The sequence below is a fragment of the Chaetura pelagica genome, unplaced genomic scaffold, assembly GCF_000747805.2.
Source record: "Chaetura pelagica isolate M959 unplaced genomic scaffold, ChaPel_1.0 scaffold583, whole genome shotgun sequence".
NCBI lineage: Eukaryota > Metazoa > Chordata > Aves > Apodiformes > Apodidae > Chaetura > Chaetura pelagica.
In genome coordinates, this window is record NW_009952719.1 from 1,275,733 (window position 1) to 1,347,821 (window position 72,089).

Here is a 72,089-nt window from a genome sequence, read left to right on the forward strand (position 1 = left end):
AGGGTGCTGAGCCCAGGACAGTGCTCACCAGCCTTCCCTGGAGCTGCCACTGCCTGCCACGTGTGCCCTGGGGAGAACATGTGCACACACCTACACATTCCTTCCATGGGAGGTTCATTCCTCCGGCCACTGATTCCCTGAGCTCCCAGCAAAGAATGTTGCTGTCATGTTTAAACCTTCAAAACAAGAAACATTACACCCAAAGCAGGATTCTATACTATTCCAGACACACAAACCTCCAAGGAGGTACAAATGAATTCAGTATGAAATAGATGGTGGAGGAAGTCCTAATGGAAGTCCTCAGCAACTGTCTTTCCCTCTTCCCTTTTCTCCTAACATGAGGCTGGCAAGTGTCCATATCAAATGCCAGGAAGTTAAACCTTCATCCCACTCTTCTCCACCAAGACTGTGACTGGCACTTGCAAAGTCCTTCTCCAAATAAGCAGATTCCAAGAACTGCTACACTTTAAACCTATTCAAACACAGCTACATAGACACACAAAGTGGATTCCTCTTGGCCAGCCTTCTGGTGTTGCTCATGGACATTCATTCCTTGGGTTTCTATCTGAACCCAGAGGAGAACATATCCCACCTTCATTTCCATGTCTTGCAACCCTCAACCACTCTGAGATGTTTCTCACTGTCACCAGGCTGAGTAAATAGCATTAACCATTGTGTCCTTCAAATTTGTCAGAGCTCTTGTGCCCTTCCTTTCAATTTTTAAACCATTTTCCCCCCTGGAGGTGCATGGGGCTAGAGAACTATTTTAACTTTCAGAAAGTCACCTGCATCATCGATCAGGAGTTTCCAGTATTGCCAGTTTGCTACTGAAATGGTGAGAGCAGAGCAAGAGGTTTTTGAGGCAGAGAGGGAAGGAGTGATTTCCAGAAGCTGACAGAGGAAATGCACAACAGAGCCTGGAATTCCTCTCACATCTCTTGGTTCCAGTCCAAAAGCTTAAACCACAAGATCATCCTTCAGGCCTAAGACACCAACAAAATCTTTAACTCTCCTGCTGTAAGATCCTGAAGAATTTTCCATAACTGGTTTGCAGCAGAGGTGGCCTCCAGCCTAGGACAGGATCCTGATCTGACTGCCCAATGTTCCAAGACAGAGTTTGGGACCTATCTGGTGGAAAACAGTCCCACAGAGTTTCTAATTCCTGATTTGGGCATTCCACACCCCGGATGTGATGCAGCACTCCACATCTTTCTGTCTGGGAGCTGAAAATGGTGAAAGAGATTTTTTTTTCCAGACACAATCTCTTACTGAGAGATCATCCCTCCCTGTTCTTGCCTTGTACACCCTCAAAGGGGGAAAAAAATTAATCAGAACTTCAGAAAATCTGTAAAGTAGTGAACAGAATTTCAAATTAACCTGGAAAGAGAATATTTAAGCACAAAACAACAAGGTTGCTTGGAGAACACCTGTAGGGAGGAAGAAGGGAGGTCTTCTACTGTCCAAAATGTTGCTTTTCAGCAGATATAAAAATATTTTAACCCCATTTCCCTACAGCAAGGAACCAGCCAGAAAATAATGTGAAACGTGTTGATTATCATAGCAAGAGTGATGGCTGGGGAGGGAGGGAGGAGGGGCAGGAGACATGTGTCTACATGCTCAGCACCAAAGCAAGGAGGGTTGGAGAGAAGCAGATCTGTATCTGAAAGCAGACAGTCTTCTTGGGGGCTTGGTGAGAACCTTCATGGCCACTTGGCCTGAGTCTAGAGAAAGGCCAAGTGAAATAAATGGGGTCACAACGTAGCTATTAAAGAGCCACCTAACAGGGACAAAAAACTCTGCCTCTTTTCAGTTTCAAATGACTTCACGAGAAACGGTTCCACCCCTTCAGCTTTTTGGCTGCAGGTCCCCTTAGGACAGAGTGTAGTGAGCATTTTATCTCATTTCCATTTTCTAAATCTAGGTCACCTCAATCTGGCTGCTCTGCTAGTGTTACCTCAATGATTGGCCACAGCCCTGCCTTGGAGCAAGACAGCAGCAAGTTAGGAAATGCTCCAGAGCAGGCAGTCTCTAGTTAGTAAATGGAGAGGGGTCCTTATAACTCAGACTCTGCACCCTCACCCAAGGAGATGGATCACCTACCTTCAGGAGAAAAAGCCTTTGAGCCCAAAATCTAAAGGCAAGAAAATTCAGCTCTTCAAAGTGCTGGACACAGCCCCAGGAGGATGCAGCCTTCATGAGCACCACGCTACGTTTCACTAGGAACACTTCTGGTGAGAGGAACCAGGGGTGAGAGTGCAAGGTCCTGCACTCAGGTCAGGGCAATCCCAACCACAAATACAGGCTGGGTGGAAAATGGATCAAAAACCAACCAGAAGAGAAGGACTTGGGGGTGAGGGAGGATGAGAAGATCAACATGAGCTGGCACCGTGCACTGGAGCCCAGAGACCAACTGTGTCCTGGGCTGTGTCACCAGCAGAGTGACCAGCAGGGCCAGGGAGGGGGTTCTACCCTTTACTCTGCTCTTGTGAGACCCCACCTGCACTGCTGTGCCCAGTTCTGGAGCCCCCAAGAAGGACATGGAGCTGTGGAGCCAGGCTGGGAGAGTTGGGGTGTTCAGCCTGGAGAAGAGAAGGCTCCAGGGAGACCTTAGAGCAGCTTCCAGGGCCTGAAGGGGCTCCAGGAAAGCTGGGGAGGGACTTGGGACAAGGGCAGGGAGGGAGAGGACAAGGGGGAAGGGATGAAAACTGGGAGAGGGAGATTGAGGTGAGACATGAGGAGGGAATTGTGGAGTGTGAGGGTGGTGAGAGCCTGGCCCAGGTTGCCCAGGGAAGCTGTGGCTGCCCCATCCCTGGCAGTGTTGAAGGGCAGGTTGGATGGGGCTTGGAGCAGCCTGGGCTGGTGGGAGGTGTCCCTGCCCATGCAGGGGGGTGGAACTGGATGGTCTTGAAGGTCCCTTCCAACCCAACCCATTCCATGATTCTAAGAAACAGACTGAGGAAGCAGTTCACACACCACTGTCCCAACGTTCTGGAGATACCCTGCTGTCAACCTTTGAGATCCTTGCAGATCTAAGACCAGCAAAACTGAAGTTAAAAAGTTAAATCTGAAACCAGCCCTGGCAGCTCAAGAAATGTCCCTTTCCTTGCTCATGTGGGATTGTCCTTTAAAAAGGCCTAAAGGATGAACATGTAGACAATGGTCTCATTTGTCACAGCAGAGTCGATGGCTGCAAACGGGAAGAGGGAGAAGTGCTTCAGACCTGCTTTACATTAGCAAGAGACAGGAGAAAGAAAAAGAGCATCTGACACCAAAATAAAACTATTTTGGTCACTGCCATCTCCCTTCTTCTAAATGAAGCAATTGTGGGCTACGTTTGTTTTGCATTCATAATTAGCAGACAGAACAGATGGCAAAGGCGTCACTTAAAGCCACATGTCGGACAAAATAACCCAGGCTGCCAGTGCAGTTTTTCACTAGGAACAAGGAATACTTTCCCCTCTTCTTCCCATTGAAATGTATCCCAAAGAAATGTTTGCATCGAGTAGGGGATCCACCACAAAAAGGCACCCATTGTGTTGTGGAGTGTGTTGATTAGTGCCTGAGCGAGGAAGAAAAGGGCAACAGGGAATGGATTGCGAGGAGAACAAAAAATAGGGATGGAAACTAGCAAGATGTTGCCAGCAACATAACAAGGGGCTCAAATAAACATACACTCTCTCCTCCCTTTAGTCTTGTGGTTCAGGCATAGGCTGGAACTCAGGACATGTGTGTTTCATTTAAAAGACAGCTGAATAGGAGAAGCTGCACCAGGGAAGGTATCTGCTGTCCCACACCCAGCCCTGGGCCTGCACTAAATGCTATTTACCCTCTCAATGCTTCTCTCAGTTTAAACTGGAAAACTCACTGACAAACCTGGTCTAATGGGAGGTGTCCCTGCCCATGCAGGGGGGTTGGATCTAGAGGATCTTGAACGTCTTTTCCAACCCAAACCAGTCTATGATGCTATGAAACAAGCCCAGTACTGAGTTTCATGCATCACCCACTGCATTCAGAGAGCTCATCACCACAGCCAGGAGAGACTATTTCACTAGAAATCTGGAGCATGATACTCCCAGCCTATTTCTTCTGCCACAAGCACAGGCCTACGAGAGAAAACCAACCCAGAAAATGAGATGAAAACAACCCAAACCACACACTGCTTGCTGAAAACATGACAGCACTGTCCCTTGATCTACTGGATAGCATTGTCCTGTGTTTGGCTCGTGACACACAGAACACAGGTTCCTCAGAGGAAGAACTTCTCTGGGGAAACCTCTCCTGAAAGCCCACCCTGTGTGACAAAGTCCCTTTGTTAAGTTCTTAACCTCCTACAAAGCCCCAGCAATTTAACCAGGGGAATATCCCAGCTTGTTGGAAAGAAAAAGGCCAGACACTAATATAGTTTCACTCCTTTTATAGCCTTGCAAGGTCCTCCAGCAGCCTTGCTGATGGACAACAAGGGGATTTTGGCACCCCACTCCCTGAGCACCATGGATAAGCTGTTCCTAGCATGCATGACTGAGCAGTGTCAGGACACAGACTGATGGGCAATATAACAAACATCACGAGCCTTGCCTCACTCCCATGGCACATGTGCCAGCAATCGGGAGCTTCCACAGCTCTTGCAATCATGAAACCTCCTCTCTGTTACTACTAAGGTACTAAGAACTGTGAGTGTTGTCCAGTTATTGCAGCCACAGGGCTCCTCTCTCACAGGCTGCAAACATGCTGGGAATTGTTGTGCCTCAATCGCTGCTGCAGAGTAGAACTCTGCTCTCCCTGGTGTTGGAAACACACTAATCATAATGAGGCTCAGAAGCCTGCTCAGCTGATCCTCAGCAAAAGAACAATGCCTAGAGAAAGCACAGAGATCTCCTGGAAACAGCACAGGCTTAGGGGAAAAGGCTCCATGTCTAGGAAGAGCATGGACCTAGAGACCCATTTCATATGTAGAATTAAGAACATTCCACTTCAAACAGAGGCAGCACAGTCACAGTATTTCATGGGTGAAAGGACTTAACACAAAGCAGCTATGTTAATGCAAAATACAGTTAATTCATCTTCCTAAACCAGATGGTTCTAACATTTTTGGACACCTTGTTCCTATTTCCTCTCTGTTGTACAGTGCAGGCTTCACTTGGTTTTCATTTCTTCCCACAGTTATCTGAACATCCATAAGCAGAGAGCACTGGGTGAGAAACAAGCTCATCCAGACCATCAGGGTGACTTCAGCCTCAAATGACATTGGCTTTTTGTTACCCCCACCAGCTCCAAGCCACAAAATCTCCCTGCTTTTTGCCAGCTGCTCAATAATCCATGAGCAGGACCCCGAGATGCTAAGCTATGAGGACACAGAGCCCAGGGGCACAGCTTAATACCCTCCAAATTTAGAGCTGGACATTGGTCCACTGGCATAACTTGAAAACATCCAGCAACTGCTCTAAATTAAGAAGCTGCTCCACAAATGCCCCTGGAGCTGTTTTGCATCTACTGGGAATTCCCTTTAGATCTATAAGAGAGGGAATGGCTGCCATCAGGATACTGCTCTTCCAAGGGAAAGTGGCTTTCAAAGAGGCACAGGAAAACTTCACAGGGGCTACAACTCTTGCAGGTAAAATTCACACTGTGAGAAACCTGCCCCAGTGGTCTCAGGCTCGTTCCACAGAATGACTCAGAGTCTTCACTCAGAAATCTGGGAATCTGAGCTGCTCAGGAGAGTGACTCTCAAAATATCAGACTCGAGTTGTTCAACCTGGAGAAGAGAAGGCTCCAGGGAGACCTTAGAGCAGCTTCCAGTGCCTGAAGGGGCTCCAGGAAAGCTGGGGAGGGACTTGGGACAAGGGCAGGGAGGGAGAGGACAAGGGGGAAGGGATGAAAACTGGAAGAGGGAGATTGAGGTGAGAGATGAGGAGGGAATTGTGGAGTGTGAGGGTGGTGAGAGCCTGGCCCAGGTTGCCCAGGGAAGCTGTGGCTGCCCCATCCCTGGCAGTGTTGAAGGGCAGGTTGGATGGGGCTTGGAGCAGCCTGGGCTGGTGGGAGGTGTCCCTGCCCATGCAGGGAGTTGGATCTAGGTGATCTTGAAGGTCCCTTCCAACCCAAACCATTCTGTGATTACACAATTTACTGTCCTGCATGTCCCTCTCAGGCCTCTGTATAAAACAGTGACCACGGTCAATCACATGCAAGGCCCTGGAAGGAGATCACAGCACCCTCCATTTCTGCAGAACACCAGTGGTGAAAAGTCCAAGGAATGAGAGGAGAACACTGTGGAACCCAGCTAGGCAATCCCAACCTTGGAGGTCACTGGCTGGCAGCTGCTTTCTAGTGCTAGGACTCACTGTGCTTCCCTCTAAAGTCATGGAAAAAAGATGGCAAGACTCAGGCCATGGGAAGATGGAGCAGAGCCCTGGCCAAGGGGGCCAGGCTTCAATCCCTGCTTCAAGGAGTAGGTGTGTGTTTTGCATTAAATACTCAGCAATGAAAGTGCACCCACAGCCCTGCAAGCCTTAATCTCAATACAAATACCCCCTGAAACAAAACAATTCACAAGTCAAATCATGAGGTCAGTCACTGGAGCAGCTAGGAAGGTGAAGACCCACCTTGAGACCTCTGTGAATCCTTATTTAGCCACACAAAGTGGAGCAGTGTTAATGCAGGCTGGAGCTGAGCACACATTCCTGCAAGCTGGATGTGGTTCAGATTCCCTAAAGGAAGGGGAGGCAACTGAGCTGGAGTGACATCTGAGGTGACCACACTAACTCCTGAGGTGGTTGATGAGAAGATGCCCCTGTGATTGCTGGTGCTGACCTCTCTTCCTTCATCCTGTCAATTCCAGCCTTGAAAGCTCTGCATGTTGCTTTGGGAAAGCTCAAGGCAAACATCTCATGTTAAGCATGAGAAAAAAATGGGGTGGGGGGAAAAACTCCCTGTGCAGGAGGGAGAAAATGTATAGACTTCCCTCCCTTCACTTCCTGATCCTGTCACTAATCTCCCTGACTCCCTCCCCCTCTAAAAATAGCCCATTATTCACACAATCCAGGAACAGCCTCTTCCCCCTGAAGTCAAGGGTAAGTTACAAGACTTCTGAAAACTTGGTGCACTTCTAATTTAGGCACCAGTGAACCCAGCAGATTAACAGGTGTCAACATCTTCATGCACAGGGCTTAGTACAAGCAAAAAGACCCAGAATTCAGCAGCAGGAGAACAAAGCTGCTGGGCTTATTATTCATGCACACAGGTTGTCCACCAGGTCAGGAGTTACATTCTCATGCTGTCTGCACCCATATGTGTTATTCCCCATGTTACACAGTAAGTGTATTCAATATTTAATCTAAAACAGCACTTGGGGACATCAATGAGATATGTCATTTAGAACACAGATCAGTAGAGACACAGAGAGAGATGAATCTCAAGGCAAAGAGAAGAATTTCAGATCTCCAAAGGTGAAACCCTTTACAAATGGATTGACTGGGTCAATTCACCTTTGTGTACACTCACCTTTACTCCTGTAAGTCTTAAGCATCTTAGGTGGTGTCCTACCACTTCTTCCTGGTGGGAATTTCACCTGGTATGTGTAACACCTCTCACTTACACAGCATTAATTTCTGCCCATGGGCAAGATTCTCAGAAGTGCCATAAAATATGCACTTACCTCATTCCTCATGTCTAATCATCATTTCAAGGGAATGAGGTAACCAGCCTCAACCACCAATAAATTTATTATCATTGTTCAACCCGATTTTCCTCCTTTCTTATTGAATTAAACCTATTCACAGCTATGGCCTTGCATTAATGCTGTGCATTTATGGCACTTGGAATAACCATTCCCATGGTCAGGGGCAGCTCTGAGCTCCATCCTGAATTCCCAATCTCCTGCTGGAAAGACATCAACTTGAGGTGAGAGGTCTGGACCCTGTTACCAGCTCATGTGAGAAGGGACATGTCCCACTGCTGGCAGTGCAGAAGCTCCTGGTAACTTCTGCAGAGCTACACCAGGCACCCTTGAGGCAAAGGTCTGGGAGGCTGGAAATCTCCCAGCTTTGCTATTTCCACGACTTCTAAGCTTGGGAAATCAGGCTGAGATACCCTAGGAAAGCTTTGTAGTGATTTTTGCATTTCTGAGCATGTCAGAAGCCTCAGAGCTGTGCATTCCCAGTCACTTTTGACAACGAGACCGTGACACTGCTTGGGGCTTGCAAACTAGAGATCAATATTGTCCCAACACACCTTCTGCTAACAAGTTTAAGGTCCCTCTGGCTTTCTTTCATCCTGCTACTATCAATTCTTGCCCAAGTTTCTCAGGCAGGCAGAACTCAAATAACAGAATCATGGAATGGTTTGGGTTGGAAAGGACCTTAAAGACCATCGAGTTCCACCCTCTGCCTGGGCAGGGACACCTCCCACCAGCCCAGGCTGCTCCAAGCCCCATCCAACCTGCCCTTCAACACTGCCAGGGATGGGGCAGCCACAGCTTCCCTGGGCAACCTGGGCCAGGCTCTCACCACCCTCACACTCCACAATTCCCTCCTCATGTCTCACCTCAATCTCCCCCTTCCAGTTTTCATCCCTTCCCCCTTGTCCTCTCACTCCAAGCCAGTTAGATGTGCCCAGGCAGTAATAAATAAAATGATAATTAATAGGTTACTTAGATAAAAGCTTCCCATCCTAGGGCAGAGGAAAATATTAGTTAATTAATCATCAAGTTGGCATTAACTTATCTTCTTGGCACCAACAATAAAATGTAAATCTAAAAGGAGGAGCAAGGGGGGAACAAAGAAATAAGAAGCCAACAATAGTTTTGGAAACGGATGACAAAATCCAAATGTTCTGCCTCACTGCTGCTAAATTAAGTGCAGTGTTATCAGGGCAAAGATTAAAAAAAGAGAGATTTTTTCCTCTGAACCTTAAGTCACACTTCTTGGCTGCACAGGACATGACAGCAGTAGTGAAGACAAGAGAATTCACTCACCCTGAAATTAGTGGAAAGAAAAAAAAAAGGCTCTGTCCACTTCTTGATTTCCCCAAACACAGCTTTCTAGAGGGGAAAAAAGAAAGAAGGACATTAGTTTGTTGCACACAGCAGATGAAGAAGTGATCCCTTATTCCTTCCCTTGCCAGGCATCATCCCACCCACCTTTGCCTTGCTCTGCCTTCAGCTGCCTTCCCCTGCAGGGCACCAGGCAGGAGTTTCTATCCAACCTGCCCTTTTTTAGCTGAACATTGTCCCGGGAATTCTTTTGGTGTAAAAAAGGTGAGAAAAGTTGTTTTCCCACCTTCCATCAGAGGCTCTCAGCTGCTGAGCAAAGGTGAAAGATCCTGATGTGGAATTGGCTTTTCTCCTGTGGATTTTGTTTAGCTTCCTTTTGAGTAAAACTCCCTCTTCCAGAGAGAGGGCAGCTCCAGAAACACCTGGATCAGGTTCAATCTCAGCATCAATTGAGTCTGAAGGATGCAGGGTTCTCCCAAGACTCCTCTGCCTACACCTTCTCTGCCCCCTGCTCTGCAAGCAGCATGAAAAGTCCCTTCAGTTCTTGTTTGTTCTGTCAGGAGGTCCCTGCCCATGCAAGGAGGTTGGATCTAGGTGACCTACAAGGTTCCTTCCAACCCAACCCAGTCCATGATTCTATGATTTCCTGGGATTTTGCAGAAGCAGAAGAGGCCTCTCTCAACATCTCTGTTCACATGATACAGCAATGACAGCACAGGAGACACCAGAAGGGACACAACACTCCTAAACTTCTTGAAAAGCCATTTATTCTCCTAATTAACATTAAAGTGGAGGAAACCTAGGCCTTCATTTTTTTAGCTGCTCCAGGCCTTTCCTCTTGTTTTCTACTGCTGTGGATTTTTTATATCACTGATATATTTGCCTTTAATTCAAGATCTCCTACCCTACATTTGCCTACAATGACCTCCCAGGAGTCCTACTATCATCTCCAAGACTCTCTAGAGTCTACAAACCAGTGTTGCCAAGAAGGCATGAAGGCACCTGACAGAGGGCAGTTCCAGCAGCTGCACAACACCTGGGAAAATAGTGATATTCCCCAAAACCAGGTTCAATGAGCAAAAATCAATGTAGTTCTAATCAGCAGAGCTACTCAGGCACAGCTCAGAGCTCACAGCTTCTCAGAGGGCCCCTCCAACCCCATCCAGATGAAAACTTATTACTTCCATAGATCCACAGGCTACATCCTCTTCCCTTCTGTTTCCCTTTTGTCACCAAAATGAGGTGAAATCCAGCAATCCAGCACGTTCTGATGGAAAGCACAAAACCCACCAAGCCCTGGGTTTAGCTGCATCCAAGCACAAGCTGCCACTTCCCCCCTCCTTGTCCACCCCAAGTGACTCACAAATCCCCAAGAAGAAGAGGGAAAACATTTCTCCACCTCTAAAGACAGAGAAGATGCAGCTTGAAGTGTTGGGTTGTTTGTCATTGGGGTCGGTTTTTTTCCTCAGCATTAATTTCATTTCCAGAATGAAGTCAGATTCATTCCTTATTTTTTTTTTCCCCCTTCCCTTTCTAACGTGGCTGGTTATTTGACGAGTGAAGCATGAGATTTGTGAGTTGTTCTGCAAGCCAAAACATGCTGCCTTTCATTCATAACACTGAGCTGCTCTGCCTTCAACAGCCGATTATCATGAATGAAGTGGGTGTAACTTCCTTGAAATCCTCCAAAGACCTGTCAAAGCAGAGCTACTGCAGCTCAGTTTTCTCCTCCAAGCGCACAGATCATTGGTTTAATTGTTCCACACTGAGCTTGAAAGATGCTTTCTTGGGTTCAAAGCATGAGGTGGTATCATTTTTTGTGAGGAGGGCAAGGGGAAGGGTGGAGAATGGTGCCTGAGGATAAGAGAGACAAGTGGGTATAGGCCTGAACCATCAAATTTAGATTTTCTTTTGGAATCTAAATTGAGCTTCACCCATTTAAAAGTGTGTCTGACAAAACCTTACAAATCAAAGCCCTGGCCTGTTTTGCATGGATAATCAAGAGCCTCTGGCTCTTTTTGTAAGAGGAAATGTTTAACCCTAAAGAGAGGAGGACTGATCTGCTGGTTAAAATGCTGGGCAGTGAACTAGAACATTTACATTTGACTCCAGGTCTGCCATTCTCCATCCCATTCCCAACCCTTTGGTCTTAGAACTTTCACAAAGGCACATGCTGATATTTGCAAACCAAATGGACTTGCAGCTTAGAGACTGAAAGACTGCACACCCACTAAGGAAGAAATGAAGTAAAATCTGTCTCTCTGAACTTGTTGAATATTAAGATCATCCAAGAATGATCAGTATCCCTCAGAAAAAAAGCCCTGCAGCTCCTCAGCTATTCATCTTATCACACTTTAGGACACCAATGGATGGATCTTGGCCAGTAAGAAATGATGGCAGTGCCACTGACTTTGGTGGGCCCACAAAATATCTGATCCATGTCTCTTGCCTGACATTTTTAAAGCCTGGCAAGCTAGAGGTGACTACAGGAACCTCAGGAAAAAAAAACAAAACCATGAGCACTAACACACTTAACAAGGCTTAGTCTCAGGAAACAGTGGAGAAAGTGGCCCCAGTGAAAAATGATTCATTACAATTCTTGTATTTCAGCTCAGACTTTCTGCTGAATTTCACCCACAAGCAAAACAACGACAACAACAACAACAAATCTTGCTGGTTGTTTCATGTCAACAGTTTTTACACATCTCTTAGCAGCTGTAACACTAACAAAGGCTGGTGCTTTTGGGAAAAAATAATATAAAATAGAATCACAGAATAGTTAAGGTTGGAAGGGACCTTAAAGATCATCAGGATCCAAGGTCCCACGAGCAGGGACACCTCCCACTAGACATTCTGGAAAACCCAAGCCCAGGAACACAATGCAGCCAGCCCCAGAGACAGTGCTGCTCCCCATCTGCTCCTGATTCCTTCCTCACCTCCCCACCATGAGGTGACACCCACCTGGGACCATTCCCTTTGCAACTGGGGACTGCACTGAAACACTGTCCCCTCCCCAGAAGACTCCAATGCCATCATCTCAAGGTGCCCACAGCAGGGCAGGCAACTCTACCAGCTCCATCTTTTAAAAATCCACATCTCTTCCTTGCTTATCAGCAAATGGAAACCACAAATCCATGTCCCAAGGGATTATTCTGCTCCCATTAAAAGCAAGAGAGAGAGAATTCTGACACTGGTTAAAAAAGCAGCAAGAGCTGGCTGACACACCAGCAGGTCTGACAGGTTGCATTTTCATTCTCATTACTATTACAGGCAGGAAGATCCATTTCTATTTATCTTGAGCTGGCATTCCATCCAGTCCTGGATTTAAACTGCATCTGTGGTTGCATTGCTGTGAAATGTATCACTACTTCTGACTCAGGCTGCAAAGGACACATTTGTAAACTGACCCACCATTGACAAAATCCTCTTTCTTCATTTGTAGGAGGAGAGATGAGGCATAAGTTCCCCGTCTGCTTCATTTCCTGAGGAAATTTTTACACCCTGCATCTTTTTTTTTTCAGTCCTTATTCAGTCAGAGAGTAGGGAAGTGATTAATACAAAATCCATGCTTGACACAGAGTGGAAGGAGGATCCAAATTCTTTCAAAATCAGCGCGTAATTAATTGCTTAGAAAAACAACCCGTTGCCAAAAACGTGGGGGGTTGTTGTTTGGCTTTTTTTATTATTATTATTATTTCATTTATTGAATTTTTTTTTGGCTTCCCAGTTGAGAAAGCTTTTTCAGTTGAGCAACTAATTGCAGGCACCGGCACAGAGCGAAAGGCACCAAGGACAAATCTGGCACCTCTGGAAATCAGGAAGGAAGAATTAAGAGACCTGGACAAGGCTCCAGGCTGCTCCAGCTTCTCCTGCATCTGGTGCTCCAGCTCATTCCCTTCCAGCTCTGGTCCTTCCTCACAACCCGGCAGCAAAAAATCCTAGGAGAGCTGGAAAATCTCCCACCTCTGACAAACACAATGAGCAGCAAATTCACATTGCCCGAAATAAAAGATAACACAGAGAGAAAGAGAACCCTGAGGAAACTGCAGTAAGTTTTCTTGATCATTTTTTTTCTATCTACCTGATAATTCATATCAAGACAGTACTAACCAAGTCCAGATCGGGACAGGGTTGGGACCAATCCCCGGGGCTTGGAAGGCTGCTCAGAACTTGGCACTCGGGATCAGGCTCATTTCTCCGTCCCATTAGGGTGGGCAATGTCAGCCTGCAGAATTAGGGAGGAAAAACGAGCCGTGGGCTTTCCCTTCCTTTCTTCTCCCTCTCCCTCCCTCTCTCTCTCTCTCTCCACATTCTTCTCCTCTTGTCTTTTTCCCTGCGAGCACTGAATGATGGGATTTTTGACATCAGAGGAAAGTCATCCCTTCTCCACTCCCCCAGCTTCCTCCTCGTCTCGTTTGCAGACTCTATCCCCCCTCACAAAACAGAAATCAGCTGATCCGACCACAGCTTCAGCTAACTAAGCATCCTAAATCCTGCCCACAGCAGACCAGACTGACTGGTTCATTCACCCTGGCAGCCTGGGACCCACAAGCCTTCAAAGTCCATTTTGTAACTGCGACTGAGCTGGCACCGACTATAGCAAAGTCATTGTTTAGTCAAGGTAAAGTGACCTCTATTTACTTAGACAGCCCAGCTGCCTCCAGGGAATAACTGGATTGGAGATAAGTGAAAATTTGCTGGGAAAGTTTCACTTTGCTCCCTACAATCAGCTACATGTTTGGTCAGTTCGTGCCCTTTCTCCTGCAGTTTCTTCAGCCCTTTGATTTATGAGCTGCCACCAGACAGCAAATGACCCCCCATCTGATTTCAGCCAGTCTGTGCTGAGCCAAAACCAGGAGAGAGACTTGTCCAGCTCAGAGTATTTTCTGATCTCCAGTAAATACCCCCTTGATTATCTCAAGCTGCAGGCACCTGCCAGAAGTTGTTTATTTATGTATTTAAGGGTAGTGTGAACTGAATAAGGGCTTTTTCTACATGTAGCTTCTTGTTTTTCCCCTCAAATAACTCCAGGCATGAGTGCCAGTTAATTCCAGCTGCACTTGAGGGGATGGTGACTGAGAGCAGGGTCAGGAGAGGGGCTGGTGGGTCCCAGCACCACCCCAGGAATGTTTGCAGTGACTCAGGCAGGACTCTGAGTCACAGCTCCTCTCCTGCTTCCTCCTTGCTCCGGGGGGTGGAGGTAGGAATTTCCTGCTGGCCCAACCTTGTAAATCACAACGTCCTGTTGCAGCAAAGCTGCTGGGAGGGTCAGTGAGTGGGAGGAACTGGAGCTGCTGCTCAGCCCACCTGCTCTGGAGAAGGAGAGATGGAGCACATGGCTCCACTCAGGCTTGTCCACAGGGACAAGGCAGAGAGATTCCTCAGCAGGACCTTGGGTCCCCTTGTTCCACCTTGGAGTCCCATTGGCAGAACAGCTCTGACACCTTCAGATACCTCACAGCTTGACTGCAACTGCACACCAGCCAGCCAGCCAGCCAGCCCAGAATCCAACTGTCCTCTTACAAACACATGAACCTGGGGCTTGTAGTGAGAGGACAAGGGGGGATGGATGAAAATTGGAAGAGGGAAGATTGAGGTGAGACATGAGGAGGGAATTGTGGAGTGTGAGGGTGGTGAGAGCCTGGCCCAGGTTGCCCAGGGAAGCTGTGGCTGCCCCATCCCTGGCAGTGTTGAAGGGCAGGTTGGATGGGGCTTGGAGCAACCTGGGCTGGTGGGAGGTGTCCCTGCCCATGCAGGGGGTTGGATCTTGAAGGTCCCTTCCAACCCAAACCAGTCTGTGATTCTATGATTCTTTGAACTACCCTGACATAATCCAGGTAATTCCTTTGCCTTTCATCAAGACAGCACCATAAATGAGAAGAGAATCAAGTGTCTGCATGGCAACCACTATACCTAAGTATTCCCAGGTGTCCTTTAAAAAAGTTGAACTTAATTACAGTTACAGCTGGAAGGATTTCACTATCACCAAAGAACTGAAAAACATGGATGAGCTGTGCCATGACAACCCTGAGAAAAGCCAACATACAACTGTGAGAAAAGGAGCCATCCATAATTAGGAAGAGAAGGAAACATCTTAGCCTTGCAAGGACCAACTTCCAGCACAGACCTAACCTATGCTGGCAGAGGTGGTACCAAGCAGAATTCCTGGTCATACTCCAGGATGGTGAGACAGGACCAAATACACATGCAAATGAAAGTGGAAAAATGAGCCCAGGACACCACAAGAGTCATTCCTTCAGCCTCTACATGAAGAACTGGATGGACAGACAGCACTGAGTTACTCCACAGAGTCACCTGACACACAGTCAGCATGTACAGTGCTTAATGACTTTACAGCATTGTCAGAGTTGAAAGGGACCTCTAGAGATCATCTAATCCAACTGTCCAACACTTACTCAGAGTAACAGTTAAGTACCATACAGTGACATATAATATTACAAAGTAATTTTACTAGCACCTACCACAATAGGATTCTATCCCTTTAACTCTCCTGGTATAGCCATATGACTTGCCACCAAGTGTGGACACAGTTGGTGGGACTTTTCAGTCTCTCTATATATAGAATGGTGAAGGTTGGAAGGGAACTTAAAGATAATCAGGTTCCACCCCCCTGCATGGGCAGGGACACCTCCCACCAGCCCAGGCTGCTCCAAGCCCCATCCAACCTGCCCTTCAACACTGCCAGGGATGGGGCAGCCACAGCTTCCCTGGGCAACCTGGGCCAGGCTCTCACCACCCTCACAGTGAAGAATTTCTTCCTGATGTCTAACATAAACTAATCATGCAGCTTTACATTGGTTTAATGGAATCCTTTCTAGGGCTAATTTTGCTTTAGCTATTACAGGGCAAAATATCCCAGTGTTCAGCCAGTGCAGACACAAAGGCACATGCACAGAGATCACTACTTCAGACCAGGACTGTCAAAAGCATTTTCTAACACTGACACTAGAGGTGAAGTTTATGGATAGTAAAACCTGAATGGGTTTTGGCACATTTAAAAAAAAAATACAGTTTTTGAGACAGATCAAATGGTTTCAATCTGACTTTCACATCTTATCTGGAAAATGATGGCTCTTGGAAGATTTTTTTTTTATCATATCTGGGTATCAAAGACTTCTACAAAAAACTTCCACCAGTGCTCTTCTGTCAGGAGACAGAGGTGCACCCAAACACATTGGTAAGGAAGTAACAGCTAAGGAGACCAAAAATAAGACCCTCATTTTTAACAGCCAAAGGCAGTTAACCCCTAGAAGTGCTACGAAGGGCAGTGGGTGGTTTTCCACCACTCAACGTTTTAAAATCAAGACTAGATGAGATATTCTTCATCTAAACAGCTGCAGTTCAAGCAGGGAAGTCTTCTGGCCAGCATTATACAGGAGGTCAGAGCAGACCCTGGTGAGGATCCTGGCTGCCTCCCCAGCCGTTCACCTACTGACTCCCCAGCGCTGCTCTTGCAGTGCATGGCCTCGTTGTTCACAGTCTGTTTCCACACGGATGACCAGACCTGACCCTGCTTAGATTACAAAAGCTGAAGGGTTCAGAAGTGAGGAAAACAGGAAATCCAAACAGTGAAAATCTCAGCAATAACGTTTCCTAACAAAGACCCTCAGATCTCACTCTGAGCCAGCAGCTGTCTTCGTGACATCCCAAACAGACCATGTTCAGCATGGGGAAGACCTTCTGCCATTTCTTTTTTTACCCTGTTTATTTTTTCTATGCTCTGACATTTTCCTCCTCGTTCAAATCTTGGGTCATCAATGAGGGCTCTAACCCAAACCTCAGAAAACACCCAGGGATGCACATACTCCATATGTTTCATTTCCACAGGCTCCTAGGATGCAATTCTTCCTACAGGAAACCAAACCAACACTCTGCACCACTTCAATTCCCCCTTGGGCCACAAAATGGGATTGAATGCTGCAGAGCTTTTTTTTATTATTATTATTATTATTTCAAGAGAACTGAAACGAGATGACCTGTAGCTTAATTTATTGCACCACAAAGTCTGGGGCTGCAAACATTCTCTTGTGGGGAAGCCTGAGCAAAAGCTGAAGAGTGAGGAAAGGTTAATTTGGAAGGAAAAAAACCACACAAACCCACCGTGTTTGTTTGCTTGAGTGTTTCTGCATTTGAAACCTCCCTCAAATTTCCTGACCCAATAACATCTACATGCAAACTATGGCTGGGATATTCATGTGAGCCAAATGCTGTGGGTGGCACAAATTGATGCAGCTCCATTGGGTCACAGAAGTAAAGCACCTTGTCCTGGATCTTTACAGAGAGTGTTACGGGAATTCAAGGAGCTCCGAAGAGGCGTTTTAAGGTTGGGTTGTTCTGCATGCAAATTTTCTATTTCATCCCCCCCTTTTTTTTGAGGTGAAATTGGCCTTTCTCCCCGGCAGCGCCGGCGGGCGGGTTTTTGCCATTGCAGTGCCATCTAGTGCTGTGAGCTCGCAAGGCAAAGGGGCTGGCAGGACATGGGATGGCAGGAGATGGGATGGCAGAAGATGGGTGACCACCTGCAAAGGCTGCAAGGAGGCTCCAGGGTGAAATTCAACTCAGTTCCACAAAAAGAATCGCCAAAGGCACAGCCAGTGGTGGCCCTCAACCATCGACGGGGAACAGAAACATTATCACAGAATCGTGGGATGGTTTGTGTTGGAAGGGACCTGAAAGATCATCCAGATCCAACCCCCTGCATGGGCAGGGACACCTCCCACCAGCCCAGGCTGCTCCAAGCCCCATCCAACCTGCCCTTCAACACTGCCAGGGATGGGGCAGCCACAGCTTCCCTGGGCAACCTGGGCCAGGCTCTCACCACCCTCACACTCCACAATTCCCTCCTCATGTCTCACCTCAATCTCCCTCTTCCAGTTTTCATCCCTTCCCCCTTGTCCTCTCCCTCCCTGCCCTTGTCCCAAGTCCCTCCCCAGCTTTCCTGGAGCCCCTTCAGGCACTGGAAGCTGCTCTAAGGTCTCCCTGGAGCCTTCTCTTCTCCAGGCTGAACACCCCAACTGTCCCAGCCTGGCTCCAGAGCTGCTCCAGCCTCTGAGCATCTTCACGGCCTCCTCTTATGATACACAACAAACTGCCTACAATAGGAAGGCTCACAAAAGGCCACTCATTCTCCAGCTGTTATCCATGGTAAGGGACATTCAACATTCAGGACATGCAAGTTTGCAACTACAAGTCCAGCTGCTCAGCTGATAGAAGCTGCTGTTGCTCTCCCAATTTGTAACTGCCAAGCTAACGTTCAAGCAAAGCCTGCACAGAAGTTTTCCACAAGAACAAGACCCTTGGAAGCACTTGAATGCCTTTGGCCACGTTTCTTCCAGCTTTACTGGATGTGTTCCTCAGTACAACTCCCTCCTGCATTCCCCTCAGTTGTATCAGACCATCTGGGCCAAATTTATTCTCTTTGTAATTGATTTCAGTGGTTTCCACCACGGACCATTTTGACAGGCTCTATCCACAGCCCTTCCTATGGTCAATCAGCATCCAAAAAGGATTCACTGAGCCAGGACATCATCTTGCTCAGAGAAAATCCTCCTTAGAATCCCCATGCTCAAGGACTGGGCAGCAAAGTTAAAACTGAAGCTGAAATGAAGTGCCCTTGAGGAGTTAAAACCCCAGTCCTCATGTTTTACTCATCTTGAGGATATTTGTCCTCAGTGGTATGTGTGTCAGAGGGCGTGAAAGTGAGAGTGTCTTGAGGTTAACAATTGTTCATACTCATAGTGGATGAATCATATGATAACACCACAGCAACATCCTGTATAATTGTTGGGAGCCTCTATTTCTGGCAGTGTGTCCCTAGTCTGTCTCATGAGTAAATGTTATTTGTGCTTTACTATATAAAAACCAAAACCAAACCAAATTACACAAGGGGACACTTCTGCAGGCACCAGCCAAACTCACAAGTGCCTCGTGGAGCCTTCAGTTTCCCACTTCAATGATGGATTGTGTGATGAAGTTAATGGGGCTGAGATGGAGATCTCTGCTCTTCATCTGGTCAGGCCACGAGCAGCTCCCCACATGTGAGGAACAATATTTGTGTTTCCTTAGCCACGACTGAAACTCTGGGACTATCACAAACGTGAAGAGCTGGGACTCTGCTTGGGAGGCACTGGGTGCTGAGGGAATCAGCCTCATCTTGCAGCTCAGAAGATTGATGTTTTCCTTTTGGATGATGACAAGCAAGTCACTGCCCCCCCTTTTCTCCCTCCCTCCAGGCCTCCAGCCTCTCCTGCTCTTTGAGCAGCAGAGCTGCACCAAGAGGACACCCTTGGCCAACCTAAGCAGAGACCAACCTGTGGCAACCACAACACAACATGACAACGCCAGCGCATCACAGCAACTCACAGACTGAGAGCAAACTCCCTGGGACAGAGAAAAACTCCAAGTATCTCCAAGTATCTGTACCCCCCAGCACAAAAAGGCACCAATTCATTCATGAATTTCTTCTGAAATGTTTTCTTTCCCATTAGAATTAACTTTTTGCTTTGACTTTTACTAGCTCTGCTTTAATGTATTTTTGTATCTTACAGAAAAATTCAGGTTTGACACAGAATCTTTTAAATCCATCTATAGTGAATACATATTTTTTAAAAAACAAACCCTAAATATTTTGATTAAATGGTAAATTGTGTTCAAATGTTTCCTGTCCTGAAGGAGGAGAGGCACAGGTAGAGGAAAAGCTTCCTCCAAAGAATGTCAGAGCGTGGGTCTGTTCCTAAAAATAGGGAAATGTTAAATCCTTTGCAAGAATTATCTCCTGTTTAGCTCTCAAAAAACACATCCTTCTCCACTCAGCTCACTAAATGATTCCCATCATTATTTTTTCATTTCCATTGGAAATGCTCACTTCCAGTGTTTGAACCAGGAGAAATTTCCATAATTCACACTAATAAGAATGAGATTTTTAAAAAGCAATCTAGGGGATTAAGCACAGATCTTCCATTAAAACTCAAGTACCCTCGACTGCTTGAAATTCTCCTGAGATTGAGTTTAAGGAAGTCTGTTTCAAATGAATGCAGAAGTGGGCCAATACTGGAGTGTGGGTTCTGAAACTCTTTGCACTGTGGTGGAAGCAGATGGAAATCTCTCCATCTACAGCCCCCACCAGGCACCTCTCTGGATTCTGAGGAGACTTGGAAATTCTTTAATTCCATAAAGGGAATTAACAAAAAGGCCCCCCAAAAAGCCAAGCAAACAAAAATGAAGCAAAGCAGCAGAGGAGAAGACCAGCAGCAAAAAGCAGAAAGACTTTGTGAAGTCACATTTTACTGTTTTGCCTTGAAATCTTTGGTTATTCACCCATATTTTCCTGCTTCCAAATCCCAAACCTTAACCTTGAACCTGCCCCAAACCCAAATTCAGACGCTGCTGAAGGTTTCGATCCCTTCCCTGCAGGACCCAAACATTCCTTGCTATAAAGTAAGGGGGAAAAAAAACCCCAAAACAACACAAAACAAACCCTCAAATTCAGAAAATATCTTCAGTGCTGCCTCCTCATTTCCTGGCTGCAGGCAGAGCGGAAATAGCTCCATTTCCTGAGCAAGGCTGTTCCCCAGGGAACGGCTGCTCTGCTGCTGCGGGAACTGCTGGATGCTGGGGATGGAGTGAGGAGACTGGGTGGGATTGGGATGGGAGTGGGAAGAGCAGAGCTGAGGCTCTGCCAGGGACACCCGGGAAGAGAGGGAGGGAGGGTGGGAGGAGAGGGAAGCAGAGGGGGGGGAAGAGAAAGGGGGAAGAAAGGGGGAAGAAAGGGGGAAGAAAGGGGGAAGAAAGGGGGAAGAAAGGGGGAAGAAAGGGGGAAGAAAGGGGGAAGAAAGGGGGAAGAAAGGGGGAAGAAAGGGGGAAGAAAGGGGGAAGAAAGGGGGAAGAAAGGGGGAAGAAAGGGGGAAGAAAGGGGGAAGAAAGGGGGAAGAAAGGGGGAAGAAAGGGGGAAGAAAGGGGGAAGAAAGGGGGAAGAAAGGGGGAAGAAAGGGGGAAGAAAGGGGGAAGAAAGGGGGAAGAAAGGGGGAAGAAAGGGGGAAGAAAGGGGGAAGAAAGGGGGAAGAAAGGGGGAAGAAAGGGGGAAGAAAGGGGGAAGAAAGGGGGAAGAAAGGGGGAAGAAAGGGGGAAGAAAGGGGGAAGAAAGGGGGAAGAAAGGGGGAAGAAAGGGGGAAGAAAGGGGGAAGAAAGGGGGAAGAAAGGGGGAAGAAAGGGGGAAGAAAGGGGGAAGAAAGGGGGAAGAAAGGGGGAAGAAAGGGGGAAGAAAGGGGGAAGAAAGGGGGAAGAAAGGGGGAAGAAAGGGGGAAGAAAGGGGGAAGAAAGGGGGAAGAAAGGGGGAAGAAAGGGGGAAGAAAGGGGGAAGAAAGGGGGAAGAAAGGGGGAAGAAAGGGGGAAGAAAGGGGGAAGAAAGGGGGAAGAAAGGGGGAAGAAAGGGGGAAGAAAGGGGGAAGAAAGGGGGAAGAAAGGGGGAAGAAAGGGGGAAGAAAGGGGGAAGAAAGGGGGAAGAAAGGGGGAAGAAAGGGGGAAGAAAGGGGGAAGAAAGGGGGAAGAAAGGGGGAAGAAAGGGGGAAGAAAGGGGGAAGAAAGGGGGAAGAAAGGGGGAAGAAGGAAGAGGGAAGCAGGAAAAAGAGGGAAGAGGGAAGGGAAAAGAGAAAGGGGAAGAGCAAAGAGAAAAGGGAAAGACAGAGGAGAGTGTTCTCAACAGCCAGACCCTGAGTTCAGGGAAATCCAACATCACAACACCCCACATTTTCCAGCAGAGCCCCCTCAGCCTGTGTTCTGTACACGGGGTATCTGCATTACTTTGAAGGGCTAATTTTCCTGCAAAGGACAGTCCCATTCAACAAGAAAAGCAATTTATTAAGACAACATGATGGCTTGGTTCGAGCAGAGTGGGAAGAGATTTAATAGCCCAGAGGGAGAGAGGAAAGATGGATGAACACAGACTGTTTCAGAGCAACTCTGCAAATAGGTGGAGCCATTCACAATCCAATAAACCCCACAGGGAAAGCCTTCCCTTTCCTTCCCACATTGGAAATCCATTCTGCCTCGGCTCTTTGTGGCCAGGCAAGTCTCTAATTATCCAAAGAGGTGTAAAGTCCAAAAGAGTCCTTATACCTTTCAGGCAGTCATCTGAGATTGCTCTGGTCAACAGAAGTTAACCAGTAATTCAGAGTTTTTACCTTTGCAACTGGAAGAGAGTGCTCCTGGTTTCAGAGGCTGAGAGCTTGATACACAGTCATTTTCTAGCATTGTAACCATCCAAAAGTTGGGTTTCAATTCTCCTCTAATTGTTTAGGTGCTTTGTATCACAAGTGAAGAGATCCGGGCACCTGTGGGGGTAAATCAGCCCACCCTAAAGCACAGGGAAATGAAAGATCCTACCAGTTAATCCCCTAGGTCTGGACAGCTGGATTTGAGATGACTGAACTTAGTCAAGAACAATCTCACTCACAGAGGCAGCTTGAGGGAAAAAAAAAAAGCTTGAAAAAAATAAATAAATATCCATAAGGACCTAAGTCCCACTGTAATGAAATAATAATCTCCAAAAATGGCCATCAGTGACCTCAGGTCACACAATGAGTTTGAAGCTGTGAACCACAAATTCCTGAGAGCCAGTCTACTCAGAAGCTGGTTTGGACTCGACCTCTGCAGCATCCTACAAAAGGGGGTGTCAGTTGAAAACACCTGTTGAAAATACAACCTCAACCTGACCAATATCAAACCCAATCCATCTGCTGAGCTTTCAGAATTTTTCACCCACAAAACAGCTTTGCTTTGGTAATTATCAATCACCCTTATGCAGAAAGGTTCCTCCAATTTTTTTTAACTGCTCAATCCTTTGAGAGACAGATGAATTTTAATGATTTAGATTATTAACCTAAAGGTTGATCCAGGCAGGGAGGAACAGAATAATTTGTTTAATCATTATTATTATTTATAATTATTTAACATAGGGGAGAAAAATATCACCTTAAATGTCATCATGATGCTTTTTAATTGCCTCAGATGAAATTCAGAATAATCATTGCTCTGTAAATCTATACAGATCTAATTTTAAGCACCCTAAGATGCTGGATATTTATCTGGAAAATGCAAAGAATGCATATTCATTACTGTATAGGGAGTTAGAAAAATAGAAAAGGATTGATCAACCATTTATTGACAATTAATTATTTTCCCATTTTCACCACTGGGCTGTAATTTGACAAGAGGCAGAAAAATAAGCTGAGCCAGTTAATTTTTCTTCTTCACTCATTTCAGGATGTGAGTGTGTGTCCTTTATGAAGAGGAAGGCTTGATGGGTGTGGAAGAAGATACTTTTGTGTGCCTGTAATTTGTACTCCATACATGGTGGAGTCAGAATGGTCACACTGAGGGAGGAGGGATTCCCCAGAGTGAGGGGAATTTCAGGAGATGAGGGATATTGGTAACAGGCTCATCTGGGGAGCATCAGGACATCAAGCAGGGTCTATCAACTCCTGCTTCAGCAACAGCCTGGCCACCAGGCTCCAGGTGCAGAAGCATCCCTGGTATCTCCCAGCCCATCCTACTGGTTCCAGCAGGTAGCCAGAGGTTGGGACCAGTTTGTAATCTTGGTTGTGCTACAGGCTCTGATGTCAGGTTGTGGTACCTGACACCAACCCAGCCAGGGCCCCTCCATGGCAGCACCTCTGACATGAAGGAGCAGCCTTGGTTCTGATAGGAAACCTGCAGTGAATAACAACTGCAGAAAGGGAGGGAGGGAGGGAAAGAAAAGAAAAAGAAAAAGAAAAAGAAAAAGAAAAAGAAAAAGAAAAAGAAAAAGAAAAAGAAAAAGAAAAAGAAAAAGAAAAAGAAAAAGAAAAAGAAAAAGAAAAAGAAAAAGAAAAAGAAAAAGAAAAAGAAAAAGAAAAAGAAAAAGAAAAAGAAAAAGAAAAAGAAAAAGAAAAAGAAAAAGAAAAAGAAAAAGAAAAAGAAAAAGAAAAAGAAAAAGAAAAAGAAAAAGAAAAAGAAAAAGAAAAAGAAAAAGAAAAAGAAAAAGAAAAAGAAAAAGAAAAAGAAAAAGAAAAAGAAAAAGAAAAAGAAAAAGAAAAAGAAAAAGAAAAAGAAAAAGAAAAAGAAAAAGAAAAAGAAAAAGAGAGAAAAAGAAAAAAAGAAAAAAAAAAGAAAAAGAAAAGGAAAAAGAAAAAAAGAAGAGGAAAAAAGAAAAAGAAAAAAGAAATCCTGTTCCCTGTAAATTAGCAAAGAGCCCAATAGCCCAGTGCCAGGTGAGAGGATAATGGACCTCACTCCAGAACATCTCCTGGTTTTGCAGGAGTTCCAGGAGGTACCCTACACTTTGCCCTTCATTTTCCAAAGCCCTTTGTTTTCTGAGCTGAGTTAGATCAAGGCCTCCCCACTTCCCACCACACACGTCTCCCTGCCCCTGCTGCTGCTGCTATCAGAGCTGGGGCACAGCCACCGAGTGCCTCATCTGGGGGAAACATTTGCATTTTCATTGGCACAGGTACAGCATTCAGAATTCTTTCAGGCCAGGCCAATTAAAACAAGCTGAAAACTGCTGAGTGAAGCAGTTTCAGCAAGGATCTGCTTACATTCCCCCTCTGAAAAAAGCAGGGGGCCCACTTGCTGTAACTCCTTCCCTCTCTGCACAGTGTGGGTTTTGCTTTTCTCCCCCCCTCCTTTTCCTTTTTTTTTTTTTTTTCCCTTTCTCTTCCCTTTTCTTTTTAAGGTGGAATAACTTGTGCCCTTTACACAGTGGCTCTGAGAGATGGATGGTAGGACCTGGGAATGTGGCTTCATTTTCAAACCAGAGCCCAGGCTCTAACACCAAATTGAGGCAAAGGGAATAGAAAAATAAAAGAAGGAGGGGAAAATGAAAAGGCAAAACCACCCCCCCCAAAACTGGTAACTCTCCACAGATTAACACACTTCACCTCCTTCACAAATCTTGCCTGGTATGTTCTGAGAAAGGAATAGAGCCACATAATTAGCAATCAGTTGGAGCCTAAGGCTCTTCTACTACCACAGAGACTATTCAGTGCCTACTGGCTCTGCTAACACTTATTACTCGTGGGTTTCTTTTTGGACAACATCTTTCAAACCTCAGATGTGTTGTAAATGCCCACTGACAGGTTAAAAGATACCATTTTTATACCCCTGAGCAAAAAAAACCCACAAATGAAATGAAATCCCATGATACTAGTGCTGCTTTATTTTATATTGAGAAATACTAGCCCCTCTGCTCTGCCCTGGTGAGACCACAGCTGGAATATTGTATCCAGTGCTGGGCTCCCCAGTTCCAGAGGGACAGGGATGTATTGGAGAGAGTCCAGTGGAGGCCACGAGGATGATTAAAGGACTTGAACATCTCCCCTGTGAAGAAAGGTTGAGAGACCTGGGGCTGTTTGGTCTGGAGAAGAGAAGGCTGAGAGGGGACCTTATTAATTTCTATAAATACCTGAGGGGTGGGTGTCAAGAGGAAGGAAGAGGCCACTCTCTGTTCTGTGGTGCCTGTGATAGGACAAGGAACAATGGGTATAAGCTGGAGCACAGGAAGTTCCACCTCAACGTGAGGAGAAACTTCTTGACTCTGGGGGTGACAGAGCCCTGGGACAGGCTGCTCAGAGAGGTTGTGGAGTCTCCTTCTCTGGAGACTTTCAAGATCTGTCTGGATGTGTTTCTGTGTGACCTGCCCCAGGTGTTCCTGCTGCAGAAGAGGGGTTGGACTGGAAGATCTCTAGAGGTGCCTTCCTAGCCCTGACATGCTATGATTCTATGAGAATCCTCAAGTGTAGAGAAAGGCATGAGGTTCTAGGAATGAGTGTCCTAGGGATGGAAGGACATGGCAAGGGTCAGGTTTCTGCAAACACATCCTTATCCCAGGAAGATGGGATACACCCAGGAACACACCCTGGAAGGGTGGCAACTCTTCCAAACATCTGCATGCCAGGACCCCCTGTCAACCAACATCTACTATAGAGAGAACACCTGCAAATGCCCTCGCATCAGTCTGGGAAAAAACCCACACCAAGCCAGCAGAACAAACCACAGCACATGGATTTGCATTTGTTTTCACCTCTGAGAATGAGGCTGTGTCAGTCTTCCAGTCAGGCTGAATTGATCTGAAACATGCACTGCATGTCAAATTCGGATCCATTTGGAGCTGATCTGGACTTCAAACAACTACAGGAGCCAGAGGAATCTGAATCAAGATTGATTTCTACCCCCTTCCACTTCAAATGAGCTCACCTTCATAAATAAGCACTGGGTTTATACAGCAACCTACACAATACAGTTCCCATTAATGCCTGTACAACCAGGAGCTGCTAAACCACAACCAGAAACTAAATCAGAATGCAACATTGACACATAATCTGCTCCCCTAATCATCACAGCATTACTAATATGTTAATAAGAGAGGCACAGGAGAAGGAAAAAGGTGACAGCTGGAGTAAACAGTGAAAGATTTGAGACAACAGAAATAGAAGATTTCTTAGATCATCCCTGAAAAAAGACAGTTCTTTTCTATTTGCTTTCAGAGCCCTGGTCTAGGAACAAGCTGGCCCAAGGGACAAGGAAACTAGGACATCATGACTATTCTAGATCAAAATCCTTTCCTTCTTCAAAGGCTGCCAGGGTGCCCTCCACAGTGACCTCAAGCAGCTCAACTTGTCACCTGCTACACAGGTGACTATAAAGGCCATTTATTGATTTAATTGGGGCAGACAAAGACAAGACATAATCAATGCCTGAAGCACAGGGAACATGCAATGGGCATCCTGTGATCCCAGCTCTGCCTGTTTAGAGAAGGTGGGATTATTGATCTTTACCATGTGAGCAGATCCCCAACTTCACCAAGAATAAATGACACTCTCTGGCAGCTTTTATGTTGGAGTGTCCTGAAGCACTTACAAAGCCACACAACTCTACACCTCTCTCCTTCCTTCCTGGCTCCACCTCCACCCTGGCCTCTCTTCTCACAAAACCTACAGGTTAAAACAACCCCCATCCCTTTTGTCCATAAACAGCAACATTTTACTCTTTTTTAATCTTGTAGAAATCTTTCTCTTTTTCTTTCCCTCGCCAAGGAACTTCATTTAGTCTCCACTTTGATTCACCACCCCACAGAAAAAGCAAACAGTAACAAGTAAATATATCTTAAAATAGCCTCCATGCAGAGAAGTCTCAAGGCATAAGCAAGGACTGGACTGTAGGGCTGATCTTCAGTGGAAATCCAGGTACCACAGACAAGGACATCAAGAAGATCTTTGTGACTGAGCTATCTTGGTGGGTCAAAGTTACCACCCACCTGGGCTACCTGCCTCTCTAGTGACATTTCCTAAGGGTATTGCCCATGCTGGGATTCCCCCAGTCGTGCCCTACAAGGTTTCCTTTCTTCCTGGCCCTCAGGGGAAGAAAACAAATCCAAAAGAGGGGATGAGGAAACACTCACTTGGTGATGTCCTGAGCAATTCCCAAGATGCGAATGAGCCCAGGCTTCCTGCTGTCCCCTCAAAGATGTTATTTTCCACTCCCACCTTTCTTCCTCCTACTTATCTCCCTCCCCCTTGCCTTCTGAGGCTGACTGAGTCAACTAGTGCAGATTAGATGCCAAGCAATGCAGGCTCTGTGTAGAGATTCAACTCCCACAGACAGACTAGAGAGATAAAAGCAGTCTAGTCAAACACTGTCCAGAGGCAGCACAGGGAGAGCTGGGCTCACAGGGCCTCTGCCTGGGTGATGTCCTGAACTGGTAACACTCCAGCAACTGAACTGCAACTACTATAGGCACAAGCATTTCCTTCTGGTGTTTGTGCCTAAATACAAACAAAATGGGTTCAATTTTCCAAAGTAACAATTCTTTGGGGATAAGATGCACTGATGGAAACCCTGGTTCAGGCATCTAAGATGTGAGGTGTGAGGAACCAGCCCTCCTCTTTACACCACTTTGTGTGACCTGGTGCTCCCAGGCAGATAATGACAAGCCCAGGCACAAGAACATTCCTATTCCCCTGCTACTGATCCAGGCATTCAGAAACACACAGGGACTCCAGGAAAGCTGTGGAGAGGCTTGGGACAAGGGCAGGGAGGGAGAGGACAAGGGGGAAGGGATGAAAACTGGAAGAGGGAGATTGAGGTGAGACATGAGGAGGGAATTGTGGAGTGTGAGGGTGGTGAGAGCCTGGCCCAGATTGCCCAGGGAAGCTGTGGCTGCCCCATCCCTGGCAGTGTTGAAGGGCAGGTTGGATGGGGCTTGGAGCAGCCTGGGCTGGTGGGAGGTGTCCCTGCCCACGCAGGGGGTTGGAACTGGATGATCTTTCAGGTCCCTTCCAACTCAGACCACTCTATGATTAATGTGGCCCATCTCTGGTGACACAGTAAGAGCTGAAGTTCACACAGCAGTATCAACATGATGCTGACAAGGTTCAGTTAGACAGTGGGTGCAAGTCAGGCTGCAGTATCCAGGGGATACTCTATAACTGTAGTTGTCATGTTTATCTCTGGCTTCTTCAGATCCAGCTTTATTAGTTGGAGACAGAGCACACAAAAGGACTATTCAGTGCAATCCATGATCTGAAAGAAACCAGATGCACTGTGGAAGTTTGCAAACTCCCCAGCACAGAAGGTTGGCAGGTCTCTGCTCCATAACCAGGGCCCATCTTCCTGGCAGCATCAGGAGCCCTCCCACAGCCCTGGTGCCAGTGGTGCTGCTGGTGCTGCTTAGAGGGAAGACAGTCTGGAGGACAAAGCACTTAGCTTGGCAGTTAAGAGGGATGCTCTGCAAGGCTCAGAGGCCACCTGAGCTTTTAAACACTTCCACCAGTTTGGGCTGGAAAGGTGAAGTTTCTTTTCCTTTTCTTCTCTGTTCTGGCAAATTACTGAGCAGAAATGGGAAAGCACATGAGAGAAAAACCTATCATATGACTTGGTGGGAGTTTTGCTCCATGCAAAAAACCCAAGAGGTCAAGGTGCCAAGAATGTAGATAGGGATCAGCTTGCAGAGACTGCAGCTTGGCATGAAACAATTTTGAAGATCTAGTGAAGGAGGATGCAGTAAATCAGGTCTAAGACCAAGGATTGGTTTGAACAAGGTCAATTTTCTGTCTGGAAAGAATAAGGGCAGAGTCAAATGCTTTAACTGGGGAGGAAAAAAAAAAAAAGCCCCTAGTTGGAAATGCATTTTGTACCCATTTTAAGACCAACCCAAAATGCTTTTGTTCCCAGCTGGCATTTCAGGAATGAGTGGAACTGAAGGCACCTGAAACACTTTTGGAAATGAATCAGATCCGATTTGGCCAAACACAAAGGAGCCCCAGACGCTGAGGCTGCCCTGGGAGAGGATCCCAGCTGCCTGCTCAGTTTCAATCCTGTCCTCATCCTCCTGGAGAGGAGGCAGGAGGGACCTGCTGGGGCTGCTGAGCGCGGTGCTCGGGGCCAGGTCTGCCGGAGCAGAGGCACAACCACTGCCTCCCACTGCCAAGCCTGGCAGCAGCATAGCAGGAGAGGAGCCCGAGCCTCTCAACAGCCACCCAGGGCTGGGAACCAGGCAGAGGGGCTGAAAACAGCAGCCTGAGTGAGGATGAAATGGCAGGAAGCTCAGGAGAGCAGCGGGAGGAAGCCTGGGCAAAGCACCTGCTGGCACGGAGGGGACTGTCTTTTTGGAGGGACTGGTCCTGCTGCCAGGCAGCAGAAACCAGCCCGGGCTGATAAATCCTCCTGGCTGTGCTCAGCAGCTTTCCAGCCCTGCTCCAGCACTCCTGAAGCCCACAGGGGCCCTGCCAGGATGTGCCATGGGCAGGATGGGGAGCAGGGGAAGCCAGGCCAGTGGTAAGGAGAGCACTGCCTCAAAGCAGAAGAAATCCTTGGAAAGAAGCCTACAAAACTGCTACCGTGCCCTCCTTCAGCTGTTTAAGTCTTCAGGCCTGCCTGCAAAGCAGGCAGCAGCAGGCAGACTGCAATGCCTCTTCTCTGCAGATCATGTCCTGAGAACCTGCTGTTCTCCTTTCCTATTCACTCAGGCCACGTGTTGCCTCACTGGGATAACTGGACACCACATCTTGGCTTGGATTCATCCCAACAAGGTGCAGGCAACTGGTTGGTAAGAGCAGAGTCTGCTTGGGCTCCACAGCAGATCAGCAGAGTCTCCAAAGGTGATTCAGCCCCATCTAATCTGAGGGCTCTGTGCAACTAACTCAGGTAGTGGTACACACCAAAATGTGGGTGTCCTGAATCAACCCAGGCTTGTGCAGATGTGGGTCTGATAATAAAGTCAGAGAAGCATGGTATGGTTGAGGTTGGAAGGAACCTTAAAGATCATCATGTTCCAACCCCCCCTGCCACACCTCCCACCAGCCCAGGCTGCACCAGCCCCATGCAACCTGCTCTTGGACACCTCCAGGGATGGGGCAGCCACAACCTCCCCGTTCCAGTGCCTTCCTACCCTCATGGTGAAGAATTTCTTCCTAAAATCTCTACACGGGGCTTCTTGTTGCCACCACTAAGCAGTAAAACACCAAACATGGCTCATACCCATTCCACCTCTCACTAAGGTGTTTGGTCAGCTCATAATAATCTTAAAAGAAACCTCCAAGTGCTGGTATCCTGGGTTCCAATGAGGCTCAGTCAGATTTTGTGGCCTCATATGCTTATTGTGTCAATTTAGTTCACCTGGCTCACACTGCTGCTAATTTCAAACACATGCACTTGAAATAAGTTCTGACCACTCAGAAAAAGACAACGTACAAAGTTTCCTCCCCTCAGATAACTCCAGAAGAAAAGAAAATGAAGCCAAGTCCCTGCTACCCCATGAACACGTGGTTCTGGATCCCTTTTCCACAACAGCTCCCAAACCAGGCCACCCCATAACAGAGACCTGGCATCTTTCTCTGCAGCACATTTAAAACCCTGCCCTGAATCCATCCCCTTTCTGCAGTGCCCTGGACTCTCCCTGTGGATCAGCAGGAGACTTGGATGCTTCCAGAGCAATAGTCAACCTGCCTGAAGTCCAAGTTGCCTTTTGCACCCATTGAATTTCTCTCCACCCTCCCAGAAGTAAGCTGGGAAGCAGAGGAATGTGCCCAGGCAGCAGAGCCACATCCTCAGTGTTAGATAGAATTAGTCTTCAACTCCAGGAGTTTGTACATCCAGAACAAGTGAATCAGAACTGCTCTGCTGCACTGACACTGTAAAACACTGCACCTACAAAGTTTTCAGCCTCAAAGTAAGCATGAATGATTTACACTGGGCACCTGGTCTTCTCAGCAGCTGAATATGCATAAACCATGTTCAAGTGAACTAAAGGAATGATCAAAGCACCAGGAAGCCATCCCAAAACTGAGCTCTGCTCATGGGAATTGTAAGGAACTCAAACTTTGAAGCCAAAGAATCCAATCCTGATTGTCAGATTCAGGAATAACTTCTCGTGCAGCCACCCAAGACACAGGTTTGCATCAGCTGCAGATCTGGCCCATCTGAAACTCCTTCAAAGAGAGCAAATGCAGTTTCTTAGGAACTGCCCCAGACGTCAGCTGCACGTTTAATGGCATCCAAAGACAGAAATCAGAGCACAGGGTGAACCAGAGAGCAGAAGAACCCATGGATTCCTCAGCCATCACAAAATATTTTTGCTAAGCTGCTGCTCATTACCACTAGTAGGGTTTGTATTACCAGGGATGCCTAAGTGTTCTCAGCACTTTGCAAATAACAAGCCAGAATTCCCAGACTTTTCCACCTAAAACACCACCCAGAGAAGGAGGAAACTGAAAGCTTACTCAGTCTGCCTCATTACAAAGCACCTTCTGAAACTTCATTGACCTTATGAAACTATGAAACATTTGATCTAGAACCATTTTTTAAATCATTGAAGCCTGACAACTGTGTAACTCCTTTCTGGGACAAGGGAATTTTCATTTGTGGCATTTTTATCACCTTGAAATCCATGTGCAGGATCTTGCTGAGTTACCAGCTACTCCCAGAACAGCAACACCAGGGAAAAGGTACTGACCTGTGGTGCTGGTGGGATGTGTAAAGCACAGCCCTTGCATTCCTTCTGGACACAACTTGAACCTCTTCTCAGTCATCTTTCCTTTGCAATGGAATTCCCTTCCCATCTAGCTGCCAAAAGGAGACCTGAAATGAACATCAACATCCATCAGTTATGGGTTTTGCTGGCTTTGGTTTTTTTTCCCCTGCTAAACATCCAAACCTATCTCTTAGATAAATAAACAAAACAAAATGCTTGGCCCGAACCAAATCCTGGCTCCAAACAAACCTGGGTAAGACATTTGTGGTTGGGATCTGTCATGTTCAATCCAGTGAAGTAAATTTCCCTCTGATGTGTCCATTGCTGTGACAGCTGAACCCTGAACCCTTTGGTGGGCTGGGTTGTGCCTTCTGGCATCTTTCAGGATGTGGCCCAGGGGTATTTCTGCCCTCTGGGGTCAGGGACACTTCAGTTGTGTCCCAGAGAGCTAATACAGACCCAGAGACCCGGAGCAGCACAGAGGCTGAGCACTCAGGCTGGGTTTCCATGAGCAGTCAAGCCATCGGGATCAGAGCATCTCCGTGACCCTGTGCCATGGCCACCTGAAGTCAGGACTAGCTGTGGCATCTCTTCTCCCCATGGACATGCCCTTAGGCCTGGACACACCTCACTTACTTTTAGGGACCTACCTGAGACCCCTCAGACTTGCCCAAGGCACTCACAGGGACCTCTGGAGATGTTGATCTCTCCTTAGTTGCTTGAGGGCAACTCCAGCTAAATGGTCTGAGCCCCCAGTGCCTCAGATCCAGCTCTTCCTTTGTGCTCACTTATCCTGGCTGCTCTCTGCTCCCACCCAAAAATGCAGCACCCTGGGAAGCCTGCTTTCCCACCAGCATCACCTGCAGAGCTGGAAGGACACGTGCCTATCTTCAGCACATCTTCCCTTCCCCTTGACTTCCCACCCTTTCCCTAACTTCCAGGGAACACCAGGGATTTGCTGTGGCACGTGGGACTTGAGGGCAAGACACAGTGCTGAGATTGAAGAGGGTGAGAGCAGAGCAGAGCTCTGAATGGGCTGCCTTGTCTCTGCACTTTCCACCCAGCTCCAATTTTGCCTAATAGGGATTAATGAACATTGGACAACCCCACAGTGGGTCCTCACCAGCTGTGGAGCAGAGGAGCCCGTCACTATGGTGATCCAGCATGACAGGGCTGGGTCCAAAACCTTGTTCTGGCAGGGAGACACATGCACCAGGCCAGGATCTGAGCTGCTGGTAACTCTGGTGGAGACACTCCAGGCTCAGCCTGGTGTCCCTGTGAGCAGCCCTGGCCTGCAGCCCCTGAGGAGGGAGAGGAGAGCTCCATCCTGCCGTGCAGATGGTTGGTTGCCTTCTCATTTGGAGGGGCTGAATGACTTTTCAAACCTTTGATTCCTGCCTGATGCATTCACTTCAGGAGACACAAAAGTACAAAATCTCAGCATGGAGTGACTCCCATGCTTTCTTTCCCTTTCCTTCCCATCCCTCCCCCCTCCTCCTCCATCCCCCACCTCCACCCCTTGTCTTTTCTTCTCTCCCTGGACAGTTTTATAATTTTGGCATGTGGCCAGAAGGTCTGTCCTGATTAGCCTGGGCTGGCTGTGAAACACCTGCAGCCCATTACAGCAGGAGGATGAAAAAAAACCCAATCACTTGTCATAGGTAAAGTAATGACCACTTTTTCCTTTGTTTTAACACACTAAAAGGACAGTTGAGAGGGCAAGCAAACACTGACATAGCTTTACCACCTCTGCTGCTATTGACTGGACTCAGCTGTGGATACTGGATCATATTTTTATCTGGTGACCCCAATAAATTGTTGTCACTTCACAGCAGTGAGGGTCCCAGTTTATTCCACCTGACACACACTCAGATGGTGTCTTGTGCACCTTTTTGAAATGTTTGTCTTTATGAGGAACTAAATAGGCACTAGGAAACAAATTTCCCTCTGGGCAGGTTATAACTAGACTGCCTAGTGGTGTAGCCCTCCAATATCCCAGCTGGCCCTGCCTGCAAACTCTGCCAGATCCTCCACGATGGCAAAGCAAAAGGGCTGCAGGATGGGACAGAGACTCCTGAGTCATAGAATCATAGAATCTTAGGGGTTGGAAGGGACCTCGAAAAATCATCTAGTCCAACCCCCCTGCCAGAGCAGGGTCACCTAGAGTACATCACACAGGAACGCATCCAGGTGGGTTTTGAATGTCTCCAGTGTTCCAAGTTCCAAGTTCCAGTTCCAAGGAGGCCTTAGCTTTCCTAATTGCCTCCCTACATCCTCTGACAACAGTCCTATATTCCTCCCACGTGACCAGCCCCTCCTTCCATGATCTGTAGATTTTCCTTTTCCACTTAAGTTTGCCCAGTAGTTCCTTCTTTAACCATGCAGGTCTCCTAGCACCCTTACTAGATTTCCTAACCATTGGGACGCTCTGATCCTGTGCTTGCAAGAAGTGGTCCTTGAATGTTGACCAGCTATCTTGAGCCCCTTTATCTTCTAGCACCCTGTCCCATGGGATTTCCCTTAATAGATGATTGAGGAGACCAAAGTTTGCCCTGTGGAAGTCCAGGGTTCTGGTCCTGCTGGGTATTTTGTTCCTTCCACACAGGATCCTGAACTCCACCATCTCATGATCACTGCAGCCTAGGCTGCCATTGACCACCACTGCTTCAACAAGGCCCTCCTTGTTGGTTAGTGCAAGATCCAGCAGCTCCTCTTCTAGTCGGCTTGTCCACCATTTGCATTAAGAAGTTATCATCAATGCACTGGAGGAACCTCCTAGACTGTGAAAGGCTGGCTGTGTGAGTCTTCCAGCAGATATCGGGGTAGTTGAAATCTCCCATGAGTCCCCCAGGCCTGAGCCAGAAGAAGGGCTGAACATCCAAAAGACTGAGCAGGCTACAGGCAGGGATGCAGAAGTGATACTCAAGGTAGCACTGGAGCTCTTGGCTCTGCAGCTGTGTTAAAAACTTTGATGATAAGCACAGAAATGTCTGTGATGGAGGCACAAGGTGACACTGGTGAGCCAGCGAGAGGCAACATCTGCTCACCCACCTCCCAGCCTCCACAACCTGGATTAGATCCTCTCCAGAGGACCTTTCCAACCCCTACCATTCTGGGAACTCCATCGTAGCTTGAAGAGCAGCTTGTGGTGCTTCTGCAGGACTATCCATCTGCAGATCAACCCTGCTTATGATTACCAAACCCTACTTCAAAAGCTGTATTTGTACCCAAGGGTGACTGTTACCCAGAAGAGGTGCTTGGTGCCTGCTAGGATGTTGCCAGCAAAGGGATGAAGACATACTTTAGGATCCCCTGCTGTCCTGGACATCCCTGGACTGAAGGAAAGGCCACAACCAAACCTCCTGCTGTATCCATCTCACTGAAGGTGTGTGCATGGTGGTGGGGGATGCCAGAGAGAGAGGATCTGGGAGGACAGCTAGAGCTCTAAATAATTGATCATGGCCTGGAACTACAACAAAGTAAGTAGCTTAAATGCAGCTCCAAGAGTTCTGCTACTGAAAGCAGCCTCACTCTCTAAGGACCAGATGGTATTTCAGTCCCAACAGCCCATTCAGTGGAAATGCCACAGTTGGGATGTCAAGGGACCCAGAGTCCCTTCCAAAACTTTGCTGTGTTTTAATCAAACTTCCTTGTCTAGCTGCAAGGCAGTGGAGACATTTAGCCCAGCAGCTGATGTTTCTAGTTCTGCATCAAGTGGAGAGCAGCCATTTAAAAAAAAATTTTAAAAAAAAAGGAAAAAGAAAGGAAAAGAATAACTTGTCACCACCAGGGACTCTGCCAAAATGTTTCTAGTTCTGCATCAAGTGGAGAGCAGCCATTTAAAAAAAAATTTTAAAAAAAAAGGAAAAAGAAAGGAAAAGAATAACTTGTCAACACCAGGGACTCTGCCAAATCTTCCTGCTGCTGTCCTGGAGCATGGAAACACAAGTCTGCTGTTGCACACAGGTCTGACTATTTGCATTTTTAATAATTCAAGAGTTTAATTAGTATCATGGCCTTAATCAGAGGCTGAAAATACAGCTGAAGTCATCAGAGCTTAATTAGTTTTTTAAAAAAACTGTATCTGCAGTCTGAAAATGTGTCTACTAACATGAAGGTCTGTCTTGATGCTCGGGGTTCAGCTGAGCTTTTACCTGTTGCTTCTGATTTCCTGTACCAGCACATCTCAGAGTAACTCCAAATCCCCCCAAAATAACAAACCAAACCAGTGGGCTTCCCTGTTTATTTCTCTAAACTGTTGCACAGCTTTCTTCAACTGCACTCAGAAAAAACCGCCCAGACTGAAGAGAACCTCTTCAATTAATCCAGGTATATCCCACAAGCTGCCTGTGAGTTCCCCCTCTCCAGGAAATACATCCTTAGACCATCAACAAGTATCCTTGAATCCTCAAGCAAGTCCAGAGGAACAAAGTCCTGATGGAAGTAACTTAGTCTGGCCAGAAGAATCATCATTTTAGACTGTAGAGTCTGCCCTGTGTGGGAGCAACCACTGGTCCTTGCAGCCCAAGTTGGGTGGGGAAGCAGAGGAGCTCTGGTGCTGCTTCCCTTCTTGAAGGCAAGGGATGGATGTGGCCTCAGGAGGAACCACCACCAGGTTGGACTGAGGGAATGTGAAGCCCTGGCAACAGCCATCCAGTTATTCCCTGGACAGACTGATAGCATTGTACAGGACATCCTGGATGAACTCTTCTCAAACAATATGGGATTTAATGGGGGGGGATTCATCACCACCCAATGCTGTGGAGGCCAAATATATAAACAGGTTCAAAAATGGATTAGCAAAATTCATGGAAGATAGGTCAATCACAGGCAATTCAATATGGGAATCCGGATACAACTTCCAGTTCAGGAAGTTAGTCAGTCTAATGCCCTTCCACCTCTGATTTACTTGTAAAAAGGAAGCCAGAATAATTCTCCCCATGCCAAAAACTGTCCCTTGGCTCCAGGCATTAGCCAGAATCACAGCAAATTCCTTTTTCTGGCAGAGGGAGGGGGAGACACTTTCTTTCAGTAATGATATTACAGCATGCTATTTAGTTCCCTCTGCAGCTCCTGAACCTCTGTGTAACCTCCCATCTCCCTGTCCCCTCAGGAATATCACAAAGAAATTAGTAAATCCTACTGGAAGGTGATAGCAATCACAGAGAGCACAACATTCCATTTAGCAAGGAACCAGGAACCCAAACCCTTATGTACATAGGAAAGGTTTCTGAGTGGATCATACTGAGAAAACATTCTGTCTTTGGAAGTCCTGGACCAGAGGAAGATGCTGGAAACTCAAGATGGAAAAACAGAAGTTGGTTTGTCCACAAGGAAGTTTCTTGTAACCCCAGGACAGTTACTGTTTGATTTATTCCCTGACACACCAGGCAGAGAGGCTTGCTTTAGATACCTAACATACACAGAGGACATTTCATCCTGCAGTGTCATGTATCCCCATCCCCTCTGAATCCTGCTCAACTCTTGCCAACTCCTGCCCCAAAGAGCAGCTCATGGCACTGGGTTATCCACCCTCTGCTCCCTCACCCCCTTACCTGCTGCAAACACTTCTGAAGGTGCTCAGGGGCTTTGCTGGAGAGCAGGGGACAAGATGACAAATGAGCTACCACACAGCAATGGAATGTAAGTGAGGCTCAGCTATTTTTAATTAAGAAGTGATGACAGCTGACTAAATTCCCTGACACTGCAGTTAAAGGCTCCCTGACCCAGACATTATTGGACACACTCCTCAGCCCAATATATATTGGTCCCGCCGGTGCTTCTATTATTGTCCCTCCTGTCTCGACAGATGCAGGACTAACAAAATCTATGTCTGTTATCAGCATGCAAACAGTGAGAGAAACGTGTGAATGCTTATGAGCAGGAGGAGGCAGCAGGTGAGAGGAGGACAAGGAAGGTCATTTCCAAGGGAGCCCTGAAAGTGCCAGTGTTTGGTTCCAATCAATGTTCAAAAGGTTTGGACAAATTTAACTGCCGTTTCCATTTGCGGTTGGTTAAACCAATGACAGATTGAGCATGAGAGAGGGAGAGAGGCAGAAAGAACATTCCCTGCTGTAAGACAGATAAAAGATAAGAGGCAAAGCAGTATGGTGCCTTGGACTGGCTTTTCTCAGCCCCACAGATCACAGGGAGGCCTCAACTGAGAAAGCTTTTCTTCTAATTCCCAGACCAGAGAGGCCAGCAATGTGACAAAGTGCTCTGAATTTTGAAGGACAGGGATTCACCTGGCTTCTTGTAAGGACTCTTTAGCAGAGAAGAGACTAAAGTCAAGGTGTCTAGTTCCTACTGTCACAACAGACTGGCCAAAAAATGGCTGTTTCAGCCCAGGAAGATGTCAAGAGGAAGATACCAACCCCAAAAAGACAATACAAACCCCGCTTTTGTCCTCAGGGCTTGCACAGAAATGAATCCAGCAGCAGATCCCTTCACCTGGAGCTCACCAGTTCGTTTTAGCAGGACAGAAAAAGAAAGCATTCTCTCCTACCCTTTCCAGAGGACCATGGAGAAAAGGGGCAAACTGACACCTGCAGCAAAGTCACCCAAATCCCGTTCAGACTTGGTGTGAGCGAGACCAACACATTAAGGAACATCATCAGGAACTTGCCAGCATGCTTGAGTGGTGGGAGGGGAAGGGAGTTGCTTTCTGCTGTTGCTAAGACAGTTCCCCCACCCTTGCTCTCTCCCAGCCCAATCCAGAGGCTTTCTCCTCTCATTTGCTCCCCAGCTGCATCGAATGATCATGACAGGTTCTCCTCCTCCTCGCTCTATTGGCTTCTGCCTGTGGCCCATTATCAGGGGAGAGCAAATGAGACACATAATCAATATTTTGTGAGAAGGAGCAGGGCTGGGCGATGCCACATTTGCATTCAATCTCCTGCTGCCCATGTCTCTGCATTCAGGTAAACTGGGATTAGCTGTCCTGGCCATGCTGGGGAGGGGAGGTGCCAGCAGAGCAGCAAAGGCAGCTGCTGCAGCTCCAGTCCTGAGCCTCAGCCCAGGCTCTACCTGAGGAGAAGCTCAGACCCTGACCTTGCAGGCAATCCAGCACGATCCAAGGACCACCAGCAGCAGATCAAAGATCTTAAAGGTCTTTTCCAACCAGAACAATTCTGTGATCCTCCCTGTGCACTCCTCTAGAGGCACAGAGCAAGCAGCCTCACTCCCACCCTGAGCCAGTGTTCCCAGCTTGGGTACCTGTTAGGGCACCTGGCTCTGAAAATAAGGAAAAGGTCTATAGCAGGGGAGAAGTCTTCCCTGTAGTAGCCTCTCCAGCAAGCTGTTAGAAAGTTGCTTGGTGTGAAGGTGTCTGGAGGGCTTCTAGGACAGACAGAGTGCATGGAAACACTGCAGAAGGCCAGAGGAGGTTTCCCTGGCTTGAACCAGGATGGCTGATGACAGAGGGAGCTACCACAGCAGCTGCTGTGCCAGTGCCAGCCTGCAGGGACTGGGGAACAGGGCTTCCTTGGGCTGAGCATCCCTCTCAGTTTGGCTCTCCCACCCCACCAAAACCCCCTTACTGGGCAGTGAAACCCAGTGGGACAACTGGTCAGTCCTACCACAGCCCAGGTGAAGGCCTGGAACCAGGTGCAGAGAAGAGGCAGATGAGTTGGAACAGGTTTCCAGCTCCAAGCAAACTGGGCAGGCATTGACATCAGGAAACACCAGTGCCAAACAACTGGATGTTGTCAATGGCTTTAAAACCAACTGGGGAATAAAACTTCTTCTGGGCAATGGGGACCTCAGAGCTCAACCAGGTTAAGTGTGAGGAACTTCTGAGCTGGCCCCAGGCCTTAAACCTTTGCAGTTTAACTTGCCCAAGTGAGGCAGCTGCTGAAACACCCCCAAGCACGTTGGTGAAACACCAACCCTGAAACACCAACCCCTCAGCTATTTTCTGCCACCACACAGGTGAGTCAGCATCCGGCCCTTGGAGGACAAACTGGTGTTTCCTTTTCTGTTCAGGACTGCAAGTGCCTGGCAGCAGCAGGAGCTCAGGCCAGTTTCTAGCCTACAAGAGGTCAGTGAACCCACCAAGCCATGTGGTTGGATGGATGTTGTCCCCAGAATATTAGATCTTCCTAGTTTGGACAGTCCACTTGCTCTCTATACATTCTACAGAGGTTTGGGTAGGAAGGGTCATCATTCAAACTTGTAAAATAGTACAATTAGCAGGCAAAACATGGGAAAATTTTCTATGGAAATTTCCACAGCCATCTATTTATTTGTTTCAGAGGTGGGGGTGGCTGGACACAACACACTTGCTCAGTTTAAAAAAAAAACCACACCCAAGTGTTTGACCTGAATAAATCCATTTTTTATGAAGTGAGATGGTGGCTCCAACATAGGATGAACCTTCAAGTTAAAAGGAGGCAAGAGAAGAAAAGAGCATGCATAAAAATCAGGTTCAAACCCCTGCTTGGCCACTCTCAGTAAGGACTCTGAATTACATCTACAGCTACTGAAATGGCTTCAAGTATTTTGGGATCTCTCTCAGGTTCATGTGATCTAAGTTTCATCCTGAGGCAGAACAGGAAGAGTGTTCTGAGCTCTCAAAAATGTTCATGACTTTGGACAAATACATTATACCCAACTTCAAAACAGACCTCTTCTCTTTTTGATCTTATGTAATAGTCTAGATGTCTGTGTTTTGATTCCTCCCAATTGTGCATTCAAACTGGTACAGAGCTCCATGAAAGAAAATTAATGGACTGGAAGGAAACCTACACTCTTTTCTTTTTAATATCTCTAAACCCTGTGCCTCTTTTCCTGATATCTTCACAGAGAAGAAAAGCCTGAAATTTAGCAACAGCCAAGTTGATAAAAATGAACTCAAATAAGAACTCCTATTATGAGTCCAGCTTGCTTCAGCCATTCAAGAAGACAGAGCCTATGACTGAAATCTTTCTCATCAATAAAAGCCTTTCAAATAAAAGGAAAGCTCCTCCAGACCAATTCAGAAGCAACCTACAATGGAAAAGATTTGGTCCCAGATTCCCTGGAATCAAACTTGTTTTCTCTTTTTCTGTTAGTGTCTACACAACAGCACTCAGCTGGACTTCTTTGATTTGCTGTGGAGAGTAAAACAGTTTCTTACCATGAACAGGCAGGAAATGCCCACCACAAAGACAAGGCTGGGGTGTTAGAAGCTCTGCTGCTGTGGCTGGCACAGTGGTCAGGCCACTGCTGCCTGCTCCCCCCAGGGGGAAGGTGTGTTCCCTTACCTGGGAGAGTGTTCCATCCTGAATGGCCACCTTGTTCCTCTCCTCAGCCAGAAAGGGGTGATGCTCCTCACCTCCAGCAGGCACAACCTGGGGGAATAAGAAATAGATGAATATGAGGAATAGCATGATGGATGACCTGGCTAGAAAACCCCAAACAGTGTCCTTAGCAATATTTCCCTACCTCAGTGATGATATAGAATCATGGAATGGTTTGGGTTGGAAGGGACCTTAAAGATCATCAGGATCCAACCCCCTGCATGGGCAGGGACACCTCCCAGCAGAGCAGGCTGCACAACCTGCCCTTGAGCACCTCCACAACCTCCCTAGGCAACCAGTGCCTTCCTACCTTCATGGTAAAGAATTTTTTCCCAATATCTAATCTAAATCTCCCCTCTTCCAGTTTAAAACCATCACCCCTTGTCTGCACTTCTTTCTGGTCCAAGCCTTGGAGCTCAGGGCTTCCAGGCTGCTGTTCCCCACCTGGCTGGAGAACAAGGAGCCAAGAAACCTGAGAGCCATTGCTGAGCCAACAGCTTGTTCCAAGATTCAATTTTGCTTTCAGATCTCCACTTGGAAATATGTTCTTAACTTCCCATGTATTTCTTTTCAGATTCATCTTGCCTGAAAAAAATTCCTGGAATATCAGTTGTCTTTTTTGTCATGGAGCAGAAACTCTTCTCTAGATGCATTTCAGAATTTTACACCAGATTTAAAAAATCAAGTATCCCAGCCATCCTCACTCAGGGATCCCATGAAGGGGTTTGGTTTCTGTCTGTGTGCTTCTAGGTTTTTTTTTCCCCAGCTTCATTTCATGAATACAACTTCTCCAGCAGTTTGGATCATTAATAAAGCCCAACCACAGGAAGACTTCTCCTAAAAGGCAACTAAAAGGTCTCCCAACCTCAATTTCATCTTTAAATAGTTCTGTGCAAGGTAACTCAATGTTTCTAGGCCCGTTTTGCTGTTCAGCAGGGGCACAGAAGAGTGCTAAGAATTGTCCCAGGCCATAAAAGAAGTAGAAAAAGACAATCAAACCCTGAGTCCTGATCCACAGGCTCCTGCTGTGTCCCAGGGGACAACCTTCTTTCCCATGATGACTAAAATTATTGGGAGCTTCTGTAAAACAGTCTGGGATGCAAAATTCTAGGGTGAAATGACCAACCCAGCATGAGAAATCCTAGAAGTGAATTAAAATACTCTCAACTTTCTGAACTCTTGGGACAACAAACAGCTGAACAACTTGTTTCCCACAGAGACACCTGGGTTTTAGTAGCAGAGAAGAAATGATACATGTACATATGGAGCTGAATTGCCTTTTTTTTCCAGCTGTCTCCATATATGCCCAAGCATAAAATGCCTGCATAAATGTATGTGGATATCAAAGATATGAAAATTAGAAGGAACTTTGATGTTGGGCTCTGAAAAAAATGCTAATCACCCCCCAGCAGGGCTGTGGGAATGAAATGCCTGCTCTGTGCACAGCCCATGAAATGCAAAGCCCTCTTTGGAGGAGAGCACAGGGCCAAGACACTTCCCTCAAGATGCTCCTTCCCACCCATGCCCTACCCAGGAACATGGACTTCCCACATCTCCACTGGTTAAACCCTGCCTCCTGAGCTTGTGCCACCCCACACCACTCCCTCACTGTCACCACAACACCTGCCTACCTCACAGGTACATTTTTTTGTCACTGAAGGGGAAACATACCTCAATAAACCAGGCTGAGGTGGCTGGAAGCCTCTGGTGCTGACACCAGTGCTCTCCTGAATGCTGACTCTTAAACCAAAACAAGCCAAAAAGAAGAAGTAAACTAACAAGTTTCTAGACTCATTTGTTTAAAGTGACAGATTGACAAACACAGTCATTTTTTTTCATGTTATTTTTTTTTTTAACAAACAAGCTTTTTATATCTCCTCACCCAAAATAAGCCCTGACCCAGCTGTGCTGCCATGTTAAACAGTAATTACTCTATATAAGGCTGACCAAATGGGAATATCTGTGGGCCAGTGGAATGAAATTATTTTAGGACTTACACAAACTTGCTCAGGGAGGGGTGAGACAAGCTGTGGGTACTGTGGTGTACCCAAGAAACAAGTGGACACAGGAGAGGTTTGTTTGCTTCTTCTTCCAAGGCCTCCATTAAAACTCACTGGGTGACATGAAATGGCTTTCCCAAATTGCTGCTCAAGGGCAAAGGAAAAAAGTGAAGTAGAAGGGAGATTTGTTCACCCCTCTAGAAAAGAGGCTTCACTATGTAGATATTTTGAGATTCTCCTTCAACCTGCCTACCTGTCCCACCTGCTGAACCTCACCCAAACATCTGCAGAGCACAAGGTGCAAAGCAACCTTGTGATAATTCATTAGACTGGGGGGATTGGAAGGAAAGAAATAATCAAACCTCATCTCCAGCTCTTACCTACCACCCAGGCTGCTTCACCATGAGCTTCTCTGCAACACCAGCCACTGAATCATAGGAACATAGAATCATAGAATCATGGAATGGTTTGGGTTGGAAGGGACCTTCAAGATCATCCAGTTCCAACCCCCCTGCATGGGCAGGGACACCTCCCACCAGCCCAGGCTGCTCCAAGCCCCATCCAACCTGCCCTTCAACACTGCCAGGGATGGGGCAGCCACAGCTTCCCTGGGCAACCTGTTCCAGTGCCTTCCTACCCTCATGGTGAAGCATTTCTTCCTGATGTCTAACCTAAATCTACCCTCTTCCAGTTTAAAACCATCACCCCTTGACCTCCTTCTTCCAGCCCACAAGCTACACAGATGGTTCCACAAAGCCAAACCCTTCATGGAGATTTGCCTCATAGCAAGTTGGAGCAACTTCTTCCTTGACCTTTGCTTGAAATGATGTTAAACTCCATCAACACACACTGAAGAGCCACTGTCCATCCTGTCTACACCAAGGATGAGCTGCCACTCCTGACCTTTTGGCAACATTTGGGCCCACTGTATCTGTTCTGCTGCCCTAGGAGAGGAAGAACCCATCAAGCCAAACTCTCTCATCTTATCAAATACTCAGCTCATCTTCTCCAATACTCTGCTCTTCATTTCAAAGTTGCTGATTACATTTCCAAGTGCCTGACCCTGAAGCAGGTGAGGCAGCACAGCCTGCAGAGAAAGGAACATAAATTCTGGAACCTGGGGCATGTCCTGCCTTGTGGGAGGGTGGGGATCTCTGTGGGGAATCCTAGAAGAAGAGGCTGACAGAGCCCTCAGGGTGGCAATGCTCAGTTCAAAAAAAAACCTGTAAAAATTAGTGGCATGCCATTCTGGTGCAAGTGGCAGTTTTCCAAGTTCCAAAATATCCCTCCTCCTTATGTCACGGTGAAGCAGAGCAAAAATGGAAAGTGGTTTAGCAAGTAGGAACATTGCAATTCAAAATAGAATCCAAGAGGATTAAAGCAAATACCCAGACTGTTCCAACCTGCGTTTACAGCCCAAATACTGTACCAGTTCCTGTTATTTTCAGGGGGTTCTTCCTGTGTTGTAACATTCTCTCTGGGATTAAACTTGGTCCATGCAACAGATGAATCATCTGACTTCAAGTCCCTGGGCATGTGCTGCAGGTTTTGCAGATGTTTGTCACTGCCATCCCATCCTCCAGCCCAGGGCAGCACATTCCAAGTGGCTTTTTGCTGGAGGGGTAGGAAGAAAATGACAACATCTGCCTGACACTAAATTTTAATCCTCAATTAAGGACTTGAAAAATCAATCCACTTGCTGAGGAGGATGGTGGGTGGGAAATGAAATCAAGCTAGTTTTTAATGATCCTGGTGAAACTCAAGTCCATATTCTAGTTTTTCTACATTTTCTATCTACCCTTGCACCCAGGAACTTCCAGTTGAAGCCTGGTTGCTATGGCAGTCATGCTGTCTGGAGTACCAAACACTGGCTGTGGCCAAATTAATCCCAGGGAGGATCCTCTGCCTTCCCTGCTGTCAGAGTCTCTGCTACCAGCTTTGCTCTTCATTCTACCTGACTTTTCTGCATTCCTGAAGAGAACTTCTTTTTCATGTCTGCCTCTGATTAGTTCTTTGAGTCACTTCCACATGACAAGATTATTCACCATGGAGTTCACCTACTGTTCTTCACTCTCCTTCAAGGACCAGGCAAGTGCCAGCCCCACACTGATACTCCCTAGAGACACAGCAATACCTTTAGAGTCCCCGTGTTACATTCACAGGTGAGATCAGTTTTAGCTGCAACAAATCACAAGCAGCAGCAGGGGATCATTCAAAGAATAAAAATGCACAGAACAGAGGAAGAAAAAGAATAAAGACAAGGGGGCAGGAGCAATGGACTTGGGTAAGACACCACAGCCTTGTGGGACCTTTGTAAAAATATTCTGCAGATAAAGGAATGGGTTATAAAGCTTCTGAGCTCTCAATTAGCAGTGCAATTCAACATTCATAGAATCACAGTATGGTTTGGGTTGGAAGGGACCTGAAAGATCATCCAGTCCCAACCCCCTGCATGGGCAGGGACACCTCCCACCAGCCCAGGCTGCTCCAAGCCCCATCCAACCTGCCCTTCAACACTGCCAGGGATGGGGCAGCCACAGCTTCCCTGGGCAACCTGGGCCAGGCTCTCACCACCCTCACACTCCACAATTCCCTCCTCATGTCTCACCTCAATCTTCCTCTTCCACTTTTCATCCATCCCCCCTTGTCCTCTCCCTCCCTGCCCTTGTCCAAAGCCCCTCCCCAGCTTTCCTGGAGCCCCTACATCTCACCTACAAACAGTTCCTCCAAGGGCTGTTTGCTAGCAGGGAGGAGCAGCCAGGAACTGGGCCAGCAGCTTCTGTTGTGTGGTTGTCAGAAGGGACTTCACCAATATTGATCCTGAAAGAGAAGCACATCCACAGTCAGTAATTTCACTGATTAGTTGGCTGAGACAGAAGGTGGAGTGTATTGTCTAACCTGAATAAGTGACAATGAGAACTTCAAAGCATCCTCCCACCTCTGAGTCCATAGGGGGCTTTTTCTCCATTTAAAAAAGAAATTTTTGACATAGTTTGAAGAAAAACAACCCAACAACAACAAAAAAACAAACCCAAAACCAAGCAAACCCCCCCCAAAAAAAAAAATAAAAAGCAACCCAAACCAATGGACTTCTTGCCCCCCAGGTTCATAGCTAATGAACCATTTATTTTACACTAAAAGTGTGGCTTAAGTATCCATTTTTATGGCTATCAACTGAAGTGAAAACATTAACTCATACAAATCAATATTCCCTAAACAATCGTTTTCCTTGAGATCATCTCTTCTCTTCTAACATCAACTCTTATCTAACACGACCCATTTCAACTCTTCTAGCAGCAGAGTTCAGCAATTAGCTCTCTAATTTGTTTTCCTTGAGTGTAGAGAAGGTTACATTACACAGTGAAACATAAAGTGTGTCATACAGTGAATGAAAACCTCTCCTGGAAGGATGATTATCTTGCAGAAAGGCTGGGATAAGGGCCAGATCACCAAAATGAATTCAAGCCAGTTATTAGAGTTCTACTTGTACATCCCAAGTCCCCTGGTGATTCATGTGAGTAACCACTCGCAGTGCATCTTCAGGGGTTTTCAAATGTAATTGCTTCTCTGGAAGACCCACTGACTGAGCTTGCCTGAAAACATGGCCAGAACAATTCAAGCTGAGGAACAAACAAGCAAGGAAATGGATGCAAAGAAAGTATTTTGTTTTTCCTTGTCCATCTCTGTCCAAGAGCCATATCCATTCACCACTGTGTTCCAGCCAGGTGAACTGTCCCCTCATGCCTGCCATTCCAGCAGACCTTGATTAAAGCTCTTAATGGAATCACAGAATCATTAAATAGTTAAGGTTGGAAGGGACCTTCAAGATCATCCAGTCCCACCCCCCTGCATGGGCAGGGACACCTCCCACCAGCCCAGGCTGCTCCAAGCCCCATCCAACCTGCCCTTCAACACTGCCAGGGATGGGGCAGCCACAGCTTCCCTGGGCAACCTGGGCCAGGCTCTCACCACCCTCACACTCCACAATTCCCTCCTCATGTCTCACCTCAATCTCCCTCTTCCAGTTTTCATCCCTTCCCCCTTGTCCTCTCCCTCCCTGCCCTTGTCCCAAGTCCCTCCCCAGCTTTCCTGGAGCCCCTTCAGGCACTGGAAGCTGCTCTAAGGTCTCCCTGGAGCCTTCTCTTCTCCAGGCTGAACACCCCAACTCTCCCAGCCTGGCTCCCGAGCAGAGCTGCTCCAGCCTCTGACCATCTCCATGGTTAAGCTACCAATGAAATGACAGCCCAGTCACACACACAAGGACAAGCAAGGCACACAGACACAACGAGGACAAACTGCCCAGTGTCAAGTGCTAGTGACAGAGCTGTGAAGACATCACAGGAACCCAAACACCTCATCTCACATGTTCCTTTTTAGCCTCTGAGGATGCCCCAGGGGGTGAAAGGAGAACCAAAGCTCCTCACACAGCAGAGTCACACAGGGTAGATACTCAGCAGATCAAAACCAGTGAGCTTCACTGTTTGCAAAGCTGCTGTGCCAATTTCCATCAGTGACCTATATAATGAAAACTAGCTTGAAGCAGCTCAGCCATATCATCTTGATTTATTCCAAATACGTTCTATTTAACGCTGTCACTTCTCCTTCCCATGCCAACGTGCAGGCTCAGGAGACAGACACATTTGGACACTCTCAGCTGGGAATCATGTTCTTGCAACACTCTGAGATGATGCACATACTGTCTCTATTTGTGTTCCCCCTTTTCAGATGGCACGGTGCCCATGAAACAAGCTGATTAGCACTTGCCCTGGGCTATCAAGGCAAGGCAATGGTATGTTTAGATCAGCAAACTGCATAACAATATAAATGTCATCTATTCTACAAGAAGCTCTGGCTCTTGTGCTTCGTTGCCTGCGTGTGCCAAAAAAGCATCTCAAAGACTTGCAAAAGAAAGACAGGCATGGGAATTGCCAGCCCTCCTGGCTGCCAAGACATGCTGTATAGCTGTGGGTGCCTTATCAGAATCCCCAGGGACCATCTACTGGGTGTCACATTATCATACAATTATTTGGGTTGGAAGGGACCTTCAAGATCATCCAGATCCAACCCCCTGCATGGGCAGGGACACCTCCCACCAGCCCAGGCTGCTCCAAGCCCCATCCAACCTGCCCTTCAACACTGCCAGGGATGGGGCAGCCACAGCTTCCCTGGGCAACCTGGGCCAGGCTCTCACCACCCTCACACTCCACAATTTCCTCCTCATGTCTATCCTAACGTGAGCTCTGCTGGTACATATAGATCTATACAGACACAGGTATGTCCTTTTTTTTTGTCCAGCCAAGCTCATAAGCAGAGAATAAACCACAAGCAGAGTGTCTGGCACAGTTCAAGACATGATCTGCTCACTTGCCCAGAAAAGATGGCATCTGGCCTAAACAGAATGGCCCTGGGTGGTCACTAACTGGTTGTGCAACATCTTTGCTGAGGGGGCAAACTGCAGCAATACCCAGCATATACAATGGATAATGGGCTGAGGACACCCAGTTTAGGGTACTGGACTCTGCTGGCCTGGCAATCATTAGCACTGGATTGTCACTGCAGACCTATGTGACACAATATGATGGTCTCCCTCCAGTTCCTGGTGAGCAAATGTCAGCACCATTATCACAGCAAGCATCCATCTTAGTGCTCTCTTGCCAAAGAAGCCAAGGACTGATTGGGAAGACAAGCTGATCTATGTCAATGCATTGTCAGTGCAGGGGACTTTCCAGGACAGAGCTGGGGGCAGAACTGCTGCCCCTACAAGTCCTACTTAATTCTTGAGCAAATAGGGCAGGATGCAGGAAGAGGAGACACAATGCAGGAAAGATGCCTGGGAAGAGAGAAAATGATGTCAGACCCAGGTAGGAAACCCCCCTCTGCAGATCAGCAGAAAAAGCCTGACATGCTAAATGGAGAGTGGAAGAACAAAGACCCAGCTCATCAGAAACTGGTTTATTACAAAACTAAGCTGGACACTGTAGCAAATTCAAGGAATGTGATTGGATTTCAAAGCTCTTTCTCTGCAGTTCAGGCTCTGTTCACACTCCAGGATACAGGGAACCCCCTCAACCTTCCTGTGCCAGTTAACCCAACAGCCCAAGGCAGAGCCCTCCCAACTCTGGAGCCTTCCAACAGTTTCCTCCTGCAGCTTTCTGCACAGTCTGTATAAATTCACAACCAGATGCTTCACCCTGACCACTCTTGGCTTTATCAAAGTTTAATTCTGATGACAAACATATAAACCACTTGGACTGTTGTTCCAGCCACTGTTTCTGAGCGAGGTTTCCTTCTCTTCAGGTCCTCCTTCATTCTCCTGAATCATCTCCCTGCATTTTGAGTTCATTACACAAGACTTTGGTCAATGCTAGAACCATGGCACGAACAGGAAGACTTACAGAGTGACTCTCCTAAGGAGATTATGCAAAAGTGTCACTTAGCATTACATTTCTATTTGAAAATGGAAGGGTTGGATTCTTCGTCATGGTAATGAAAATCAGAAAAAGAGACTTTGCATTTCTAACATGAAAAGTGGAGCCCTGAACTTTGCAAGAATCCTTAGTCATGCCCTTCTGCTCCTGCCTGTCCCTCATAAATTCATACTTACAATGCTTTCTGTTAACAACTTCTTCTACTTCTGAAAATAGAAATCAGTCTGAAATGCTTTTGTTTGGTTAGCAGGATCCAGATGCATTAAATTTCCATTACATAAGAGGATTTGTACCTTATACTCAAGTTTTCAGGAGAGAGATATTTAAAAGATTATGAAATATGCTTGGGGGGAGGAAAAAAAAAAGAATGTTGGAACTTATCCATCAATATTTCAGTATAAATTGTTGAAACACCAGAATTACATGGTGCAATTATCTTTCAGAATGTATAGCTCCTAGCACTGACCTCACATTTAACAGGAAAAGAAAAAAGGTTTAATACTTAGTAAATGAATGTTAATTAAGATGTTGGGAACAATTCTGTCAGAATTGAATAATGAAAACTAAGGCACCTTGTGCTTTTGTTGAAGAAGTCTCTGCTGCTCTGTTTTAAGCCTAAGTGGCCTCTTCTGTGCTACACTTGCCAACACAAATCTTTATACAGTCTGATTCTTTCTGACTTTTGACCAAAGAGCAGTTTTCATAGAATCACAGGGGCTGGAAGGGACCTCTGGAGATCATCGAGTCCAACCCTCCTGCTGCAGCAGGAACACCCAGGGCAGGTCACACAGGAACGTGTCCAGACGGGTCTTGAAAGTCTCCAGAGAAGGAGCCTCCACAGCCTCTCTGGGCAGGTGTCCCAGGGCTCTGTCACCCTCACAGTGCAGAAGTTTCTCCTCCTGTTGAGGTGGAACCTCCTGTGTTGTCACTTGGGGCCGTTTCCCCTCGTCCTGTCACTGAGCAGAGACAGAGTCCTTGACACCCACCCTGCAGGTATTTGTAGACATTCATCAGGTCCCCCCTCAGTCTTTTCTTCTCCAGACTCAACAGCCCCAGGTCTCTCAGCCTTTCATCACCAGATTTTCCAGTCCCATCATCAACGTCCCTTGGACTCACTCCAGTAAATCCCTGTCCCTCTTAAACTAGGGAGCCCAGAACTGGACACAGTTTTGGCCTCTCCAAGGAGCAGGACCATGAAATCTTTAACACAGGCAATGAAACAACTGGAGTCTGGCTCCAAGCAACCATTATGTAAAAGGACTTGGATTCCTCTCAAAGGTTTTGGGGAAAAAAACACAATTAGAGACAATTCTGTTCATATGTCACAGTCATTTGTCTTTTTTCTTTTCTTTTTTAGTCAGCCTTGGCAGAAATAATTCCTAGTCACCCATCCATTCACCTACCTATTTTCCAAAAGGGTTTGACAGATCAGCCTGGGGTTTGATCACTCACTAGTCCCATGTATATTTAAGATGATAAACAGGGCAGGTTTTGCAGTGGTAACGGGGTGGAGGGTTTAAGAAGAGCCCCAACAAAGAATCCCTTTGACGTGGTTGTGTTTTGGATCAGGCCCACTCTGAATTTGATGGAATAAGAAGCAGGAGGGCTGTTCCCTTCCAGGAAATATGCAAAGTTCTCTCCTCACACACAATGGAAACAGTTTTACACTGATGTAGGTCACAGCCCATGGATAACCAGCCCACTCTTCACTTCCCCAGCTTTGAGGAAGTGTAATCAGGAAAGCATTCTGAAGAAAAACCTGCCCTGCAGGGATAGATTTGCTTTAATAATGTTTATGACTTGTCCGTATTGTATTTATGTCTGGAAGTTGATTTGGGGGGGTTTTCCCACCCTTCCCTGACTTTGAGGCCAAAGACAATTTGCAACCTGCATCCTCCACATGGGGAAGCACCAGGGACTGGTGGGCAGGTCCCCTGCTCTGGATTACAAAGGCAGGGAGGGAGAGGACAAGGGGAAATGGATGAAAACTGGAAGAGGGAGATGGAGGTGAGACATGAGGAAGGAATTGTGGAGTGTGAGGGTGGTGAGAGCCTGGCCCAGGTTGCCCAGGGAAGCTGTGGCTGCCCCATCCCTGGCAGTGTTGAAGGGCAGGTTGGATGGGGCTTGGAGCAACCTGGGCTGGTGGGAGGTGTCCCTGCCCATGCAGGGGGTTGGAACTGGATGATTTTGAAGGTCCCTTCCAACCCAAACCATTCCATGATTCTGTGATCACACCCAGAAATAATGCCTGATTTTCTCTAACAGGTCAAAGCTCCTGAAGCACCTTTTCCTGAAGTGACAGGCCCCAAAGCAAGCCCCTGCTTCACAAATGAAGAGGTTTGGAGTGAAAGTGCAAGACTTACTCTGGTCAGCTGCTGGCCTCCTGGCACACTTGACATGAAAACAGCCCAGATTCATGCCACAAATAGCAATAATAAAATTATTGCAGACTTCCCCAGTACCTGCCAGGCTCACCTTCTTTCTTGAGCCTTACAAATGTGTCATCAATACTAGTTCTTTTCAAGCCACCAATCTTAGTCACCCAAATCCAAACCCAAGCCCCAGACAGGAACCAAGCTGCAGAGCAATTGCAGGACGACAGGCTGGGAGAAAAGCCAGGCAGAAACCTTGCTCTGTGCACCCTCAGATACATTCTGAAGGCAGGAATCTGCTGCCTTTGCTCCTGCTGTGTCACTCCCCTCTGATTTCACTCCTCCCTTCTGCAAAATCTGCCTCAAGCCTCCCAGTTTTCCAATGCTTTCAAAAGCCACCAAGCACTGGAACCTGACGTGGCTTGGATGGCAGTTAAACCTGAGGCCATTCAGAGCCATGAACTGAAGCACAACTTCAGGGAAGAAGGCAGATTGGTAAGGGACAGGAATTTCTTGGGCTTTTGCTGCCGAAGGGCTTTGACTAACACTGCTGCAAGCTCTGAAAATCCACAGGTGCCACTAATTTTGTGGGTGCCTGTTTGTTTAGCTCCAGAGCTGACTGTGCCCAGAGGTGGCTTCAGTCCCCAGACACAAAACCCTTCAGACACAAAACCTTTCAGACACATCCCCTTCTCTGAAGGGTTCCTGGCCTTGGAAAAAAAACAATACTCCTGAAAACAGCACAGTTCATTTGAAAACACCCCCAAATTAGACCAGGCCATCTTCCCCATTTTTGCACCCAGCCTGTGCTGAAGCATGGAGGGTTGGGCTCCCCAAAATCCAGGCTGCTCTGTGGCTCCTTCCAAGCCCTGGAGCAGGCACCCACTTGGACATGAAGAGCAGGTAAAGCTGCTGAGCCTGAGTCACAGAGTCAACAGGGTTGGAAGGGACCTTTGGAGATCATCCAGTCCAACCCCCCTGCCAGAGCAAGGTCCCCTAGAGCAGATCCCACAGGAACACGTCCAGGTTTGAATGTCCCCAGGGATGGAGACTCCACAACCTCCCTGGGTAGAGGTTGCAGCCAAAATGAGAACTGTGGCTTTTGGCCTTGGGGCACTCCCTGGCTTCTGCAAGGAGATGGAGCAGGAGGAGTCACTTGCAGGAGCTCTGATGACCTCTCCTTGGCAGCAAATGTGCTCAGGCAGCCAAAGGCAGGTGAGGGGAGCACCTATGGCTCTTGTGCCTCACAGCTGGACTTCAATCTCCTTTCTAACACTTAACTTCTTCTACAAGACACAAAATAAACAAGTCAATCATGTTTTCACTCTCCAGTGCATCACTCAGTACCTGTATTTGTCTACACAAAAAAACCCTGAAAGCCACAAGGTGTTGTTTTTTATATGTACCTCCTTTACCTTTGCTTATTTTCCACAAAGAAAAGTAACCCAACCTTGGTTTAGGATCAACCCAGCAAGAAACAAAAAACCCCTCTTGAATTCCTCTTCATTATAAATGGCTTGTCAATGTGTTAAATAAATCAGTGAAAATGAAAATCCAAAAATAAATAGCCATCCTGCTGTTGCTATGACAACTCAAATTTTTTACCTGGCCAGAGATTTGATGTTTCCCAGCTCAGAATCACTCAAAAAAGGAAGGGTCACTTTTTTTTGTTTGTTTTTTGAATCCTGGCACATTTCACCACCTACCCCCAACATTAAAACCAATAAAATGAAAAGGGAGGGATTATTTTTGGTTACTTTTTAAGCAAATGAGGGAAGATCAAAGAGAGAAGCTATTTTTTCATTCCAGACAGGAGAGAGGAGAAACACAATGTTTACAACACAGCTTATAACATCTCCTCAGCTCACAAAGGACAGAGCACAGAATATTACAAGGAGGATTTCAAAGGCTTTAATGTGGCCTTGCTATGCAAAAAAAAAACAAACCTGGCATGCCCAGAGTCAGATGAACAGGGCTTAAAACTATATTTTGGCTCATATAGTAAAGGCAATTTGACAACAATAAAAAGCAACATCATCTCAGGATGTCAGCAGGGAGGAAATAGTTTGCAACTGGTGCCTTTGTTCATGCCAGTGAAACGTGTCTCTCAGTCCCCAGCAGGTGAGGACAAAGTTAATAACATTGTCCAGTCCTTCAAATGGTAGAAATCAGCCCAGATCCCTCCAAGTTCATGGCTAAGAACGGTCCTTCCAGGGCCTGTAGGGGCTCCAGGAAAGCTGGGGAGGGACTTGGGACAAGGGCAGGGAGGGAGAGGACAAGGGGGAAGGGATGAAAACTGGAAGAGGGAGATTGAGGTGAGACATGAGGAGGGAATTGTGGAGTGTGAGGGTGGTGAGAGCCTGGCCCAGGTTGCCCAGGGAAGCTGTGGCTGCCCCATCCCTGGCAGTGTTGAAGGGCAGGTTGGATGGGGCTTGGAGCAGCCTGGGCTGGTGGGAGGTGTCCCTGCCCATGCAGGGGGGTGGATCTAGATGATCTTGAAGGTCCCTTCCAACCCAAACCATCCTGTGATTCTATGACTCTAAGAGAGGGGACCCCAGGTGTGACAGAGCTATGAGCTGGTATCACCTGGGAATCCCTCAGCCAGCCCAGAAAAATCACATAAAGGTTTTTCATTTCATTTTACCTGCTAGAAAACTTCGCACCTCCTTGCCTGGATGTTGGGGGTGGATTCACTGAGAAAGGCTCAGATCAGAGCACACCATCATCTCCTGGCTGGTAGAAATGTGCTAGAAATCCTTCCCTTCACCCCAGGAAGTTACCAAAAAAGCCAAAATCTCTAAAAAGTTCCGAAATTCAAAACAGTTTTAAAAAACACCTCTTGAAAATGGTATCACCTCAGCATGTTTCCATTGGCCAACTTCTTTGTGAAATGTTTGCAATAATAAGATGAATTTTCAAACCAACACTGACTTAACCAAAATATTTTCTTCAGTTTGAAACTTCGTCACATGTTGCCACAAGAAGGTTTAGAATCCAGGAGGAAGCAGCACAGAACCAAACTGATGCTTAGGAGAAGCTTCCACAAACCAGAGTTTGCCACCAAAAAATACCTTTTGCCTGAAAATGTCTTGACCTGCATTAAGCAGAATTAATTAATCCCAAAATCTTGCCTAGTAAAATCTTAAATACCCTCTGAATCAGACTCAATATTCCCAGATTCCCAGCCAAAATTCCCAGATATTACCAGCCCAAGTCTGCACCCAGTTCCTCTTGACCTGCAGTCAGCAGAATTAATTCATCCCAGTCAAAATCTAGCCTAGTAAAATGTCAAATACACCCCAAATCAGACTCAATATCCCCAGCAGTGAAATAATCCATTCTTAAAGAATCACACACAATATCTATGATTCATCTTAGATATTTTTTGCATGGAAATGTTTGCCCAGTTTTGTCACCAATGGATGTTCCCACCAGCCCAAGTCTGCACCCAGTTCCTCTTGACCTGCAGTCAGCAGAATTAATTCATCCCAGTCAAAATCTAGCCTAGGAAAATGATAAATACTCCCCAAATCAGACTCAGTCTCCCCAGCAGTGAAGTGATCCACCCTTAAAGAATCCTGCCCAATATCTGTGACCATCTTAAATATTTTTTATGTGGAACTGTTTGCCCAGTTTTGTCACCAATGGATGTTCCTACCAGCCCAGTTCCCCTGGTGTTACACCACGACATGCACACCCAGCAGCACACACCCTGGGCTGCTGAAAGTGCTCTAAACAAACCTGGCTGTTTGCATCCTGCCTTGCCTGAGAAGCAAAGCAGCCTGTTCAAGCAGCAGCCCCCTGAAAGCCAAGCATTCAATTCTACTCAGAGGCTCGTTTTCCTCTAAATGGGCCTCTCAGACTCAGTGACAACTCTGAGCTGCCTGAGAAAAAAAAAAAAACACACAACACAACACTGGAATCAGAAGGGGGGAAAAAAAAAAGAGAGAACCTATTTTCCAGTGCAAAGTAATCCCTGTTCCATTGCCATGGCACCAGACATCCGTCTCTTTCTTTCATTGACCAGACGAGGTCCTCAGCCCCTGCTTCTTTTGGAGAAAAAAAATATGTGGTGGGTTTTTTTTCCCCCCTGTTCATGCATGTGTGTGTGTGCCTGAATTTGTTTCCTTGGTAGGAAAAGGAGTCATTAAAGTATTAGTTGAGGTTGATTGATTCTTCGGGGACAGAAGAGGGTGGTGGGGCTTTGTGATCTCTGGCATGATCTGAAAGGAGAAACTCTTCAGCATGAGACAAGATTGAAATAATCCCAAGGAAGGTGCAGCTTGGCCCTCAGAAAGGACAAGCCCAGTTTACAGGCTGGAAGGCAGATCTCTTCCAGAAAGGTGGTGGTTTCTTCAAGGAATAGTGAACATCAGTGAAAGAAAGGAAGGGGACAAGGTAATCTCATTTTGGTTTCACTTCAGAGCAGCTTAAAGACCTGGCAGGGCTCTGAGATGCCCTGCTCTGTGGCAGCAGAACCTGGCTGGGGATTTGCAGCACCACAGAAAAAGCAAAGCAATATGGAATAGCTGAGTCAGTTTAAAATAAAAAAAGGGAGGAAAAAAACCCCAAAAAATCTATGCCCAAAGAAACACCAGTGCTGAAACACATAAAAAATCCAGTAGAGGTTAGAAAATCACCTTAGCTCTGTCCTGTACCTTCAGATCCCCTCCTTTCCTTCCCTGCTCCCCCAGGTAAGGAAAACCAACCCATTTCCAGCTTCTTACAGAGCAGTTCCAAAGTGCTGGGCAATGACTCAGCATCTGTTGCTTTGTTTCAGTAGGTTATTGTCAATCGAAAAGCCACCTCTGAGGGCATCCCAGGGGCTGGAGGAAGCTGCAGCTCTCCCGGGATGCAGGGGGTGTTGCAGGTGCTTGGCACGTTCAGGAAGGACTCAGCACCTGGGAAGAATCAGGCTCTTGGGTGGTAAAGAGAAGAAAACACACCCAGGCACTGGCTGTGCTGTGTGTGCTGGCCTTTCTCCAAGGGAAGGAGAACCTGTGCTTACTGCTGGGTTTGGCAGGGAAGAAAACACAAAAGGAAATGTCTCTTTCCCACAGGAGGATCCATCTTTGGCTGCGATTTCTTAATGAATAATTCTCAATAACCACCCCGCGCGCCTTCCCCTCCACCCAGAGCCCTGACAAGACAGATGGCTCAGAACTGCCTAATGCCACGCTTCACCTTTTGATTTCATTATTAAAAAAAAAAAAAAAAAGAGAGAGAGAAATCTTATTTTCCATGGTATCTGCAGGGGGAAGGGGAGCAAAGGGAGCCCCTGGCTCTGCAATGCACACCCAGCACAGGCTGCCCAGGGCGCAGGCGCCCGCACAGACACACACACACACACCCCCCTGCCCCACATTGATTCCCTCTGGCTCCTGCAGTCTGATCAATTTTGCATTCAGAGCAGATCTGGAGTGAATTTATTACTCCTCAGAAAGTTTCTAGCAGGGAGGGAGATGGAGCCAGTCTGGCAGAGCCCAGGGATTCGATCAGACCTCTCCTGCAGTCCCTGCAGGTTTTGACTCATCCCTTTCTCCAAGGTTTCTCCCAGAGGTGAGAGGGCACCTATTTAAGACCAGCAGGTTCACCAGTGAGGGCCACACGATGCTTCTGGCATGATGGCATTTCCCAGAGGCACTGTTTGGCACAGATGCACCACTACAGCACACACAATTCAATATTTAGATTGCAAGACAATGGGAGAAGGAGAAACAGAGTTAAAACACAGGCTGGGAGAGTTGGGGTGTTCAGCCTGGAGAAAAGGAGGCTCCAGGGAGACCTTAGAGCAGCTTCCAGTGCCTGAAGGGGCTCCAGGAAAGCTGGGGAGGGACTTGGGACAAGGGCAGGGAGGGAGAAGACAAGGGGGAAGGGATGAAAACTGGGAGAGGGAGGAGGGGACCTTCAAGATCATTGTTGTTGAATCATATAATAGAACCACAGAATGGTTTGGATTGGAAGGGACCTTCAAGATCATCCAGATCCACCCCCCTGCATGGGCAGGGACACCTCCCACCAGCCCAGGCTGCTCCAAGCCCCATCCAACCTGCCCTTCAACACTGCCAGGGATGGGGCAGCCACAGCTTCCCTGGCCAACCTGGGCCAGGCTCTCACCACCCTCACACTCCACAATTCCCTCCTCATGTCTCACCTCAATCTCCCTCTTCCAGTTTTCATCCCTCCCCCCTTGTCCTCTCCCTCCCTGCCTTTGTCCCAAGTCTCTCCCCAGCTTTCCTTTAGGCCAGAAAAATACTGCAATACTTCAAGCCTCCAAGTTTCAAACCTGATGCTCCATTTCATTTTCTGACCCTCAGACTGTGAGGGATTTGCTCTTCACCAGCCAACCTGTCCATGGCAGACACATCAGGCACCTGACAGGAACCTTTTTGCTTCACACAAACCCTCCTGAGGATGCTCCAGAACTGGCTCTAAACTGCCCTGATTTTGATCCAGACAATAAAATATGAAACACCAGCCCATCAGAATGGCAGCTTTTTAACCCTGACTTCTCAGAGGCACAAAGGATGACACCAGGTGCCAGACAGGGGACAACAAGTTTCCCCCATTGTCAGCCTTGCAAGACACCGTAAAAATAGAGAAAATAGAGCTGAGCTGCAATCAGATGTGCCCAAATCCTATTGTCTGTCCTGGTCTGCAACGCTCCCTGGCCAATCCCACCGGCTGCCAGAAGAGGGGGATCACATACAGGGCTGGCAGGAAGGTGAGTTCCCCACCACAATCCCTTTTCCTTTCCTTCGTTCTTTTATTCATATAATGTTGCCCTTTCCCCCTCCAGTTCCCACTGGTGACAGAAAAAAAAAAACCCAACCCACAACAACCTCCTTTCCAGGAATCCATCTGAACAAAGCTGCAGGCAAGGAGGTCCCATCCTAATTTATTGGGGGGTTAGGAGGAAAAGTGGGGGGTTAAGTTAAAACACACTAAACTAAAGTTTCAAAAAGGAAATATTTAGTTCCTGGGACAAAGCGATAATGGAAAAAAAAAAAACAACAACAAATAACAACAAAAATCAAGGGGTCTCTGAGCAGATTTGATGGACCTGGTTGAGGTTTCATGCACAGAATTGCAATGAAGTAGGAAATGCTGACAAACAGAGCCTGGCAGCTCTAAACTGCAGCAGAAATCAGACCCAGTGATATTTGTCTTGATTTTTGGGGGGAGGAAAAGGCAATTTAACAGACAGAAGGCACTGAACAGAATCTTTACCTGAAGTGCAGGGGAACCCAACCCCTGGATTGGCCCAGACTCCACGTACCCCACAAGCAGTGAAATTGTTTAAAATCTACTCTTAAAGCCAAAGAGAAATATTAGATCTCGAGGAAAAGCCCTGAACTCTAAAGCTATGGGCAGAGAACAAAGAATTTAGCAGCTTTTCCTGCCCTGGGCTGCAGTGTCCTGAGCTCTTCTTTAGGTAGAGGTGCTGGCTGAGCTGAGTTCTCCCTCCCCAGCCCTGTGCTCATTCTCTCTCTCCCCCCCCCACCCAGATATGCCAGATTCCTGCTTTTCAAACACTCCAAAATGCTATTTTGGATTGAAGAGCAAGGATGCCTGATGTAGCAGATGCTGGCAGGAGAGAGAAGTGGAGCAGGCACCCAAATCCTGTGGGCTGCCACACAAGTCCCTGTCATAACCTGCAACTTTTCCCCCACCCCTTCTAGCAGGTGGATGCCATGAATTAATCACCCCAAAAATGAAAAAGCCCTTTAGACATTGTGGATCAGATCCTCTGTGGATGCAAATCCAGCCCGAGGAGGGATGGAGGCTGATTTAGTTCAAGGAGGGGCCCAGGTGCTTCCCAAAGAACACTGCCAAAAATGAACATCTATTGTCACTGGCTTACTTTCCCAGCAGAAAGAAGCCAGCTTCAGAAATAATCCAGCCAGACCCCTGGGGAGAAGGAGAAAAAAGCAAAAGCAACCCAGGCTCCTTCTGGTGTTGAGAGCAGACTGGGGGCAGAGAAGGGGGGGGGAGAGTCTGGCCCAGCAAGGGCTGGGACCCAGGACCCCGGGCTGGAGGGGGCACACAGCTAACCCCTGAACAATGGGATGAGCAATCTTTGTCAAGAACAAAAGACATCTGCTGAGTAAAACAGGAATTGACTCCCACCAAGGACAAAGCCAGACAGTATCACATGACATGGGCCAGTCTGTTCCAGCAAGATGCCAGGGTCAACGGCAACTGATGCACCCCATAAGTCAAGAGGAATCAATAATGCTAAATAACTCAGTGTCTTCTGCAGGAGGGAAATGAGTGCAAATGCAGTTAACACAGGCTCTGGGCTGCACAGCCTGAAATCTGATTGAGGTCCCTCATGTGACACGCCAGCACTGGCAGGCTGAGGTTCCCACAGCTGAGGGAAAATGTCTTTCCAAGAGGGGTTTGAATATGGATGGGAGTTCTCCATCTATTTTTTAGAGGCCTAAAATGGGAGGAGAGCTTGGAGACCCTGGATTTTTAGAAACACGTACGTGTTGCCCACGCAAAGAGGCTGTTTAATAACAAACCCCACTTCCAAACCACCCCCTCACCACTCAAGTATATCCCAGCTGCCAAAGGCTGGCTGTGTGTTGGATGTGGATACTCACAACACACAGAGCAACCTGGTCTGGTGAGAAGTGTCCCTGCCCATGCAGGGAGGATCTAGATGATCTTGAAGGTCCCTTCCAACCCAAACCAGTCTGGGATTCATGATTCTATGATTTAGAAATTAGGAGGAAATTCTGTGCTGTGAGGGTGGTGAGAGCCTGGCCCAGGGTGCCCAGGGAAGCTGTGGCTGCCCCCTACCCGGCCGTGTTGAAGGGCAGGTTGGATGGGGCTTGGAGCAGCCTGGGCTGGTGGGGGGTGTCCCTGCCCATGCAGGGGGGTGGATGGAGATGATCTTTCAGGTCCTTTCCAACTCAAACCATTCCACGATTCTATGAGACACATGCCTACCCAAATCCCCCAACTAATAACCACCCAAAAATTCAGATGTTGCAAGTAGAAAGGACTGTGCCATGAGGAAGGGCTGAGCCTAAAATTTGGCAGGGTTCTCCTCAATCAGGTGCCTCAATTACCATTGTGCTCTGTTTAACTTTGGGTCAGGTCACTCAGCCCCCCGTGCCTCAGTTTCCCAGTGGGAAGACAGGACAGCACCATCCTCTCTGCCTTTGGGATGTTCTGAGAAGAATAAATTAGCAAAATAGGGCACACCCTGATGTACCAGTTATATAGGCCAGGTGAGAACCTACATTTACGTGAGAAGAATTATCCTATGGTTTAACCCAATTATTAACAAATCAGTTCCTCAAAGTTAAGCACAACTCAATAAATGATCCAGCTCCTAATATTTCAACAAGTCCTCTCTCTCCACAGCAGAGCTGGCATGCAGATGATTTTGATTCATCATTTGGTTCATTCATTCCAACCTCTCCTGAATCCACAGAAGAGATTCCAACTATTGTCCTCAAAGCTCACACTAAGAACAAACATCCCCTCCTTACTCTGGATTTCAACCCACACCATATCCCTCAGGGAAGCAAGTTCAGCTCCTCACTTAGTAACATGTCTGACCACCTGTAACTCAGCACTATGATTTCATCTCTGTATATTGAGAAAAAAAAAGGGAGAAAAAGAAGATTGATTTTTCCCTTAATAAACCTCACAAAGCTGTGGAAAGTCCCTTGGAAAGGTTCTAAAAATTCTAACATTTATTATGTTTCATACTTGGGGGTTTTTCTAAACCAGGTTTTCCTTCTAAACCCACTTGCTCCAGTTGAGATTTGCAAAGAACACAATGCTTAGAAGTTTCATTTTCTACTTCTTAACACCTCTTTTTCTAGTACTAAAGGCTGGGATGTGCAGCTTCCCATCCATGCTCACCAGCTGAGTCCAACCTGACCATTTTGGGAACTATAATGTGAATGTTACTGTTAGATGGCACAGCACTGTGGGGAAAACCACAATCCAAAATCCACCGATTAATGCTAACCAGTTCAATCCAAGGATTACAGGAAAGGGAGGCAGAGGGAGGCACTAGTCAGCAACTGAGCAGAAAACATCTGAATCAAAGAGTAACAAGAGAATCACCCACATCACCACTTCCCCTGGCATCTCTCTCTCAATGGTTCATTTAACTTGCTCCTAAGTGCCTCTGAGGAAGAAAATGCAAATTTTTATGCAAGTAAAAATGACTCATCACTTAAGCCACAGGATCTTAACCTAAGTCAGCAAGTAAGTCAAAAATAAAACGGGTAACTTAGATAAGCCGGAAAGCCACGAGCAAAGAGGAGAGAACATCAAAGGGTGCCATGCAAAACACATCTTCAACGTGGGAATGAGTGCCAGGAAGTCATGCCTTGGCCTGCAAGAGCACACAGCTCAACACAGAGGCCTGCTACCCTCACAGCAAACCAGCTTGCTGCAACCTGCAGCAAAAACCTGTGGAAGGCAGTATGGAAACACTGCAGTCCTGCTGCCAGGAGGGAACAGCAGGAAGCATGGAGTTCATAGGAATCATGGAATGGTTTGAGTTGGAAGGGACCTGAAAGATCATCTAGATCCACCCCCCTGCATGGGCAGGGACACCTCCCACCAGCCCAGGCTGCTCCAAGCCCCATCCAACCTGCCCTTCAACACTGCCAGGGATGGGGCAGCCACAGCTTCCCTGGGCAACCTGGGCCAGGCTCTCACCACCCTCACACTCCACAATTCCCTCCTCATGTCTCACCTCAATCTCCCTCTTCCAGTTTTCATCCCTTCCCCCTTGTCCTCTCCCTCCCTGCCCTTGTCCCAAGTCCCTCCTCAGCTTTCCTGGAGCCCCTTCAGGCACTGGAAGGTGCTCTAAGGTCTCCCTGGAGCCTTCTCTTCTCCAGGCTGAACACCCCAACCCTCCCAGCCTGGCTCCAGAGCAGAGCTGCTCCAGCCCTCCCAGCATCTTTGTTGCCTCTCTCCGAGACCTCCATGACCTTATGTTGGGCAGATTGGACCCTCCAGGTGGGGTTTTGATTTCCCATTTCCCCATGAGTTCCACCCACTCTCAAATACCAGGAAGCATGGCTGGCCTTGCTCATCCAGGCATGTTTCTCTACCCCACGAGCAACTGGAATTCAGGACTCTCAGGTGGGAAAGGCAGATGAATGTTTCTCTACACTCCAGACATAACAAAGCACAAAACACTGCAGAGAGGTTTTTATAGAGCTGGAGAAGAGATGGACTTAGGACAGCTAATACCAAAGGCCCCAACATTACTTTGAGCTCTGTAAAGCAGCCAGGTGAAGCATCTCAGGATGAACAGGACAAAGCCCAGATTTTATTGTTATTATTTATTATATAACAATCCATATTGCTGCATTTTCAAATCCCCCAGAACCACCTCCTGGAGCACTTACACTGTCACTCTGTTCTTACGTTGCCCTAGTTTTCCAGCTTTCTTCTACCTAGGTAAATATAGAGGCCTCATCTCTGCAGCAGCTGAGTACCTATTATATCCTGCTGTTTCTCCCTTGCACTTATCCTATTATGCTATTACAGCTGGTGCAGGGTCGTGTGTTTTCTATTTTGTGACATAATATTGTGGGCCCAATTCCACCATCACTAATACACTATATAATCAGGGTGAGGCACACAGGAGTGCTGGTAAGAGCACTTCATGTGGCAGGAGTCAGGGCTACAAAGGGTTAGGATGCTGTCAGTCACTCGGCAGGAACCAGGATCTGCTCATTCCCACAGATCCTGTTATGCTTTCCATTTAGATCTAAATTACCTTTTTATATATCAAGACAGTGCCAACCTGCACAGTGAATACCCAGAAGCAGCAGCTACAACAGCAAACAAGGAAAGCTGTGGCTGCCCCATCCCTGGCAGTGTTGAAGGGCAGGTTGGATGGGGCCTGGAGCAGCCTGGGCTGGTGGGAGGTGTCCCTGCCCATGCAGGGGGGTGGATCTAGATGATCTTTCAGGTCCTTTCCTACCTAAACCATTCCATGATTCTATGAGAGCCAAAGGAGGTTGTATACCTGTGAGCACAGGTACAACATGCAACAGGACAGGAGGACAGAGCAAAGGAGCAGGCTTTGGTGACAGTAACAGCTCCAGCCTTTCATCTCTGCCTGAACAAGAGTGCAAGCAGTGAGTGTGACCTGCAAAATTACCACACAGCTCTTGTAACCCCTTCCATAACTGTCCAAGGCTTATTGTTGCTATTACTACACATGCAGAAGGCACCAAGCATGACTGAGGGATAATTTACTAAGCTCACTATCAACGGTGAGTAACGAACTTGGAAAGCAATGGGAATTAATTCCCTCAAATTAATATCATCTCCTGAGCTGAAGCATATGTTATTTTCAAGAACAGAGTGGATTCCTAACTTTCTCTTTTTTCAAAGTGCTGCTCTCTGGGATTTGCCTGTGGTCAGAGAGAAAAGCCACTGCAGTGCTACCACACCCAGACCTCAGCTGCTTCAATTCCAAGCCCTGGCAACAAGAGCAAAGGTCCTGGACCAAGACTGACATCATGGACAAGGATTAATGAGCACATTTGGGTCCTATTTCAAACTATCAAATGATTACCAAACAAAACAAAACTTAAAAAAAAAAAAAAAAAAGCAGAATTATCAAATAGTTAGGGCTTTTTGTTGCAATCTTCATTCTTTTAATAAGGACTATAATGAGAATATGAAATATATTATAAATATTGTGTCCATATCTTCTGCTGGGGTCACAGCTAACCTGGTTATCAGAAGGAAAAAGAAGAGATATGCAAGTTGATGAAGAGCTAATTCTACTTCTGGGTTCCTTCTCTTCCTCTGACTTTTAAAACAGGCTGCTCTAATCTGTCTCCAGTGCCACTGAAATAGGGAAATAAATCAAGGAGGCTATTTCTTAATTCAGAAGAATCTGGAAGCTACTGAGCCAAAGGGGACCAGAAGAGCATTAGAAGAAACTGTAAAGGGGAAGGAGGGACATTTGTGGTACTCAAGGGCTTTTGCTCAAATCAGCACCATCCCTGAGCTCAGAGGATTATCTGCACTGAGATCATTCTGTAAACTAAATAAAATAATCAGAAAGTCCTTCATCATTTCAGTTAAGTGCTAAGTGAATTAACCACCATCTGTCTGGACCAGACTAACTCAGGGAATGGGCTGGAGTTTTCCTGCATCTCTTCCTGTGAGTGGGTCTTGAGGACTTAACCAAAATGTGGCTCAGAAAACTCACCAGGGAATGAAGGCTGTGGACCTGACAATTCCTTTCCTGGCTTAGCTGGAACAGGGACATGGAATAACAGAGATGCAAAATGCAGCACAGTTTACTGAGAAGTACTCCAAAGAGTCTAGTGCGTTTTAAAATCATGGTATGATGACAGGGAGCTCACTGTTCTCTACTGTAGCATTTGCTGGCTGGTTTCAGCCAGCAGCTTCTTGTTTAGAGGGGTGAAAACCCCAATGGAAATAAGCAGATACAGGATAAGCCACATCTTAGGAAGAGTTTGCCCCAACATGCATTGGAGCTCCCTGGAATGCTCCTACCACCTTGCTGGCTGCTGAAGCAGCTTCCATGAAACTAAACCCTTCTCAGATAAGACTCTTAAGAGAGAAATAACATTTTTAGCAAAGATGGCCTGGGTTTGACCAAGATTTGACTGATAGAAGAGACAGAGAGAATCATACAGTGGTTTGGGTTGGAAGGGACCTTCAGGATCATCTAGATCCAACCCCCTGCATGGGCAGGGACACCTCCCACCTGCCCAGGTTGCTCCAAGCCCCTCAGACTTTGATATAACCTAGTTCAGAGAATCCTGAGCATGTTATTTTATTCAGAACAGTCCTACTGGTGGCAGTGACACACATGGGAAGTGGAGTCCTCCCCATAAACCAGACTGTGTTCTGTGTTCAGGCATCATTTCAGCCCTGACTTTCCTGGAGAGGAACCAGCTCAGCACTCTCCTGGTGAGATGCTGCTGAATTGTTGTCACAAACTGTGCACTCCTACTGAAACAGCACATCTTCACCAACTGGTCGTTACATTTCCCATCCTTTGCTTTTGGTTTGCACTTCTTGCCAGTGTCAGTCCCTCTTTGACTAAAGCCAAAATCTGCCCCCCCAAAAAACCCACACAAAGCTTTGGACTTCACTAAAATCCATTCAGGAGACACCAAGAACAGATTAATGACTCATAAACGGATTCCTAATCTATAATTTGAGCATCTTGTGTTTGGGTCAGCAGGTCATGGGGCAAGCACAGCCATGTGAAGTGAAGAGCAAAACCTGCTCTGCATTTTACCTGAAAGATTCAGTCATGGCACAATGAAAAATGCTTTTATAAACCCCTGCTTGTTGGAAGAGCAGAGATTTTAAACCTACTTAGGAAAAAGCCATTTTGCCCAGCTACCCAACCTCCTTCTGATTCTTTCTTTATTTCCCAATTCCTTACAACCTTCAGGAGTGTTGTGTGTCACTGTGTCCCACTTTCCATAATCTTGTGTATTCCACTCAAATATCCTTGTTTTATAGCTTGTAGTGGAGAATCCCACTGAATTGAAATGATGTTACAATGAGAGACAAAGCAGTAAGAGATGAGAATTAGGTTTACTGTTCCTATTTCCCTTGTAATAAAACCAGTTAGCACCATAATCAATGCCCAGCTTTATGGTGGATTAGTTCATGAAGACATCTAAGGTCACCTCTTTTCTCATAGTCAGCCTGTAATGTTACAGAAACAAAACTGTGGGAATAGTTCATAAGCTTTTTATCTAGAAATGTACAGCCTGGGGCTTTTTAGCTTGCTTGTTTGTCATAACTACCCAGCTATCCTGGAACTGCACCCAAGACCTCCAAATTTAAACCAACAATTCTTTACAGCCTGAGCTGTGGGGTCAAAGTCTAAGAGCCGAGAGAGACAGTTCCTCTGGGATTTGGGCACTCCAGGGATGCACAATACAGACTGATCAACAGGTTGTACCCCCTCTGAACAGCAGAGACTGGCCTGAGGCATCTCTGCTGAGCTTCCACTATGACAACTACAGAGCTGGCCTGAACACACAAGTAATGATGGCTTGACCTAGAGCTGGGGAACTGCTAAGTCTCCATCAGCAGCTCCATGTCACACAGCTGAGCTAACTCTGCAAGACCTACTATGCCCATGTATCTCAGCACTGCTCCAGGGAGAGAGATCAGCTCAGGACCTAAAAAATACAATGCCATACTGTATGTGACATTATATGCCACATATATATATATATATGCCCCACAGTGGTGTTCCAGTCCCTGAAGGGGCTCCAGGAAAGCTGGGGAGGGACTTGGGACAAGGGCAGGGAGGGAGAGGACAAGGGGGAAGGGATGAAAACTGGAAGAGGGAGATTGAGGTGAGACATGAGGAGGGAATTGTGGAGTGTGAGGGTGGTGAGAGCCTGGCCCAGGTTGCCCAGGGAAGCTGTGGCTGCCCCATCCCTGGCAGTGTTGAAGGGCAGGTTGGATGGGGCTTGGAGCAGCCTGGGCTGGTGGGAGGTGTCCCTGCCCATGCAGGGGTTGGATTTAGGTGATCTTGAAGGTCCCTTCCAACTCAAACCACTCTCTGATCCTCCTATTAACCTGGCATGATCAGCCAGGCTGGTCCTGCTCCCAGCATCAGAGCTGGCCCATCTGCAGCTCCTTCTCTGTAAGTCACACACCCCCAGCAAGTGGAACAGGCAGCTGGTGAGTTCAGGAGACAGATCCAGTTCACCAGGCAGAAAATCTGGTCTCTGGGGAGGCTGGCTGATCAACAGGCCAGACAAACCAGTATTCCTGTGTGCCTGCTTAAGTGCGTGAAAGGGCAAGACCCAGGTCAGCATCACTTACTGAGCTGCCAGGAAAAGGGGACACCCAGCAGATGCTTTCCAGTGGGTTCCACCAACACGTGCTCACTACTCACTTGGAGTTTCACCAATTTCCACTGGCCCCTTCACATGAGCACAGCCACATGTCTGCAGAAGGATCTGTGGGGTTACAGCCTGACCTTGTGCACACCCAGCCCCAAAAAGATCTGGGCATGAAGGGGAAGATCAGCTTTTTGTGCCTTTTTCACATTGTAAGCAGCCCTGCTGCAATTAATCACAGCTTGGTTGATAAAGCAGACTGCACTGAAATGACAACAGGCTTTCTGGGAAACTAACACTGTCATCTTTAGCCACAACAAGTTTATTTTAAACAGAACAATGAAGGTTTGTCACTGAGTCCCTTGTCTGGTCCACTCTCTGAATGCAGCTTTCTAAACAAGTAAGAAGCAGATGGCCAAAAAGATCATTTACCAAGGTTTAGATTTCTCTTATCACCTTCAGATCTTCTGTAGATTGATTGTTCTACCAGATATTAATGTTACCTGAGAGTTCAAAGAGGGAAGACATGCAGTAACTAAAAGGAAAAAAAAAAAAAAATTCCCAATAAAAGATAAAATATACAAATAGAAAAAAATGCATGTTTACCAAATAAGCAGAAAGGGGCACTGTGATATCTGCACACAAGGCAGATTTCAGGCCTTTTGTAGATGAGAATACTGTCCTAAAGGAGAAAAAGGAATTAAATTCATCAGATATGTTACTCCACCCAAGGTTCTGATCCCTTCTTGGCTTGGCCTCAACCTGTATCTCCCCAGCTCTGCCCCAGCCACCCACCCACAGCAGAGCCCACCACAGCACGGGCTGGTGCTCCATCCAGCATGTCCATCAGCCTGGCCCTGCTGAAGGGCAGGCAGGGCTCCAAAGCCACCCAAGCCTCCCCTCAGCTGAGGCAGCTGGAGAGTCCCCCAGATCCCAGGCCAGCACCTCCAGGCTGGATCACTGTCCCACTGCAGAGATGAGGCTGCTCCAAGTGGATTTCCTCACGCTGTGCACAGCAGTCCCAGGCTGCCAGAAGAAAAGGTGGCACTAGATGCAAATTCAGTGCTCACAGGTTAAAACTGCCCGCTGCTTTAAAAGGCCACGTTCCAGAAACCTGCTCCTTCCACTAGTCTGAGTTAACAGCCTTGAATGTTCAGTTTCCCAGCATCTGGACACCTACATCCACCAAATCACAGCATAATTCAGGTTGGAAAGGACATCAGGAGGTCTATATTCCAACCTCAGGCTCAATGCAGGATCAGCTCTAAGATCAAACCAAGTTACTCAGGGCTTTATCCAGTCCTCTGTCATAGAATCACAGAATGGTTTGAGTTGAAAGAGACATTCAAGACCATCCAAATCCACCCCCCTGCATGGGCAGGGACACCTCCCACCAGCCCAGGCTGCTCCAAGCCCCATCCAACCTGCCCTTCAACACTGCCAGGGATGGGGCAGCCACAGCTTCCCTGGGCAACCTGGGCCAGGCTCTCACCACCCTCACACTCCACAATTCCCTCCTCATCTCTCACCTCAATCTCCCTCTTCCAGTTTTCATCCCTTCCCCCTTGTCCTCTCCCTCCCTGCCCTTGTCCCAAGCCCCTCCCCAGCTCCCCTGTAGGCCCCTTTTTTACAGAGGTAAATGCACTAAATACACACACTGCTCAGCAAAGCTTTCATGCAAGCAGAATTTTGTCTTGTGTTTCTTTGGAAACCCCTTTTAAATGTACTTCTGCCATAAATACAGACTTGTAAAAAAGTCAGCAGCACTAAAACTCGTGGTATTGAGGCAGGACATAACCCTGCCCTGGCAACCCTCCCCACTGTTGGATTTCCACTGCCCACTGCATGTTGCTGAATCTTCATGCAAACCAGGTATTTTTCTGAGCTGCAGCTTAATACCTGAATTAATTCCTTTCACCACTTTCTTACACAGAATTCAAATTGTATAACAAGGATAAACAAAAACACTCGACATTATGTCCCAACTCCAGCAGTTTATCAGCTTGTTTCACAACAAAACAAACAAACAAACATGAAAGTTAAATAAATGAGGAAAGAAGAGCCATGGTTACAGTGAAAATACAACACAGTTCATTCAGGTACATGCCCACTGTGCAGCTCTTCTAGCTGCAACCTTGACAAATATGCAGATCTATTAGAAGAATAAATCATTTCATGTGGTCAATACTGAAGAAGTGAGGTTTTAGGAGGGATTTGCATGTTGAGAAGGTGATGACTTGGCAAAGACTGGGAGGATTTTCTATGCACAGGTGGGAATATGAACCAGAGATGAATGTCAACATAAGTATCATCAGCATAATGGAGGGAGACAGAACCAGAAACTGAGGTGAATTCTGCAGGAATAACATGACTTTCAACTAGTTTATTACTTCCTCAGCATTTAAACCTAACATGGGCCCATTCCTTTGGCACTTGGGACCAGATCACATCTGCATTCAGTGCCCTTTTAGCTGATTCTTCTCTCTACACAGCAGAATCTGCAGCCTCTTCCATCTTGTTCCCTTATCATTTTGCCAAGGAATACAGGATGAAGCTGGACCAGACAATAAAAACCCACAAAGGGTGGGAAAACCACCAACAGTGCAGAGCTTGAATTCTGCTTTAACAAAAGCTTGGACAGGCCAAGGCATTACAGAAATGACTGCAAATTCTCTAACAACTGAACAAATAGACCAGGACTTAAAAGTTGACAAGTGCCTTCCATGAGACTTCAGCCTCTTCTCAAACCACAGACAAAAATGTGGAAAAAACAAAGGGACAAGTGGCAGGTGGGAAAACAATCTGACTCTTGCCCTTTTGAAACCTGCAACTCCCACCCAGGTTAAGTCCTTCCTTACGGCCAAAGTAAAGAAACCAACCAGTGTCCATGATTTTAAGCACATGCAGAACATCTCCACCCTGCCTCCCCTTGTTCAGAAAAATAGATTCACGTCTATAAAAGTGGGAATTCCACCCGCAGGTGGGAGAAAGCAGTTGAGGAGATTTCAAGTGTATAAAGAAAATGGAAGCTATGGCACAAACAAATTGCCTACCAAAATCACCTTCTGGCAAACTGACACCCTGCAAAGCTGAAATGAGGTTCATCTGAATGAAGGCTGAGATTGGAACATATGATGCACTCCTGACAAAATATCCAAATGCAGCAATTACCCCGAGTTAGGAAGAAAGCAACTTTTATTAAAAAACTCTCTTCTCTTTCTTGCCAATATTGTCCCATGGATGTTTCTGCTGTGCTAACATATTCATGGCTTTCAAAGCTCTTGTTTCTGTTAAACTCTGTCAGATGTTTTGAATAAAGAAGAATGAAATCTGCCAGCACAAAACTGTGTCAACCTCAGGGAAGACCAGACAGAGCAGGACAGAGTCCCTGAGAGTTTTGCACATGAACTTCAATCTGGCTCACATCCTGCTCTCAAAGCAGCTCCCCAGTTCGTGCTGAACACTGTGGCAGTTCTCATCAGATAAGGCTCTGTCCCCTTACACTCTGTATTCAGAATCTTTCCAAGAGCCACAGTTAACCACAGATTTGCACTGATTTACTGAAAACCAACACAATCTTACCCATCAGTACAATAATTGCCTGGCTAGTCTTTCACTCCACACTTCTCTCCCAGCTTCCCATGGCTAAATGAGTCCCTCCAGGCAGGGTTTTCCCACTGGAAGGTCATGTGTTCTTCCATGTCTTATTTCAGATGCTTCCACTTTTAACAGGGCTGTAACCACCCTGTTTTCTACCTGTCAAGCTGCAATCACTTTGCCCCTACTGAATAAAAGCTAATTCTACAAACAAGCACATGGAAATCACTGACAATCCCTGGAGAAGATGCTGCCCATGACATGCAAAGTCTACCTGGACACAAAATTCATTGCAGTGCTTTGGGTTTGGTAGTTTGTAACTCTCAAAAGGCCAGTAAATGCAGCATGTTACCTCACCAGTGATTTAAAGTGTCACTGCTCTACCTGTGTGTGTCTCGGGTGATCACAGGATATGGATTTGGAATTAGTAAAAGGTTAATCCAATAGTTCAGCTTCTCCTGACACGACTTACTAAGGGTAGCACTCCCTGCACTTCAGACTGTATCAACCTGCCATACTCATGAGCATGTAAAGCCACCCGGGCCAGT